Source organism: Serinus canaria, chromosome 7, assembly GCF_022539315.1.
Source record: "Serinus canaria isolate serCan28SL12 chromosome 7, serCan2020, whole genome shotgun sequence".
NCBI lineage: Eukaryota > Metazoa > Chordata > Aves > Passeriformes > Fringillidae > Serinus > Serinus canaria.
In genome coordinates this window covers 21,817,098-21,882,484 of record NC_066321.1, presented here as the reverse complement: position 1 = coordinate 21,882,484, position 65,387 = coordinate 21,817,098, and the positions used below count along the sequence as shown (strand labels likewise).

Sequence of the window (65,387 nt, the reverse complement as noted above, 5' to 3'; positions counted from 1 at the left end):
CACAGCCTTATCCAAGGGCCACAGTCCTTCCAGGGGTGTACCTGCTGTGCTACAGACATATCCATGGCCACAGATGCTGCTGCTCCAACAAGGTCTTATCCACAACCACAGACACTTCAGGTTGTCCTGCTCCTGCAGGGACTTATCCACAGGTCAGGTCCTTTCAATTCAAGCTGACACTGGAGCTGCAGCCTGTCTGGGCCAGCAGTGACACCCAGGCCACGGGCCAGCCCAGGCACACTGCCAGGGCTGTTATCAAAATGCTCCCAGGCACAGCTGAGTAGGATGATAAGCCCCACAGCAAACAGCCAGAGTGAAAAGAAGCCACTAACAAGCTCTAGACTACTGTGCAGCAGGGCAGGCAAGACCTATGGCAAGCACAGCACCTGCCAATTAATAGCTAAATAGCACTAAAAGCTATAAATTCAGTCTTGCAAACTCTGACCAAACCTGTCATTACCTCAAAGCATTTGAGCCCCAAGTTGTTCACCAAAACAGGACTGTCATGGTTTAACCCCAGTGGGCAACTCAGCCCCACACAGCCACGTGCTCACTTACCCCAGTGGGATGGGGGAGATAATTAGAATGGTAAAAGTGGGAAAATTTGGGGGCTGAGATAAAGACAGTTTAATAGGGAAAGCAAAAGCCATGCACAAAATCAAAGCAGAACATGGAATTTATTCACTTCTTATCAACAGACAAGCATTCAGCCATCTCCAGGAAAGCAGGGCTTCACTACAGGTATTGGTGACTTGGGAAGAGAAACACCCCCAGTCCAAACATCGCACTTTCCTTCCTTCCTTCTTCTCCCAGCTTTATATGCTGAGCACAACATCATATGGTCTGGAATATCCCTGTGGTCAGCTGGGGTCAGCTGTCTCAGCTGTGTCCCCTCCCACCTCCTTGGGCACCACCAGTCAGCTCCCTGTTGGGGCAGCCCGAGAAACAGAGAAGGCCCTGACACTGTGCAAGCACTGCTCAGCAACAGCTAAAACATCCCTGTGTTATCTTTTATCTCTTTTAATACATTGTTCTCAAGAATTTTTCAAATTGAAAGGAACTTGATTTCTAAGGTTAATTCTTCAAGCTGTAACAAGACAGCAACTCTGACAATCACGCATTGAAATCATATCAATGCCAGCTTATTCTACAGGATGAGACAAGTACCAGCAGAAGATCAACTGCTCCTGACTCCTCTGAGTCAAATTTAAAGCTGAACTTTCCTCAGGAAGATTAAGGGTGTATATTCTACTTACTCATGTACAAAGTATTACCACTTCCTGTAGTTCCACAGTTCCTGGGAACGAAATCATAACCAACACTTAATGTCTGGGATGTGGGCAAAGGTTGTGGGCATATGGTAACTATTTCACTAGTCCTAGAGACAGGGTCATCTCCATGAAGGCACGAAAGAACCAGTACTGTATTTCAGATTGTAGGTTAACCTCATCTAGCTTTTAGACAGTAGGGGATAGGGAGGATGAATTCCAGCCATGGTGGCTGAAAACATGCCATCTTATGCCAATTAACAAGCAGGGATCTATGGTCCATCTCATGACTCTGTGATGAAAGAAGGGAACAGAACTTGTGTCACATGTGATGCTAATTCCAGGCTGTTTGGTTTATATTTCATGCAGAGACCTTGTAAAACAGAGGATGTCTTCCTCCCACTGAGTGAAAAATAGATGTTGCTTCACTGATTCCTTTAATCAGTGTTTTTTTAGGGATATCACAGGGACTGATTTTAAACTAAAATTCTTTATTTAAAATGTAACATCAAAAAACCTCAAAATCTCAGATCCTCAGAGTCACTTCTCATTACAGTTTCGGTCAAAATACTCACTGGTTGAAAGGTCAGAAATTCAGTGACTGAAGCTGACTTGGCAAGTCAGGACTTGTCTCCAACGTTTTTCAGAAGTTTGAAAGTTGCTATTTCAACAGATATTTTCTTACATTGCCCTTTAATCTGAAGGTACACAAACTAACAAGTTTTTAAAAAGTTTGTTTTCCAGCAGTAGGTGGCACTATCAAGTTTCCCAAATATTGCAATATAAATTAATATAAAATTCTATGCATATAAATTATTTTCAAAAGTACATGAAAATACAGCAGAATAAATTCTGATAATAAAATAAATATTTTTCTAAATATTACAATTGAGAAAAAGTCTAATGCAAGAATAGGAATGAGAATGTCTAATACCAAAACAGGCAACATGCAACATTTAAAATATGTGTCATAGAAAGTTCTCTATCCTCTCTGGAAAGTATCACCTTGAGTTGATCTTGAATATCCTACTTCAGCTACTTTGAATTCCGCAGATATTATACATATCTCATTTGCATATAAAATGTAATACTGCAATAGTGAGTGTCAATACATCTAGAATAAGTTATGTACTTTTAATAAGGTAAATTAATGTATACAAACAGGAATACAGCAAATGGAAAAAGCATTCAGATTTTTTTTTTTTGGTGGTGAAAAGTTTATACTTAGCAAGCAGAGACTAGAGCAGTACATGTAGGGCCAGATTCCTCCATGTAGACTATAAGGGGATATTACTATATCCCAATTAAACTTCAGGATTAAAAAGATCCAATGTTAATTGAAAACATTTTCTTCAAAACCTTACTATATAAAAATCTGTAAAGGGCAACTCACAAACAAATCTGTGTTTCCAGGTATTCCAGATTGTCTGATGACACAAAATAGCAGTATCACAAAAGCACTGCAGGTACTTTGTTTCAGAAGCTCCCAAAGCCATACACCTAATTCCTCAGCAGTGTATAGCAGGAATAATCCAGTGCAATGCAGCATTTTCATTAAGCTGGTTTTTGGATGACTGCCTTCTCATTAGAAATGAAGTGCTGGTCTTCCTGAGCACAAGGTGTGAAGATAAGGAAAGGAGAAAAGAAATTAAGTAAGGAATACAAATGAAATATATAGTCAATGCTCTTTTATCTGCCTGACCAGAAAGTGTCCTTGCTGTTTTTTTTCACCCCAGGCTCCAAGCAAGCTGCTTGGCTCTGCATACTATTTCTGCAGTATGATACAACTGATGCCAATGCCTAAGATTCACACTTTATTTTATTTTGTTTTCTATTAAATAAAGCATGTGGAAAAGACACTTATAGCTTCACAGCATTTTTTTTTCATGAACCGACATTGTGTATTACTCCTTTTGGTCTGCTTACTGTTTATTTTCTAACACTGAAAAAGTCAAAAGCTGGTACTTAATAAAATATAATTCACAAGGATCTGACAGCAGCTGCATTCAAAAAGTTTTTAAACTTGCAACAGCCTGCTTAAGTTTCTCCAGAGTCTTCAAAAAGACCCCTTCTTGTTGGATTCACTTAGGTTCACTTTCAGACCTCAGAATAAAGTGGCACTACAAAAATAATATGCAGGAATATACTTTAAATTTTGCTGTTTTCCATTACAAATGATTCATTGTCACCTTGCATTCTACCTCCATGGAATCAAAACCACAGCATGTTAGAGCTGCTTTGATATACCTAATTCATTTAGCACATCTTCTGCTTAGACCTCCACAATGTGTTCAGTGGCTCCATGGATGAGCTTTAACTAAACTTCCATTTTAAGGGAAGTGCTTCCACTACATCTTGTACAGTTTTCAAATATACATCTAAAAAAAATCTACTTAAATTGCAGGGCTTCCAAGGGATATATAAATTTCATATAATTACAGCAAGCAGTATCTTTGGGTAGACACACAGCTGCAACATGAAGGTGCAAAGCACTTTTAAATTATTACAGATGTATTGAATTTATACACTTGTGCTATTTTTTAAGCTGTAAAGTCACAGTCTTGTACCTTGAAGGGCAAACCTGAAAATGAGATCTTCACCCTAGCTCTGTTTAAATGGCACCAACAACCCAGCAGCTGTGCATACCCAAAGCAGGGTCTGAGAGAAACTCAGCACAGCACTCTGGCTGCAAAGCACAGAAACTAAACACCCACAAGGGAACAGGGAGACTTATAAGGTTTAGTATGAGTGTCCTAATTCCACACTACTTGGTTCAATTAGTCATTGCAAGTAGCCTGGGAAATGGGCTCAAGGAGTGATCAAAGGATTATGTGAAAGATAGGTACTGTCATATACTGTCAGCCAGGCTGCACACACAATGGCAGCAGACGCTTTTCAAAGAGGTATTCAGTGCACTGAACTTGATTAACCTTTTGACTTTCAAGGGGAGTTCAGCTTGCTTTCTGAGTAATGTAATTTACCAGATAACGACAGGTGCACACTGCAATAATTTGATAACTCTGACACGTGTAAGGATGGCAGCCTGTGGCCTCTCTGCTCTAAAGCATCCCCCCTTACCTTTAGGATCGCTCTGGCATGTGCTTTGTGACCCCTGAGAAGCAGATGTTTTGGGGGCAGTGATGTGTTGTTTTAATGTCTGTTGCATATTAAATAGCCGGAATAGGTTCATAAAATGGTATCAGGACTAGTACCATTGCCACTCAGAGGGGAACCTCGCCCGGAGCTACCAATGCCAAACACCTGGTGCGCACAAACCCCGAATCTCCCTATCTCTGTTTCGGCTGGTTCGGTGGCTCGTTCGGGATCCCCTGCCCGGCAGCGGCAGCCGGCGCACAGAGGGCCGTACCCAGGGCTCTGCCGTGCCGCCGAGCTGCCCGCCGGGTTGCCGGCAGTGCTCCTGCTCCAGCGCCGAACTCACCGGCCTCGGCTGGAGCAGGGCCGCTCCTCCACTCACCGACGACACCCGGAGCAGGGGCTGCCCAGGGGCCGCAGGGGTTGGCCACTGGGCCGCGGGAGCGGTGAGCGCGGACGAGATGCCCGGCCCGGCCGTCGCCGCTGCCGGGAAAGCCGCCGCCTCCGCGGCTCCCGCGGCCGCTGAGTGGCTGCGCGGCCGGGCCGGGGCGGAGCGCGGGGGCGGCCGCCGTCCCGGGGCGGCCCCGTCCCCAAACAGCGCTGAGGGAAGCGGCGGGCGGTACCGAGCCAGCAGCCGCCGCACCGTGCCGACTCTCGCTGACCCGGCCCCGCGCCATGGAGATCGAGGCGGCCGCCGCCGCGCAGGTGAGAGCGGTGCCGCGGGCAGGCCCGGCAGGTGAGGGCGAGGGGCGGGGCGCCCGTCACGAGCCCGCGGAGCACGTGGCGCGGGCCCGCCCCCCGGAACGTGCTGAGTCACGGTAGGGGCGGGGCCACGCTGCCCGCGGGGGCCGGGCCGGGCCGGGGTCAGCGAGGGCCGCCCGCAGCCGCCGCCCGCAGCCTCGGGAGCGCGGGCAGGGCCAGGGGCCGGGGCCGCCCCCGAGGGAGCGGCTGGGGAGGCGCCGGTGCCGGAGGGGCTGTCCGAGCCGGGTACAGCCTCGAGTCGCTGCCCCCGGCGGGCCCGAGCGCGCCGGCTTCGCACTCGGGTGAGTTACCGCCGCTTGCCGCCGCCGCTGCTGCGGCCCGGGCCCGCTCCTGGGCTGTTACGTAACTACGGGCGGCTCCGGGTTCGCCTTGGGGTCCGGATCAGCCTGGCACGCGGAGCCCGAGCCGGGCTGCCCCGGCCGGGGGGCGCCCCGGCACCTCCGCCTGCTGGAAAGCCCCGGCGCGGCTTCGGACACTGAGCAGGCGGAGCCGGAGCGGCCTCTGCCAGGGCGAGTGTCCTGGAGGCTCAGAGGTGTTTGTGGTTTGTACTCGTGTGCTGTGGAGCCCCTTCTCTGGAAGCCTGGGGGAATTCAGTACTGTTGTGTTACAAACTAGTTGCACAAGAGCTGTGTGAATAACTGAAAACATAATTGAGCTCCATTATGAACTTATATAATTGTGCTTTTCTTGGGCTTTTGAAATAGAAGCATATCCTTATCAACAAAATGCTAGGTTTAAAGAAGTAATACTTAAAAATTGTTCTGGAAACTGCTTTAATTCTTTTCATACTGTAAAATTAAGTCTCAAGTGTTCTGATGCTCTTCTGCTGTGTGTTGGTATGCATATGCTATGCAATAGAGTTTCTTCTAATGCTGTCCATGCTTTAGGATATGTAAGTGGGTACTTCCTACAGGTGCTGTGACTTCAGCAGTATTGGATGTACCTTCTCCTGTTCGTTGGATAGTTCGAGTCTTGGGCTGCTTGTAACACTGCTTGGCCCATCTGTTTTTCTAGCCCTGGGTAGCACAGCCGTGACCTCCACCTTGCCTCCTCAGTTTGTTGGCAAATACTACAACAGAAATCACTGTCTTGGTTGGTGCTACGTAAGCACCCTGTGAATTTGGTTTTGCCTGTATTATCCAGGCACTTTCTGCCTTATTCCTGAGGTACTCTTGACAGACCAATTCCTGAGTATTTTATTCTGTGCCTTCTTCCCCAATCCACTGTGACTTCTCTTCCAGAAACCTCCCTTTTGTTACTCATTTGCCTGCTTTGTCAAGCCCTCTTTACTAAGCCACCTGTTGCACTTTTCCTATCTGAGCTCGGCAGCTGCTGATTGCTTCTCTTGCAGACCTAGCCTGAAAAGGCAGTGTGTTTTTTAGATAGCAACTTATCATCATCTTTGACATATATAGGCCTAAGTGTATGCATTAAATGGAAAATTCACATTCCCTGTACCATAAAATGTTCACTCAAAATAAACAAGGAGGATGCAATCTGCATTTAGTCCCTTAGATTTTGCAAGCCAGCAGATGGGAAGGGTGTTCTTAGTGTCTATGTGCCTGGCAGCAACAGTCATGGCAGTGAAGGTGAGTGTGTGGGGATTGATCAAACTCCTTAACTAGAGTATAAAACCTCCACTTTCAGCTCTGTACTTCTGGGAGAGTTAGCAAAACTATGGCCTGCAAAATTCCTGTAAAAAGTATTCCCTTGTTATACCTTTCTGCCTGGAAAGAGGATGCACCTTTATGTGCAGAGGTGAAATGGAATGTTGCCTACATGGACCACAAGCCATCCAAGAAAAAAGATTGCAGTGGAACAAGTGGTCTGGATGTTTCAAATCACACTTGAGAAGGCAGGACTTAGTAGCTTTTCTCTTCAGGAAATGTGAAGTTTTTGAAACTGTTTTCTGTAACCTTGTAAAAGCAAGACAGTTATTAAATTGTGAGCCTCACAACGAGAGGGCAAAAAGAATTCCCTTTCCAACACAATGAAACTGTGGGTTGCACTAGATTGGAAGTAAGACTAATTACAACAATTGGCAAAGCCAAGTGGACAAATAATTGAGTGTGCATGCTAGTGTACTAGGGTTTTTCTACCTAGAGAGCTGTCCTGAAGACTCTCCAGCTCAATTAGTGGGATCTCTTCAGCACAGAGGTCTTTAATGAGGAATTACACATTTTCTTTTTCTTGACCTGCTGTATTAAGTTGTCTATTGAGTGGGTTTATTTTTATTCTCTAATAGCCTCTCATTTCCACGTGAGGGTAGATTCTGTGGGAAAGTCAAACAGGTACTCCACTCAGGGCTGGCAGCAAATCTTAGCTTTGTGGGTTGTTGGGTTGGTTTTTTTGGTTTCTTGAAAATGAGATTTAATAACATTATTGAATAGGAATATGTATCTCTGTGGATGAAATTCAGAAATGCCCATATTCCTGAATATATTGTTATCTACTAAAATGTAGGACAAGTTTAGAGGAAGTACATGAGAGAGTATCACAAGTACTTCCTTAAGTAAAAATGCATTTATTTTGACATTTCCAGTAGTTCTGTGCTCACCTTGCTATTGAGCTGTATTGGTAGAGCTTTCTTTCCTTCGAAACTCATGAAAGACTATCTTTCAGTTAAGCCAGTGTTAGATATAATGCAATGTAGCATGTTTGGCTGAAATGAATGTAGCCTAGCAGGAGCTGATCTTGTCAGTCCATTCAGGAGAGCAGCTAATTGGATATTGTCATTAGTGTAGTAAATATCCATCATATGAATCCTATTCTGCAGCATGTCTTTAAAATGTGCCAAGAAATTAGAGTTGTATTGGAAACTGGGGGAAGTGCAAGTTCATTGTATCTCAGAAAACCTGACTGTCTGACTAAGAAATTAATATTTAGCACTCAAAGTTAGAGAAGAGATTGGCTATAAAAGTTTATTGGGGAATGTTTGAAAGAGACCAACCTGGAATAAAAAAGAACATCCATTGTAAGCAGAAGGCAGCTGGCTGTTCTTGTGTGCTTTAAAGAAGTTGAGATGTTTTTATAGGACTGTGTGGGTGGTTAGGAAGGTGAGGTTCACTTCCCGCTAATGTTCATGGGCAAGAATAAGTTTTGCCTGTATCTTACTTTATTCTTTTTTTTTTTTTTAATTGGAAAAATAGGGATGTTACTCATCCTGAATAAGAATGCTGTAGGTTATGTATAACCCTGAAAGACAAGGAAATGGTTGAAAATTACTATTGTATCTATTGTGCACCTGAATACTGGTTTGATTTCTTTTGCTTTCTTTACCTCCTAATTTTGCAAAGCAGAAAAATACCTGTTTGATTGGTACTGCTACTTCCGTGATCCTGACTTAAATGAATGTAGCCATAGCATCTTGAACATACTTATTTTGTTAGAAAAATGTCAGATACCTTTGTGGAGTATGCTGGGCTTTGTGAGGTGATGTTGAGGAACAGTAGAAGTGGAAGTACCCAAGCGAAGTATTTGTTCTGAGTAAAATCAATTCATGCTATTTCTTTCTAGAGTTTTTCAAACATGGTTGTAAAATTTTGTTGTATTTGCTCCTTCATAGCATTCAGAAAGTTCAAAACAGTGAAAGCTGTTGGGAGTGTGTCGCTGAAAGTTTTTGGAATGCAGCAGACTTTATAACGAGAATGACAAGAGTCAATTGCAGCCTCAGAAAAGGGTGAACAGGAGGGAGAAAGAAAATATGGGAAGTCCAGATGAAGATGCCAGCAAATGATGCCACATGTACCCATACCTGTAACACTGGGTGTGTGACTCATTGTGAAGAAATTAGTTTGATTTTTGTATCTTGAGCACTCCTTCTTTCTTTTTTTTTTCCTATTTACAATTATAAAGATAAGCTTTAAAATTACTAAACTATTCACTAAATTCAGGCCAGTTTGTGCAAGTGTGATGTATTTCCAATGATTGTCTTGGCTGAAGCCAGTGCAGTACAAGTTCAGGCAGTAACCCATTGGCATGAATTAAATATTAATCCCCTGCTGATTGAGTTGCAGCCAGCAAGAAGTCCTGCGAAGTCTCTGGGTTAATCGCCTGGTTAAAGTTTGCTTTGGCCTCCATCTCATTCTGACTCTAAGTAACCTATTATTTTAATGTAGCACATTCCTAGAAAACTTCAAAGGGTTTGAAGTCTGTTCAGTTTTCTGATCCAATATATTATACCAAAGTTGGACTTTGTGCCACAGAATGCTGCTTTAGGTGAAGGGGAAAGATATGACACCTTGGTCAGCTTAGTCCTTTCTCAGCAATAAACTGATTTAATTGGTTTGAAGACACTTCATTTGCTACCTCTGCAAGTCTTTCAGTATGACCAATGAGAAGTCATGGAGGAGGAGCTGGAAGTCATGACTTTGGATTTGTGTTATCCAAGGATGACTGATATACAGTGAACCACAGTGCCGCTCAGGGTTGCTCAACTGCCATTCTTTTATGGCATATTTGTATCATGAAGGTAAACAATTAAACCAGCGGTAAGAACTGAAGGCTGCAATGCTGTCTGTGGTGTATAAAACTGCTGAAAACAGTGGAAGGCTTATCTGGAACAGATACTGGAAAATGCCTTCAATTCAAGATAGGCACTGTGTACTTTTAGCTTTCCTACCCAGTAACTGCTTTCTGCATGGGAAAAGCAAAGCTACTGACAGTCATGTATTAACTGACAGCAGCGAGAATTTAATTATCTTATAGCACTTAAGCTTTTCTAAAGTAAAAGAGCCATGATACTGCTCTGTGCAGCACAGTAGTGAAGCAATCAGAGCAACACCTATTTTTCTGTATCTGTGATTTATGGATACATATTTTTTAATTTCTCTTTACTATTTAAAATAAGGAAATTAAAAAGTATATTCCCCATTATATTATCTTGTTTTAATATTCCTTTAGTTTTACTTTGACATGGGTGTCCCAACAGTGGCCATTTTAAATGGAAGCAAAGTCTCTCAGAACCATACGTTTAAATTAAGTATTAATTTGGCACCATACATTTAAATTAAATATTAATTTGGGTAACCAAGCAATCTGTAACAAATCTAGTACAGATAAGAGTTTAATTATTTGACTGCTTTGGAGAGGAGTGTTTGTCTTTATCTTATGAAGGATCTTCTGTTTTCTGTCTTTTGCCGTTTTGAATTCTTGGTGAAATATTTTCTCTGCTTTCTTTCAGTGACACATTGATTTTTTTTAATGTTACGTGTCAATACATTGTCTTTGTATTTGCCTCTTAATTTATATGTTAATATTCACTTTAATATTCACTTTGAAATACTTAGATTTTTGACATGTTGTTCTGGAGATCTTGGAAAGCTATTCGGAAATAATAAGACTGTTAATAGCTCAGAGTTAAGTTAGCATTGTCCTACCAGCAGAGTAAAATTGCTGTTCAGTAGTATATTACTAAACCCTAGCACAAGTACTAAGTGGCAAAGCTCTAGTAGAATGGGTATAGCTTAGAAATAATACTTATGTGGCTGCAATTTATGCACTACAGATACAGTTGAAGTTTTTTATTATGTCAGTTCAGATTTGTGATTTTGGCCTGATTAGCTGCAGTTTTTATACTGGGAAGAAGGAATATAAAACAGTGTTTATTTAGCAAAATTATTTGGAAGGTACTGTAGATGATTATTAATGTTTTCTATCTTTAAATGTAAACTAAACCTAAACCATTTCATAAGGTATGTCTTAGTTGTGGATGCCATTGCAGTACTGAGGGAGTTGAAACCACTCAATGTTGTACATGTCTTCCAGTTAGACTTTTAGCCTAACTTCTGCAGTATTATTATTAGCAATCTAGTTAAAAAAGAGAAGAGAAAGGGAAAGAAAGTTCCTTTAAGATTGAAGTTGCAGCAACAGAGTTGTGTAAGATCAGTTTGAAACCATCTCTTTAAAACCTTTTAAGGAAGTATCTTCTGTATTGCTATGAAATGTAAAGATATCACCTTTTCCCTCCATGCCCCCACTTCTGTCTTGCAGTTTCAAAGTTTAATTGCTGTTTGCTGTATTGATTTTACATGCTGTCTCTTGTAAGTATAACGAAAATTCCTCTCCTGGAGACAGCTTGCGAAACAAAGTTTGCATACTTGGGAAATTGACTCAGAAGGAGCTTGGTTGATAGTGTGCCTGTAAGAGGAGGTTTGTTTTATGATTAAGGGTGTGTCTATTTGCTGTGTTTGAAAATTAATACCTACAAAATGTTAAAGCAGTGACTTTTCAACAGCTGAGTTATGTGAAAAGTTGCTGTGACTTTGATTTGCTTCCTGCTCAGATCATCACCACTGTTTTGCTGTAAAGAACTGTGATAAAGAGATTATGGGGGTTTTTGTTTGTTTGAAAACTTGTGATAATATGAGTATCTTCCTACTTATTTCTGTAATTAGAGTGGAAAGCTTCCTGTGCTGCTTGGGCTCCCCATTGGGAGATCCCCATTCAGAATTCCCAGGCAGCATGTGGTTGGTGCAGGTCTGCCACTGGGAATGCTGCCTGCTCCCCCCATGTGAGAGGGCCAGTTTTAATGTCTGCTCTGCAGCCAGCCGCCTGGGTGGGGGCACTTCATCATTTCTTCTTTCTGCCTTCAGGAGCTGCTTGCCTGAGTTACATGCTGTTGGGTAAGAAGTCTGAATTTTGTTCTAAATCAGGGTATTTCCAGTTGGATTGCGTGCAGTTATGTGACCAGATGACGTGTTCCACAATCAGCTGGGTAGCAGAACAATGGACAAGAGAGGGTGGCAGGGATGAGTGGGTGGCTCTGAAGGCTGGTGCAGCTCAGCTCAGAAGGGTAAGAATTTCACATGCTTCATGGCTGGAAGAAGAACACAGAGACTGTAGCAGCAGAGGTCATCCAAGACCTGTCAGTAGGGCGATTCCACCCCATTTTGTGACACTAATGCTTGACATCACCACTATCACAGGAGGAGTCACTGATATGTCTGCACCAGTGCAGATAATTTAGTCATGTTCTACGTACAAGTGTACTGTAGATCCTGATGCAATCTGCTGTGAATTACTTGACATGAGATGCATGGACCTCTTTTCTGGTTTATGACACAGAATTATAGTTACACTTGGCTGTGTTTCTACTGTAAATAGGTCTTGAGATCTGTGTCATCTGAGGAATTTCTGGAAGATTGTCCCACTGATATTTGTAAAAGAAATCAAACAAACCTGAGTAAACTTTTGAAACAAGTAGGATTTAAGATGCCAAAGGATGAAAATAAAAGTAAGTCCCTAACAAAAATGGTGCTAGTAAAATAGCATAATATGAAAACCAGAACTTATGTTTGAATCTAAATTATGATTTCTGACAGCTGGTCTTCCAAATTATTCAAATTTAACTATTTGGTTATGGAAATGCACATCGTATTAATGTGTCTTATAGCTGTGTCACAGCTATAACATGGTTGTAACAGAGAAATACAGCACAGTGACTTCTGATACTGTGCTTTCTATTTTGGTTTTAGTATTTGAACTAGAATGTTATCAGGTTAATTCTTCAACTAGTATGAGTTGTTGTGGCCCAGTGAAATATTGTAGTGCCATGGAATCTTTTCTGGCTTGATTTGTAATCCTTTATCATCAATCACTTCAGGAGTCTAGTCTGTGCTGACCACTCTTGGGAGTCTTTGCTCAGCTGACACCTAGTGTGTACATCTCTAGACATCTTTCAAAGTGTATTTTTGTCTGCAAAGTGAAGAATGGAAAACCACTTAAATAATAAAACTGTTAATGGAGTGCTTCAGATTATTCTGAAACTGTCACTAAGGTCAGACCCACAGAGTTATCTAAATTTAGAATGAAGCTTGGGATGAGAGTTTTTGATAAAATGAGCTATGAGTTCTCCCGTATACTCCAAGGGGACAGACATGGAAAAAGCCCCAAGGAAGTGGTGGGCAGTGGAGGCTCTTGATTTGGACAGGAGGACAGTTAGTTATGGTTGAGTTTTGCAGTTTTGTTGCTCTTTTGAAGATACTGAGCATTACTTTGGCAAGAGGTATAAAACTATTTACCTGTTCTGGTTTATGCCTTGGAAGATGAATTAGATCCTTTTGCTTTCAGGATTTATAAATTGAAAAGTGAGTGTTGGGATACAGCACACAGACAAAGCTTTTGTTTTCTGCCCAGTTATTGTTCACTTGTTCAGTGGGTTTGCCTTTTTTAAGCAAAAGCTGTGATTTTGGACAGAAATGATAAATTGACATGTAGATGCCTGGCTTGTTGGCCCTTCCTGAGCTTTCTGTTTAGTTGTTTAACTTTGCAGGACCTTCATGTGAAAGAGATTGCTGAAGCCTTTGTGAGGGTTGATGATTTCTAGAGGCTTGTTTTTTGCAGATAAATGTGTGGATTACAAGTGCTTAAGAAAATTAGTAAAATCTACCCTTGCTTCATTCCATGGATAGAGGATAACTCAGGTATCTTGGTGTGGCTAGAGAAAAGGGAAAAGCTTTTCATGCAAATTAAATAATGATTTCTGTGATGCTTTGTGCAAATTTAGGCAGAGAGTTTTTGGTCAATAGTGCACGTTTGAATGGTGTTATTCTTGACTGAAGTATGTCACTAATGAAGGCTGTTTGCAGTGTCAAATAAAGCTCACAGTGCCATTTAACCATGAATTACTCTTTTGGAAAAATATTCCAGCACAGCTAAAATGTGCCCTTCTGGGTATCCTTTCTCAAATCTGTTATGATTCTGTACTGCCCAGTAGTGAGCAGTTGAATAGCAATGTATTTTTGGCCTCTTTTCTGGTTTGGTTTCTTTTCCCCTTGCAGAAACTAAATAAGAAGTGTGTTGGAGATTGAACACTGAAAAAAACTCCCACCCTGCTTGTTTAGTGAGAACTGTGCACTGACTGAGTTCCCAGCGCTGTCTGTATGGATTATGTATGTGAAAAGGGCATGGTAATTGCAGGACTGACTCACCATTTAACACCTGTGCCCCACGGACTCCAGTGGGAACTGTGTACCTATGTACTCTGGCAGATGTAGGCACATCTGGAGCAAACACTGTTCCCTGAAATAAAACCCTCTTCTTAAGCTTTTAGTCTTAAGATAGTGCTCCTGGCTGCTGAGGTGTTTGTGTGGAATTTCCTTGATGCAGCCACAGTGGCTGCCTGTGTTTCTGAAGGAGGCTGCTGGGTATGTGCTGGCAGGACACTGGGTGAAGCTCATTGCTTTCTAAATCACCCAGGCACTCCAGTTGCTTGCCACTGTAGTTTGGTCCCCAAACAACAATAACAAAGTAAGTTGCTTGTGAGATGAGTGGGGTGGAAGCTGACGAGACGTGTTAGAGTGGGCAGTGTCTGCATCCAGGCTGTGCTGCAGCTGTAATGACCCAGCTGGTGCTGTCTCTGTGACTTGCCCAGCCATCAGCAAAATGACAGCTGCAAATGGGGATTTTAAACTAAGATGCCAATGCAGTGAAAGTGTGTAGTACAAGAAAGATATAATCCTGGAGAATATGTGGGCCCTCAAACACACAGTTTTTGTGTTTGTTTGAAACATGCTTTTCTGAAAGGTGTGAAATCGAAACAGTGGCTAAGAGGTTATAACCCAAGATTTATACAAGCTCATGTTATTTTCAGTTTTTTAGGTTCTTTTCTCTGTTCCTATGTTCATTTTGCTTCCTGATTTGTTTGATTGGAGAAAAGAATTTGCAATAAGTTGACTGGATCATGTTTCTCAGATGACTGAGCCATTGTTATAAACAAATCCTCTTGTGTATAAACTAGTGAGTATCCTGTGGCAATGTCTGCAGAGTACATGTTTGGCTGGGTATAGCAGAATAGCTTAAAGATAATATTTTCTATATTGAACCTACAGTATTTGAAAAACAGTTACCTGTTAAACTAAAGTGGGATGCAAAAGCTTTTGTATTCCTGTGGTTAAAAGATCAGCAGTAGTTTTCTCATATTATTTGTTTACAAATAGTTTTTGTTGGTTTATAAATGACAAAATTCAATAACTGCCTGTTTCATTATGATGCTGTTTTAACTTGGGAAGGAAAAAAAACCCTCCAAACAAAAATAAAGGCATTAAAGTTGTATTTTGTTTAAAGAAGAGCTGTTCTATCTGAGATGGCTGCTGTTTGAATACCTTTCAAAATGGAGTTATGTGGTGCAGTACATGGTGATTAGACTGCAGCTATAAAGTCAGCCACAGCAAAATCACTCTCTTCACTTGTTGGGGCAGCACAGCAGAATTTAGTTGATGTATCAAGCAAAATCAAATAGACTAACGCACTCTGGGTAAACAATCCCGTATTTTTGCCAGCTTCCCAAGTTCATTATGCAGCTTGTGTAATAGATTGTAACTTGAATACATATTAACTATTTTGTGCTTATTGACTTAATTTTGTAATGCTGCTGATGCAAGATAAAGAATTAGCAAGTCAATAACTCTGTTAAGCTGAAAGAAGGATTCAGAATTGGAGTGTAAGGGACTGCAACACTACTAGCCAAATATACTGTGGAAAAGTGAAAATTGGATTTACATGATATAATTAAAACTGAAAAGGAAAAAGCAGAACCCATTTAACTAAAACAGCAAAGCTCTGAAAACATGTATGGCTCTCTGCTTTAGATGCAAATGCTTCAGAAAGCACTCTGGGATGTCAAGAGTTTTAGGCCTAAGTTTGAAGAAGTGGGATGACAACCATGGCCAATTTTAGCTTGTTCTGAGCAGCCATGGTAGCACTTGTAAATATGGGCATAATTCAGTTTATTTAAGAAAAGTTTATTGTAATCAGTTCACCATGTTAGACCTTACTCTGTCTTGTCTTTATGACTAAAGTAGAAATTAGGGAATTTGGAGCAGATAACAATGCATGATAGATCTGGTCCTCAGTACTAGAGGATAACATTGGAGAAATCAGGTACTGGACAAAGAAAATACGTACCAATGTCAAACTAAAGATTTTGCTTTCTGTAAGCCATGCAAATGAGACTGGATTTGGGATTTCAATTTTTTTTTAAAGTACGTTGAGGTGGGATCAGTCCAGACCCCATTCAGCCTCTGGAAACCAACACTCTATATTAAACTCTTACTAAACTATTTGAAACCCACCGTCTCAAATATGTATTGGTTAAACAATTTAGAAAAGCACAGCTGCTTCTGGAGTGTCTGAGATAGATCATGAAACAGTCTTCTGCTGAAAGATCTTCAGCACTGAGCAAGAGTCCCCTGATCTGTACTGTAAATGGTCACCTCAGAGCAGACCAGATGTGGTGGGAAAAGGACATAGATATTTGTTTCTGACTGTTGATGATGAGACTGAGCCAGAGAGGAGAGTGGTGCTCCTGCTGCTGTGCCCCAGGCTGGGAGGCATTTGCACATGCCCAGTATTTTAAGGAGTGTCAGGGAGGTGGGGATTGGTTGATTTTGCAGAATAAGAGAAGACTTGCCAGAGTGAAGAAGTAAGCTGTTGTGTGTCCTTCTTTTTCCTCTTCTTTGCTTTGTTTCTGATGCAGCTGTTTTCCTTTACCTACTTTGGTCTTGCTTTATTGCCAGAATTAGGATTTTGCAGGTTTTGGAATTTAAATAAAGTTAGTACATTAATGACTATAAACAGCCTTCATCAGCTATTTTTTATTGCAGTTACATTCTTGCTCATTTTATGTTCTTCAGGCATAAAGAAACTTGCCTTTTCACTGCACAGGGTCAAAAGACATATATACCTAATTTTTACAAGGTATATTTTCTCCCTGGCAGTTTGGAAAGCTTGCTTGCCATGGAATGCCTTCAAGAAAACCATCATGTTGAGAGCTGTACATAACTTACAAAATTAGCCTTTGTTGATACCATTCCTGGAAGATGACATTTCAGGTAAAATACATAAATAATCCACCTCTCAGAGGAGTTGTTTCTGGAGTGAGGGTTGGGAGAATGGGTGAGTAGTATCCAGAATTGTACTTTCAGCCAGGCAGACTCTACTTTCACCAAGCACCTTGTTTCCTTCCAGATTTCAAAAGGTCTTGGTGAAAAATATGAGATAGCAGACAGCTCTGCAGGGCAGTCAGGGCTTTGACCTGGTGTATTCACAAATCTCAGGCTGGTGTCAAGTGGCTTTGTTTGACAGCTGTCCATTCTGTCACCCTTCCAAACCCTGAATTCAGACATCTGAAATTGCTGTTGTACCCCTCTGCCCACCAGTGTAAGTAACTTCTGTCATTCCCTTTCCCCCATTCTTCTTGATTATTTTTAAAAAGTTTGGGTTTGGGCTAACTTTATCTGCTTTCTGTGCTTTCTTATGTGTCCAGAATTTTCTTCTGTAATTGTAAGAAACTTACCTTGAAAAATATTTAGAAAACAAAACAGTAGTTGTGGAGATGCCAGAGATTATCTGAAAACATTAAATTATTTATAAATACTTCTTAAAAATGACTTGAACAAAATCAGTTTCTTCAGAGAACAATGAGGTGAAAATCTTCAGCTGTTGCTTCCACTGAGCTTTTCTTAAGTGATAAGATGCTGCCAGTACAGCCTCACAAGCTCCTCTTGTACTTGCCTTATTACTTGATGGCCTCCTTTTTGTTCTTCTCTTGAAGTGTCTCAGGTCCTTGAGCCTGTCTGACATCCAACACATTTATTTTTTTATTAAAGCAGAAATGTAAGGTGTTTTTTTCTTCGTTCCTTTCACTTTCTGGAAAACATAAGTGGTAGGATAAGAAGTGAGGGATACTTTGCCCTGTCTCTTTCTGTGAGTAAGCTGTAGGAATGCTTCCCTGCTCCTCGTGCAGTGCTGGCCTGAGCTCCCTGCTGGATGCAGTAGCCATTGATTCTGTTGCTCTTCTGTTGACTCCTGCTGGCATGGGAAATCATCTGTTTTTGTGGGGTCAGGTGCTAACTTAGATCATGGCAAAGGAAAACAAATCCTTGTCTGGTGGGAGATTCTGCTCGTGTTATCTCAATTTATGGCGCAAATGGCATGACTGGAGAAGTAAATGCACAAACCTCACAGTGTGCTCTGTATCCAGGGAATAGCTTACAATGGGTTGAAGGTGCTGAGATTGTTTCTCTGCTTACACTTGGGCTGCTGGATGTTTCCATTCTAGCAGGGCTACCTGTAAATGGCTCATATTCCAAACAACACTAAAACAAGTCAGATAACCAGACAGGGATGAAACAAAAAATTAGCATTTTGTTTAAAACATGGAAGCCAGTCCATGAAAGTAACATGAAACAGGGTCTCTTTCCTTTGTTTACCCTTCTGCAAACATTTGCTTAGGAGCAATAAGAGTTAATTGTCAAACTTTACAATGTAGTCAGAGATTTTCTCATAAAATGTATAACAGACTCTGCCCAGATGGCAAATGCTGATATGTAAATCTAAAACATGAAAATTTCCATTGAGGGCCAGATGGTGGCTTAATGTGAATTGTTTAACATTTATGTTTATCTTATTAAAAGTGCCTTTATATGTCCAAACTAAGCTATCAATGTGGTTGGAAGAGCATATCACTAAATGAATGGAAAAATCAAACCATCAGTACAAGGCACCTCTTGCTTACATGGAACATGGGAAAGCAATAGTATCTTCTGTTGAGAGAAGTTGTTTCTCTGTCTTCAACAGTGTGAAGAAAATCAAACCAAAATCAAGCAAAATCAAATCACTGTCTGCTTGGGAAAAGCCTTAAACCCATACCATTTTCTCCCAAGTTAGAAGCGTTGGATGACAGTAACCCACAAGGTGAATCCCACAATGTGTTTGCCCTCGGCCGAGGCGCTGGTGTTCAGAGGGGAAGAGCTGAGCTGCAGGCGAGGGGGAAGTGCCGCGGCTGCAATCCCTCCTGGGCACGGGCCGGGCTCTTCCTGCAGCCCCTTGGCTCTGCCAAGCCCATCATTTCCTCTGATGCAATCCAAGAAGTTGCACAACGGAGGAAAGAACAAGTGGGTGCTTGTGGAGGCTGTCACATGAGGCTGTGCCTTTGCAGTAAATGTGTCTGATATTCAGGGAAGTGGTCAGCCTGGCTCTGGGTCAGATGAATCTTTCACAGGACTCTTGGTGCACGTGTTCCAGTTTAGAGGCCAGTCTGTGCTCACTTGTCCTTCCAAATGAGTCTTTCTGAGACCAGCACTTCATGTTGAGGCATCTAAAAACCAGCGGGTTGCTCTTGTACAGGAGAGGAGGGCACGTTTTAGTAGCTTTATTTTTAACACTCCAGGCATGGAGTACACAGTTACTTCTGGGATACTTCCACAGTAGAAGGGGAAAGTTGCTTCAGTGGTGAACCTAAGGTAGAATGCCTGCCTGTGTGGGTACCTCTGTGTATGTGTGTGCTGGTGTTCGACAGGGCAGTGAAATAAAGAGGAAGACTGTGGGGAGGCTAAAGCACCAAAATTGCAAAATATTTGTTTTAGAGTGCAAGGGTTTTTTTAGGAGTTCTGTGCCATTACCGCGTGCTTGTGGTTGTGATTCATCCCTCAGTGAATCACTTGTCAGCGTTGACTCCCTTAACTTTAACCTGAGGCTTTGGACTAATGACCAGAATACTTTTTTTCTTGAAAAGGGAAGTGTTACTAAAAGCATTGGTTGAAATTATAGATAAGTGTTAAGTGGCAGGTTAATATTTAAATTAGTGTGCTGTTACTATATATCAGCATATTGACCAGAAGAACACTTCCTCCATGTAGGCCATTTATGTTAAGAGTAATTAGTTGAACTGTTATTCAAAGTTAAGACTAATATTGCTGTATTTATGTACAACTTTTCAGACTGAAAATAGGAGGGCTCTTTTTCGGTTACATGGTGGTAACAAAAACAAAACAACTCATCCTTTTGGTTTTAAGCATCAGTAGCACAATTAAATAAAATTTAAAAGTGCGCCTGACAAGCAGTGCCCTCCAGGGTAGAGCATGGCCCTGTTTGGCAAAGCCCAGCTCTCTACTAGAGATAAGACCCTGACCTAAATATGGTCACTTGAAGAATAGTGACAGGAGCCAATCAGTACTGTTGTATTTGTCAAACAACATCTCAAGATCCTGACAATCTTGATAAGTATGCAAGCATGTTCATTCAAAAAAGAATCCTGAACTGACTGCTGCACACAGAAAGTGCAACAGCATTTTCTTTGGTCAGCTGGTGTCTTAGGAGACATCTCATCCCACGAAGGAGGCAGCACCCAAAGCTACTTACTTTGATAATGAATGTTGCCATTAGAATGGCTGAAAAAGGTAATAGCTAGGTCTTATGTTTTTGTGCTAAGGCTACATGGATTTTCTTCTTAAGGAAAATGTGTTTTGCTTTCTGTAGCTACAGAAAGAAAAAATTTTGCTTTTCATGGTTTAACCTGAAACTGAGCACCAGTTCTGATATTTTTGTGCATTATATATACACATGCACAAAAAAAATCCTTTGAGTCACATTTTTAATGGTGCTTTGCAAATGAATAATTCAGAAGTGAGCCCTAAAATCCAGATCCTGCAGTTTTATCCAGAACATATTGCAAATGCTCAGAGACTAGGAAACACTTTTGGATCTGCTGCAGAAGGAGACACTGAGCAGCTGGTAAACTACTGGCCCTTAATGAAGCTCTACCATATTGCAGTATCTGCAATTACTGCAGAACTTAATTAGTTCATTTTACCCTGCCAATCTGGAAAGACCAAACATTGTCTTGGGCAGCCACTGTAATAATTTCAGCTTCTTCATTGCTGGCCATTAAAGCCGAGTTTGGTCTCTCCCAGCAAGGTGTATTAAATATGTTTTAGATTTGGAAGTGCCTGCGTTGTGTTACTCAAAGATATTTTATGTAATTACCCAATTTTAGTAAAAATACCTTTTTTTAGTTATGAGTAGAAGTCATTCATGCCATGTGGAATGAGGACACTGAATTGGTTTGTTCAGATGTGGACTTGGCCTAAAGCTTTTTGCCATAGCTGTTGTACAGATGTGATCATGTTGAATGGCAGTATGAGCTGTCATTCAGGTTACTTTGCTTCTCTATTTGAAAATAACCTTCGGAAGGAAGGGAATATTTTAATTAGATATGATGGCAAAAAATTTTATCTTGGGTGTAGAGCTGCTGAGTGGATTAGGAAGGTTCTGTTTAAATGAAATGCAGTGTTTGGTGTATGACTTGTACAGGGTTAATCTGATGAGGATGCCCAGCACTGAACATTAGTTTCACATGCTGCCCTAAAGGGTAATTTTAAGCATAATAAAATGTGATGTAAAATCAAAAACTTCCAGGCACCAGCTAAATGGTTGGCATTTACCCATCTGAGAGATGTGGCTAGCAAGTCTTAAACTTCTGCATCAGCAGGCATAGACAAATTGATACATTTTGAGTGTTAGTTTGTTTTCTTCATAGAAGAAAATATCCTAGACTTCAGCCCTAAGAACATTGACTATTTGAACAGTAAAAAACTAAAACAAAAGAATCTATTAACCCCCTAGCCGTCCCCCCCCCCCCCATAAAAAGCCTTGATGCAATAAATTAAAAGTAACTGTAGCCAGAGCAAATATTATTAAGCAATTGCTCTTTCCTAAATAGCAGAATTCCATTTGGACTCTGATGAGCCAGGGGCCAACTCATTAACAGTACTTGAGACCCTGCAACCACTGTTTATACTCAGCTGCTCCAAACCAGCCACATTTAGAACACAAACACAGACTATGCTTTAAATTACAATTTCTTACTAATAGTCTTAATAATTGTCTTTAGTGCTAGTTTATGCCACTCAGTGTCTCTGAAACCAGATTCTCTTGCAGCTCCGAAGCTCTGTTCTGCTGATCTTTAAGAGTAATACCAGAATGGAGCATTAATATTCCAAAATACATTTTGCAGTATATATTACTATTATAGTTACTTCAGGAAGCTTCTGTCATGTTTTTAGTCAGTTTTTGCAGTTTTACAAGAGCATGTGAAAAAAAAATTACATGGTCAAACTTCTCAATTTCTTTGTTTTCTCCTAAAAATTACTTTCTTTGTGCCAAATTCATTCTGCATCTTCATGTTTCCTATGGGACAAATCAAAACCAAATATATTTATGCTCTGGCTAGTTCCTTACCACTTGTAATAAATTCTTGGTTTCTGTGAGCCTCTGTGTGGGCCACAGGAAGCAAACCACCAGATCACACACTCCAGAAAGGTCATATATAGAGCCATGTTTTATTTTGGCAATTTTGTAGGATTAAGTGAATAAGCTTCATTTACATGAGTCTACCCATTTGAAACAGAGATTTAAAGCTTTGCTGTTGTTCTAGACCAGTTCTGCCTGGGAGGAACTTGCTCAAAAAAAGCATTTCTGTTGCAGGACATGAACTTGATTGACATCCTTTGGAGGCAAGATATAGACCTTGGGGCAAGACGTGAAGTTTTTGATTCTAGGCAGCGGCAGAAGGAGTATGAACTTGAGAAGCAGAAGAAACTTGAAAAGGAAAGACAAGAGCAGCTCCAAAAAGAGCAGGAGGAAGCCTTGCTGGCTCAGCTGGAGTTAGACGAAGAGACAGGTGAATTTGTTCCTGTGCAGCCAGCTCAGTGCATTCAGTCAGAAAATACTGAGCCACCAGTTGCCTTCTCTCAGGTAAACTCCAGTGGTTTGAGTGTGTTTAACCCTGCTTCCATTCACAGGAAGGCATAAAGCTAGGGGCTGCCTGAAATGAATTTGCATGTGTTGCTGTAATGGAAGATCTTCTGTTACTCAAAGATGCAGTAACCTTTTTTCATAACTTTCCTATTTAGACCACAGAGCCTTCAAAACCAGAAGCAGAGGCCTTGTCCTTTGATGACTGTATGCAGCTCTTGGCAGAAGCATTCCCGTTTATAGATGAGCATGAGGTAAAAATGCACAGTTCAGTGGTTTCGTGGGTGGTTTTCCACAGGGTCAGTCTCATGTCTTCTCTGACTAAGATTTGTCTTCACCATAAGACTAATTTGTGATCTGAGTTTTCTCCTCAAGCTGGTTCCAGCTGGTGTAAAGCAGTGAGTAGGCTTGAGCCTATTTTTAGAATATTCCATTATATTAAAAATAAATGCTTTCCTTAAGAAACACCTGTTCTGCAGAAATGGTGCAGAACTCCAAAAACTAGGTTTTTGCTTTGGCAAATGCACATCTTGGTTTTTTGAGTGGGTTTTGTAGTTATCATTTTTTTGTTCGGCTTTTTAATTATTTGTTTAAACCCTTCAGGCTTCTACAGCTGCATTTCAGTCACTGGTTCCTGCTCAGGTCAATAGCAATCCAGCCTTTGTTTCCTCTGATCAAACTCAGCCACCTGAATCCCCTGATCTAGTACAACCCACTGATGCAGAGAATATGCAGAACATAGAGCAAGTTTGGGAAGAATTACTGTCCCTTTCAGAGTTACAGGTTAGTATATAACAAGCACCTGAAAAACAAAGCATCTTATTTTTGGAGGACTATAGTACTATGGAGAAGGCAGTACAATAGCATCTGAACAGATGCTGACTATAACTTGGTTTCTACACCTGTAGGGTGTTTATAAGTCAATATAAGCTTTATTTTTTTTCAAAAAGAATATATTTAAAAACATGTAGAAAGTATGAAATGAGTTGTTTATGGATAAGCCTTAATGAAACACTTGTCAGTCAGGAGTTCCTCATGTTCAGCAAGTCACTGTTTGCCTCTGTGTGATACCGCATAACCATCAATAAAATGCAGCTGCTCAAAAATGGACAGTTCTGAGTCATGGATCTACAACAGGAATTGTTTTCACTAGTGTTTCTGTAAATGTTGGGGGGCTTTTTGGCAGTGTCCAGTTGTGTGAATATGGTTACTTTTGCATTCAACTTTTATCTAAGGAAAAAGTTTTTTAAAGGTGACAATATTTAGGTACACAAAAGAGTCAGGTATATTTATATGAATGCTGTTCATACATAGTCAGTAAGAACAACTTGTGTAATGTACATGAACTGGATATTTCAAAGGAACAAAAGGGTCACTTTGCTAACACAGAGAATATGTAGGCATTTTAATTCTATGTTTATATTTCTGTTCTCCTTGTATTTGATTATAAAATTGAATACATTTATTTTCACATATATTACTGTAGGATGTCATCATGCTTTCCAGCATGCTCCTGCCCTCCTTTATGCTATTAATACAAGAGATGATTGCTTGGTGGAGTGCCCATAAATCTGAATCCTATTTCAAAAAACTAAAGCAAAAATTGGCAGGAGCTGATGTTCTCCCTCTTCCCTTTGTCTTTTTATATATTTTAAATTCTTCTAGTTTTCTAACCTGATTACTGTGTTAGGCTTAAAGGCCCCACATAAGTAACAAAGGCAATTGGCTGTGAAAAGGCAGGAGTGATGGTGAAAATACATTAATAAACCAAACCAAAATAATGTATTGCAGTAATTCTGAATAGTAATGGAGTAATTTTCTTGGAAAAAAAAAAAGATAATTAAAATGAGGGCACTGCCTTTTACAAATTATGTTCAGAGAAATGGAAAAATAGAGCTCTCACATTGAAAATTTTATCTTAAGTCCTGAACAACCTCTAGTTAAGTTATTCCTGGGGGACAGCAGTCTTGCTTATTTCAGCTTCAGTTAGGCAACTGCCAGCTCATTATAAAGTTGTTCTTGTAGCCAGTGAAAGCCCATCAGTGGAGCAGTGTGACACTCACACTGGTGTTAGCCAGCTGAACTAATGTGTTTGCCTGGCTCCATGTTAGCACTCTTCATACTTCAGCAAGAATTACATTGCTCTGTGCTGAAAGCTCCTTCATTCAGTAAATCCTAGAAGAATCTTAGTTTTGAGGAACCGTGACATGAGAGTAATAGTGCTAGAAGTCATTGTTTGCTGTACATGCTCATTAAGTCTCATTCAGGAATTTTACATTTCTGTACTCGTGCCATTTCTAGCAGTGGTGCTTTGTGAGAAGTTCAGACCTGGCAGCTCCAGGATCCCCAGTAGCTATTACCAGAACAGGAGGGCTCCATGCAATTTCCAGAACACTTTGGAATGGGTGTCTTCAGCATCTTGCTCTGAGCCTGAGAGGCTCTGCTCTTACTCTAAAATGCTTTGTCCAGAACAAGTTGTGCTGTGCCCTTGCTTTGGTATCTGTCCGCTTCGATTGCCTCTTCATAGCACAAGGGTGCTGTAGTCATCTAGACTGCTGCAACAGTGTTATAAAACCCCTTTATGTCCATGTTGATTGCTATTTAATGCTTTTGGGTTGTAGAAAAGGATTGTATCAATTGCAGATGTGTTGCTCAACTTCTCCCTTGCATTCCCCATCTAGTGCCTGAACATTGAAAATGATAACCTGGCTGAGGTGAGCACAGTCCCGAGCCCTGAAACCAAGCCAGCAGAGATGCACAGCAGCTGCAGTTACTGCAGCTCGTTACCCATGCTGAAAAAAGATGTTAACTGCAGTCCAGATTTCCTGGATGGTATAGAGGGCCCCTTCTCGGGCATTTTGCCACCAGAAGACACCAGCCAGCTGAGTGTGAACTCTTTAAATGACACATCCCCTTCAAACCCTGATTTCTGTGAGGATTTCTACACCACGTTTATTGATACAAAGGTGAACGGTGATGCAGCAGCAACGAACACTATCAGTCAATCCCTGGCAGAGATTCTAAGTGAACCTATTGATCTTTCTGACTTTGCACTGTGTAAAGCTTTTAATGGTGACTACTCAGGGACCAGAGCAGAATGTAACGATTCGGACTCTGGTATTTCACTGAATGCAAGTTCCAGCGTAGCATCGCCGGAACACTCTGTGGAATCATCTGCCTGTGCAGATAAGACTTTGGGTTGCAGCGATTCTGAAATGGAAGACACGGATAGCACTCCTGGAAGTATGCTGCAGAGCAGTGCTGCTGTGTACTCTTTGCACCTCCAGGATCAAGTGTTTTCTGCCTTAGGGCCGAGCACTCAAACAAGTTTGCCACGTACAGCCACGCCAAAGAAAGAACCCCCTCCTGCTCCTGGCCAACCCAAAGTTCCCTTCACAAAAGATAAACCTCCAGGCCGCCCTGATGCTCATCTCACGAGAGATGAGCAAAGAGCAAGAGCTCTGCAGATCCCTTTTCCTGTTGAAAAAATCATCAATCTCCCTGTTGCGGACTTCAGCGAAATGATGTCTAAGGAGCAGTTCAATGAAGCCCAGCTTACACTCATTCGAGATATTCGCAGGAGAGGCAAGAACAAAGTGGCTGCTCAAAATTGCCGTAAAAGAAAACTGGAAAATATAGTAGAACTGGAGCATGATTTGAGTAACCTAAAAGATGAGAAAGAAAAACTGCTTAAGGAAAAAGGAGAGCATGACAGAAGCCTTCATCAAATGAAAAAGCAACTCACCACCTTGTACCTCGAGGTCTTCAGCATGCTACGTGATGAAGATGGAAAGCCTTACTCTCCTAGTGAATATTCACTGCAGCAAACTAGAGATGGCAATGTCTTTCTTGTTCCTAAGAGCAGGCAGTCAGGGACTAAACTTTGAAGGGCAGTTCAGCTCACTCCTGTTCTCTGAGTTTCTAGTTTTGTATCATGATAGTTTTTACTGTGAGGTGGAATGCAGAATTAAGTAATATTTGCCAAGTCTATGCAATGATAATTTTAAAGTTGTTAATTAGTTTATGGAAAATGCAGGTTGAAGATTAATCACATAATGCAGATGGGCATATACAAAATTTTTAATCTGACTTTAACAGACATTTCCTTCTTATAGCACCACTTTGACTAGTTTCCATATATATGTAAATATTTAAATATGCCGTATTTATATACTGTTCCTATCTATTGTTACATTCATAGATTTTATATATATATATATATATATATAAAATGATTTTAGCCTTCTGAATATAATTTCTTGCAAGACAACCAGGATGGCTTCATATATTTTTTATAAATATGCAATAGTGTTCCCCATTTTTCTTGCACATTTATACTTGCTTTATATTTAATATATTAATTTAGTAAAAAGTTGACACTCAGTGTTTGATTTTGCCTTATCAGCTCATTAAACTTAACTACTTCATACACATTTATTTCCTTAAAGGAGAGAAATCCTTGCTAGTTTTCCAAGGCTAAGTCTTCCTGTAGCGTAATTATCAATCACATTGCAGTGCCAGCGTTACTAATGCTTCATTCAGCTTCATTTCAATAACCTTTGGAAAGACGATGTAACACAAACTTTCAAGTCTATGCTAAACTCACATTTTTTGTTTTCCTCCTTGAACACTATGTAAATTCATGAGATCTTTTTTCCAAAGGCATTTAAAATCTGTTAAAGCATGGCCAGCATTATGCCTTTTTCCAGCTAAAATTTCTGTAGGCTTTTGAGCAATTCTCCTAGAAATACACTACTGTGCCTCTGACTTCAGTCAATGAGCATCACCTCTCCCTGCTGTTACTTTGGTGCTTATGGAAAACTGCATACTAGCAGCCATCCACCTGCCCTGTTTGGAATCTCTGCTCAGTGAATTGAAAAGCTTTGTGGAGTTTAAATTATGATTTATAAAAGAGTAAAAAATGGGCAAATAAATAGCATGATTTTGTTTACTACTCAAAAGAATTTATTGCACTTGATTGTTTTGGATTTTTTCAATGCTGAAAATGTATAATTTGTAAGACATGTTGATCTGAACATTAAAAACTACTTCATCCCTGTGCAAGTTCTCAAAGGCATGCTTGATCTGAAATGATTTTTTTCTTGCCACTGATGGTCCATATTATGGGTGGGCACTGGGGGAATGCAAGACACTGCTGCCACTTAAAGCAAGAGGACTAATCCATATTTGAAGATGGCTATTTTAGAGCATAGGCATCAAGAAGCACACCCAGCCATGGCCCCAGACAGTCAACACTGATACACAGGAACTCTTAAATACATGCAGGGGCTGATGGCAAAGCACAGAGGACCTAAAACACTGCTGGGTTCCCCTTGCCATTAACTATGCTATCAAATGTCTGTCAGAGAAAATTCTCTCTACAGCTGCACTATAAATACTTTTAATTAGAAATTGGCTATAAAACAGACATCTCAGTAAACTCCTGCCCTGCACTTTGATTTGTTCCTTAATTTCTCTAACGTGAAAGCCAAACAGCACTCTTACAGCCTTTGCAGGCACTGCTGTATTTGTACCATCCATTCGTGTTAAACATTATACAAAGACACTTCTTCCATTACCAAAACAAACATGCAACAACAAAAAACCTGCAGTTAATGCAGCAGCCTTGTTTGAATTTCATCAGGTGAAGAATCAGTCTAAAGTAACTTGGTTTGTGACAACTTGTGCATTCAGTTTAAACCAGTGTTCTTCACATCATCACCACAGTGCATGCTGCTCTCACATCAAACCCCCCAGTATCATCGAGGAAAAAAATCCACATTACTCATATATATAAAACTATCAGATTGCAAACTATAACCTTCATTTTGTTACTATTATTACTGAGGTACAGTGTGCTCCCAAATCTGAGTGACTAGTGACATTGCCAAGTCAAAAGCCTCACACTGCTGACCTCATACACTGACAAGCTGCCACGTAGAGACCATTTGTTTCTTGATCAAAACATTCAATTTTAAAACTATTAAGAATAAAGCTGAAAAGCTGGCCTGAACCAAGGGTTTTTGGCTTGCAGTCTCAAACTGGAAAGATAATCCTGTAAGAAAATGTGTTGCAATAAATGTAGACCACTTAGTGTTCTTCACAGCACTAAAAAAAGGTGATGCCAACGCATTTTAGATTGTAAGTCATTGACAATATACACTTTATTCTGATACAGAATTGAATTATTTTAACAAATTTTAATCCATTATGGACTATACTGAAATTTTAAATTTCCATGCTATTTTAAGTTGATTAACCACAAGTTTCAAGATGTCAGCACACTAGCAGCATTGCTCTTGAAGTCTTTGCCAGTTATACCATTTTATTCTGTTTCCAATCTTGCAGTATTATCTTCTACATGAAGGCCATTTTTTCTTCAGTGGAGATACTTGGATTACTTTAGTTCAGGAAAAGCTAACAGAGAGAGATGTCAACCTGTAGCACCCACAGCAGAAAAAGAATCATCCATCAGATATGCGAATTTCAATGATATTCAAGATCTTACATGCTCCACACAATTTTAAGATACACACACTTGTCAGAGACCACAGAGTGATTTATGAATATTCCACCTCAGTGTAGACAGTACATGAAAACCACGGTAATGTCTTAAACTAGGACCCAAAGACAGCACGTCAACATCACACAATCCACAATGCTTGAAAAGATGAGGAACTGGAAGTATTGAAAAGATATCAAAGTTAAGATGCTGTGTTTAATTTCAATGCTCTGTAATAGCATAGTTACCTCCATCGATCTGGGCTGCTTTTGGGGAAACTCCCTTCTCTAACTGGAAGTACTATTTTTGTTTCAAGTAAGTACAACTGTAGCTTAGAGACCAATGCTCTGTTAGTTTTGCATCTTCACATCCTTATCTCCATTTAAAGCTGCTATTTTCAACAGAAGCCAGATGGCCATAAAGTTCCTAACTCTTAAAAGTGCCTCTTGGACAGAGATACAATTGACCTAGTACTCCCTTAAGAAAGTGTTTATTTTGGTCAAAGTTATTTCTGAACAGATTTGACTATAAATAACTGAAGTATATTAATCTTTACAAGAGTGTTATAAATCAAACTGTGAAAATAATTCTAACTGTGATTATCAATTTCTGTTTGTGGTGCAAAAAGACCCACCCAGAGCACATAACAAGTCTGCAGCAACATGGAATCCTCTGATATTAAAAGTAGAGCTTTACTCTATACACATGCCTACTACCAAGGCAAACTACAAAGTTTTTGTTAAGAATTAATTTTGTTACATTTTCAAAATTCTACTATTAAAAAAAAAATTCAAAGACCACCACAGGTGCAAGAGTATTTGTACCTAAGGGGCAATGCTGTTCCCCACTACCTGTGGCTGTACAGATGCCTGCAGGAGCTCTGCAAGGCAGAGCACAGTTTCCCACTTTTAGGCTTAAGAAAGCAAGCTCATCATCTCAGCAACAAGCTGGCACATTACACTAAGGTAACGTGACTGTACTGCAGTTTCAGATTTAGGCTCAACCTTGACTAAGCACAAACTTGTCTCAATGTTTTTTAACAAGTACATGCAATTATCATGAGATTTTGAATTAAGTAACTTCTGATTTTATGAAAGTCTCTGTATGTTACTTCCAAATTACTCAACTCATTATTACTAAGTCAGGAATTACTTTCTGGGAGTCTACAGGCAGCAGGTAGAAAGTCTAAGTACTTGAAACAATCTGTGAACATGCCTCTGCCTCTCATAAGGCAGGCTGCATTTGACTTTCAGAGCAACTGAAGTATAACCAACACTAAAATAGAAATTGACTTCCTAAGAATGCACAAGCTCAGAAATGTATTGGAAGTTTAAACAGATGCTGAAATACTTTACAAAAGGACCTGTAACAATCTAAGATGCAGAAAAGGAAATAATACATGTTCCAAGACTTAATACATGTCCTTGTCTGTGTAAAACCAAGATTGCATGAGAATTTTTTATTGCCATTTCATTTGCCTATACAAATGCCATTGTGATTTCAGCTGGGTATCATGACAGCATTAGCCTCAGTTACCCTGCCTGAAAGCACGCAGAATCTGAAAGGGAGCTCTTTGATTTGTACAGGTAAATACATCACCTGGTAAGTCAAGTCCACTACCTAGGAGGGAAATCCCAGCTTGTACCAATACCAAACTCCCTCCCAGACCGGGTGCAAGCAGCAGCAGCAGCAGGTCATAGCTGCTGAGAACCGAAGAACCACTTCAGTGTCACTGCCTTCCTGGGCTTCTCTGCAGCACCTCTTTCCATGACAAGGCACAGAACAATTTCCCCCCACCCCAGCACACTCCCCAGTAACCAAAACACATTATTTCAAAACATCAACTTGTCTTGTTGACCTCAGACACCAAGCAATTTTGTATCTGCCAGGAACAGAAGATTCTTGAATAGGAAATGTGCCAGCAAGCAGCTCTCATCCAGAACAGGAAACACCGATGACATATGCTGGAATATTTGCTGCTTAGTACTTATGGCTTCCCTTGCTATCAAGAGACTGTCAAAGGAAAGCCTAGAAGGAAATAGGGGTTAAATACATTTTACTATACACTACAAATCTTACCCAGTCAGAAACCTTCATTTGAAGAGGATGTGCAAGACACTCCCCATTTTGTCAAGCAGCAGCTTCTCATTCAACCTGAAAATTAAAGAAATTACTCTTACCTTGTTTAAAAACCTCCCACCACTCTTTATAATTCATGAAAAATTTTAAAGGCAAACCTTACCTATGCTCATTGCCCTTCCTTTCAGGTCTAAATGCTAGACCTATTGATTTTGAGTCAACTCAAGTAGCTATCACTCAAGGAGGTTCCAAAAGGTGAAGAACTCTTGCTAGACTTTCTTCGATATTTCAGCTGTGATAAGTAGATTTAACTAGCCTTGGGAAAGCTGCTCACTATCAGCACAGTATCTTATTCCTTCACTTTTCTGGAAGTTGAAGCTGTTGCTCCTGCTGCCTTGTCATTCTTTAATTAGGCTGACTTCTCCATACTCAATAGGCTGCTGAAGTCCTGTCTTACGAGTCTCCTTAGCAATGTATGGATCAAAGAAGTACATCCTAGGTTCTGTAAAGCTGGCGGATCACTGTCCTCATGGCTTACACTTTTCCACGTCACAAACAACAGCTAAGCTACCCCACCCACCTACAAAGCGGTCACTTACATCCATCTCTTAAAAGGTTGCATACAGATCTTGTTCATAAAGTTTATTATGACACTATTTTTCAAAGTTAACATTGTAGTCACAGTACAGCTACAAGAGGCCCTGTTAAAAAGAACACTGTCAATACATTCTAAAAGAATTTAGAAATACCAGATCAATTGTCAGAAGGGACATCAACCCCATCCTTCAGTTGTCCCTGCAATCAGATGCAGGCCCCAGGTTCAAGTCTACACATCTTCTAGCATAGTAATGTACAAAGCAAGTCAGAAGTCAGGTGTCTCACTCCCTAGTGAGTTGTGGTTTAGTTTCCCATGTTTTCAAACTCCAAATGGGTTGTTTAAAAAATGCCTTTATTGAAGTACAGCCTCCCCCCCACCCCAAGCCCAAATGAACATGTACAACAACAGAAGCATTCACTAAACCACCAATTCTTGCTTTAACTTTTGAGATCTTTCAGAACTCCACAGACAAGAATAAGCAGACTTTGAAATCCATTTTGGAGGCTACCATCTTGACACTGGTTCCTTGTTATAGCGTACTGCAGTCTAAATACACTCCAATAACAGCGTTTAAATAACATGTTTAATTTTTTTCAAACAACACACTTTTTTTTCTACCACTTCTTAAAAATTATAATTCATTAATATGACTGATTATGCCTTAAGCCATTTCATACATCTTTGCAGATTCATTCCTACACTGGAATTGCATTTACCTTATACTGCATATTGACCCAGAAGTGAAACACGTGTGAGTAATTCCAATACATATTGCCAAGTGTCTGAGTATTTTTTATTGACTGGATCCCTACTCTTCTGAGTCTGAATTGACAGCAAGCACTGGCCTGGCAATTGTCAAGAGAATTCACACCAGACGAGGACAGCACAGACTGCAGTGCCTTAATTTGGAGGTCAGAAGTGAGAATGAAATACAATTTCTAGCCACATGTACTGGTCAGATTTTCTACTCCACTGCACCAAATCCAGTTGTAACACACTATCATTCTACCTGTGGGAACTCGGGACTGTAGCCCTCTACTTTGTGGGAGTGCTTCTAGTCGGTAAAATACAACTACATCGTGTTTGATCTTTGAGGTCTCAGCTGAGCCCAGACATCTGCCAGGGAAAAAAGCTCAAGGACTCTTAGTACTAAGAGCCCATGGGGAATGGGCTTTTGGAGCACATTACCTGGGACTGTCAGTGATTACACCTGTGCTACCCTTGGCTCCCAGTCAGAAGCATGTGTCCAGAAAATTGCCTAGGGTGCATGCAAGAAAGTATACAGCCATTAAATTATTGAGGAACATACCTATTACTCTCACTATGATGCCTCATTTAATTGAAACAGTGCAGTCTGGTGCAAGGGAGAAGGAAATGGGGACAAAGGGGATGAAAATTCCAAGCCACCCTCCCCAAAGTATAGTTTTATTGAAACAGAATCATTGTATATCCCAAGGAAACAGGCACTTGATTTCCCCCCACCTTAACTTCTCGGGAATTACAATAAATATAAAGGTAAAAAGCAAATTTTTTTTTCTCTCCACCCAAGACTTAAACAACTTCAGTTATCCCTTATGCATCTCAAATGAGACGGGAGACAGCTTTCATGTGTCTAAAGTTGGTCTTGTTAAAATATTTATCATGCCTTATTTTCTTGAAGCGCTAGTACTAATACAGAACTACAAATTAAAAAAATATGCACAAACCAAAAATTTGAAGTTTTCATTAAGATAAAGCTTAGTTCTATGATTCACAAACACTAATTTGAGTAACTCAAATCCTAGTTATACATCTAAACAAACTATAATGCAACATACAGATGTTTTCCCTCTGTATGCCTATGTAACTCATGTCAATGACAGTTACGTATATACACTGAGACTAGACCCCTTAAGACTGCAAATCAATAGGTGTTTCTATTGTTAACTTTAAATTAATACAAAATAGTAATTGAGAAATGCATTTATCTTCTCTATTAACTAACAAGGAAACACCCTAAACTACATTTCAGATCTGTTATAGAGTTCTCTGTACTAAATGTGGAAAAACTGAACTACACAAATATTGAAAAGTTAAAAATTCATTGATTTGTTTATTCCTGGTACCACTACCACAATTTACAGGGCAATATACCTGATGTAATGGGAAAATAAAAAGAAAAAAGAAAGACAAAGCTACAACAGAGAAAGACCTCAGGAATGTACATCTAATCGACACTACATTGCATGAATCAATAGCTGCACTTTTTGCAAACTGTGGCTATGACAGTCCTGATCAAGAAGGGTTTCCTGTTTAAGCTGCAGTAACTTTTCTGACTATGGATCATCGTTCCTTCTGTGGCAGATTTTACAGTTCCTCTAATTCATTTGGGACGACTGTCTCAAAGTAACCTGCAGCTTTCCTGACAACTCCTCGCTCTCTCTCCTGCTAAGAACTGTAGCCTGTTGAATACAGGATAAGAAAATTATTACTCTCAGTGAACAGTTGTACATTATTAATCATCATTATAAATATGCATTACACCTACCCTTTTTCTGGTAGCATTTTTAGAATCTTCTACCACCATAGCCCCCACTTCCACTTCCAGATCCATAACCACCTAAAAAACCAACATGTATACTGAAGTACATGAACAATGACAGATTTGAACTCAAAAATATCTTCTGTACAAAAACATACTTACCACCATAGGGACTGCCTGAACTTCTGCCACCAAAGCTGCCACCACCTTTCATGGGACCATAGTTAGACTGCTGTTGTCCACTGTAATTGCCAAAATCATTGTAGTTTCCACTTCCACCATAATTACCTAAAACAAGTAATTTATAAAGTCATGTTTGTTTAACATCTAGGACTAAAAACTCACCAAATTCTAATACCCAATGTAAAACTAAATTTAAAATTAAATTAATGTATTTTGATGCTAACAGAAGACCCTTGGTATTTTTACAATTAGGAACTGGTATTTTATTTAAGATGAAACACATCACTTTCTAAGCACACTTGAGTAGCCAATTTGATGTTAACCCAATAGGCCAAATTAAGAGCCCCAAAAATGGAAAACCCTGAATTTCCCTGTTATTCTTCTACTGCACACCTCTGCAGAGATGACAATAATGTAAATTACAATCTATTGGCACCAAAAAAATGACAGAACTGTAATGGATATACTGCATATATAGATCAGAAAGTATAGTAAGATATACAGCAGTTTTTGTAGCTTAACTCCCCTAATTTGGGGCAAACAACAAAAAAAGCTTAGAAAAATTTGCATTTGTAGTCCTCACAAAGGAGGATGTGACCTACATGTTGTGACTGGTATCCAAGGACAACATACTTGAAACGCTCAAAACCACTGAAACTCTTGTACTCTGCCTCCACACAGAGATTTATAGCCAAAGCTTTTTAAAAATATAACCCTGGCAAAACAAAGTTGTAGTTTATCAAAGCTGATCCCTATGAAGAACTTTCCTTATGCAACATGGCCTTCTACATTAAAACCTGGACGTACAATCATTTTATGAATTGCCATATTTCAGGCATTGTGAAATGAAACCTAGGAACCACAGATGTCAAATTAAAGATGGACTCTTACCACCACCAAAATTTCCTCCTTCATTGTAGCCATCATATCCTCCTCCTCCTCCTCCATATCCACCACCGGGGTTTCCATATCCTGGTCCTCCACCACCACCATAACCTCCTCTGCTGCCATAGCCAGGACCACCTCCGTAGTTGCCACCTGTGAATAAAAGAAAAGTCAAACTTAACACACCAAAGCTAAATACAGGTAAGGAAAGATCCATTAAAAAAAAACAACCCAAACCAACACACTTGCACAATAAAGATGTCACATAGCACTTTTCCTCTATTATATTTATTGTGGTTGCATGATTTATCTGAACTATTTGAGAAAAAACCCCATGCTTATAAAATCAGGACCTAAGTAATTAGTTACATGCTACTTCCCCTCATCCCTTTTAGCATTCTGGTAACTGCATTTTTTAGCCTTTTGGTAACTGCTGTATTTCTCTTCAGATGCATTTTGGATACTCAACCTAACTGCATCATGAAAAAGATACCACTGAACCACAAGAAGTCTTAAGAGCTTATTGAAAACAGCTGTTTATTCCTTTATTCAGTTTTAGTCATCTCAACTGACATAAGAATCTTCACTTAGCTCTCAATAATAAGCAGCTCCCCCATGAGCTTATGATAAGAGATTTTTTAAAAAGGGTAAATACAGACAAGTATTTTTTCCACCCATCATTTTGTCGGGAGAACAAAAATAAAGTTAACTCTTCACAGCTCTACAATGTAGACAATTTCATTTCCATTACTGATATTATCACCAAAACAGACTTCACTTCCAAGGTGAAGGCAAGACTTACAGCTGGTTCTAACATTGGGGGAAAAGGAAGTGAACAATACACTTACCATCACCAAATCCATTGTATCCGTCACCACCCCCAAAGCTTCCTCTGCTCCCACCACCGCCACCACCACCCCCATAGCCTCCTAGAACACAAAACAGATGAGAATGTTTTCCTGAACAAACATGTTAAGTGTTTAAGCCAACTGACACAGGAAATTAAAAAAAAAAAAAAACCAAACTAAACTGTAAAATCACATTCTATAATAATAGTCCAGCCATTTACCTCTCCCACCAAAGTTTCCTCCTCGGCCAAAATTCCCTCCACCGCCTCCGAAGTTTCCACGGCCCATGAAGTTGCCTGAGCCACCCCCACGACCTACAAAATATTTCACTTGAATTACATTAATTGAAAACCTGTTACACAAAATAGCTATGCACAACTACAACTCACCTCTCTGAGAGCTAGCAGTCTGCATCTCCTGTTTTGAGAGTGCTTTTTTAACTTCACAGTTGTGTCCATTTATAGTATGGTATTTCTGAACTACAGAAAATAGTGAAAAAGTAAAGTCAGAAATCACATCACTGCAATATACTGTAAAACTCTCACAAAAAGTTACTATAATGCCTGTGCACACTTTGAAAAGTAACACGAAATCAACCCCATCCTTTACAATGGTAAAGCAGCTGATTATGCAATCACCTCATTCCACACACGGCTCTTCTGAAATTTTAACACTTTATCCCCCAAGTCATGTCACTGAAAAGCTTACATACCAACAATTTTATCAACTGTATCATGATCATCAAAAGTAACAAAAGCGAAGCCTCTCTTCTTTCCACTCTGCCTGTCTTCCATGACCTCTATGGTTTCAATCTTTCCATATTTTTCAAAGTACTCCCTTAAATTATATTCTTCTGTATCTTCTTTAATTCCACCAACAAATATTTTCTTTACTGTGAGGTGTGCCCCAGGCTTTACAGAATCCTGCAATGCCAAAAATTACATTCAGTGCTTCAAATAGTAGGTAAAGATTAGAGTATATACTTAATTGGAACACTAACTCACCTCCCTGGAAACTGCTCTCTTTGGTTCAACCACACGTCCATCAACCTTATGTGGCCGAGCGCTCATGGCAGCATCCACCTCCTCCACACAGGAGTAAGTCACAAAGCCAAAGCCTCTGGAACGTTTGGTTTGTGGGTCTCTCATCACCTGCAAACACACAAGGAGGCACTCTGTATTTCTGTGCTACTTTAAGTACCTAACCCCTTCAAAAGCACAAACTAATAACAGAGACTTTACCACACAGTCTGTGAGTGTGCCCCATTTCTCAAAGTGCTCTCTCAAGCTATCATCTGTTGTTTCAAAGCTCAGACCTCCAATGAACAGCTTTCTCAACTGCTCTGGCTCCTTTGGCTCATGGCCCTACAAAATGAAAACAAACAAAAACATATTTTGAATATAAATTAAAATTTTAGTGAATTACTAGAAATTATCTGTGCACATTATAACTACAAATAGGTGAAATATGTTTACATAAAAACAATGACTTCTAATGGGTTTAGACAGCAGAATAGGAAACACTTAATGAGGTGTGATTTTAATTAAAACACTAACAACTTAAAGAGCGCTAAAATGCAAAGAGTAAAGGCATTTCAATATACTAGATAACTTAGTTGCTCCCCGTCCCCCAAAAGTGCATTCATTTTGTGCCTATCTTTGAGTTGCAGTTTGCACTGTAGGGACTGGGGATGAAGCAGTGCTAGATAAAGGGAAGTTCTAACACTTTATGAAGCATAAATATGCAGAAGTATAAAAAAATTTAAGGATATGGTACACAAGGAAAAAAGGTTCCTGCTCAAGCTCAGCATCTACTCTTTGGGGATGTCCATTTTGAAAGGTTACCTTTGTACAATTTAATGAAACATATCAACAGCGAATTCCTTCAAATAGAAATTCTGTGCTTTGATAATTATATTACTAGAGTATGTACAAGCAAGATAGTATAAATATATAGGTGGATTTTAGTCTTATGGGAAGTATCTCTCAAATGTGAGACAACATGGACCTGTATCTTACAAAGAAAAAAATGCCGTAACAACTCATCAATGACCAGTAGTGGGTACAACTACTGGAGTAGGATTGGTAACTTAGCAAGCATCACAGTACAAGCAAATTTAATAGCTCTTGGTAAGACTGCCTATATATGTTAAGGCACATTTTAAAAGGTGCAAATTTGCAGATCCCAATTTTCTGTCAAATGACTGAAATGGCTTAAGAGTACAATTGTGTTTCTGCTCCATTTCAGAGCTGCATTTTTTTACTAGACAAGGACTTTCCCTGTTTTTGAAACAAAGAACTGTTGCAGTAAAACTGCCACTGTCAGAGAGGTCTTACCAGACTTCTCTCTTTGTTTAAAAGCAACCAGATAAAAATCTCATTTAGCAAGTGGGTACTTCTGTCATGTAAAACACTGCACAAGGTGCTGGCCAGCTATGCTGTGTATGACTTCAGTTCTGCAGCATCAATGTTCAACAGGCTTCACTGTTTCTGCTGCAGTCCATTAAACTAAACTAAATGCAGCATTATCCTGATGTGAACTTCATAAAAACAGCCACAGACTTCTATCTGTAGACATTCTGTTTCAAATCTGAAGTCTTTAACCTTTGTCACACTGTTAGGGCTGGCCAGGAAGGCTTAAGCTTCTTTGAGTGAGTTTTTGTATTATATAGTGCTTCAGCAAACCACTGGCTTCTAATACACTTAGGTTGTACTACAGCAAACAGTAACTAAGATGATGAAAAGCTGTCTGGGAATTAAATCTCTGCCCTTACACCTGCTGAATTTTGTTGGAAAGAACCCCAGCATTTTTGGTAACAGATTTAAGGCTTTGTTACCGCAGGATCATAAAAATCAGTAACAGTCAATGGTCCCATGACTACAAAGTAAAGCTTCTAGTGTCTTCCAAGTAGTCCAGACTACAAATGCATTAAAATAACCATCTCTCTTCTCACTACACTGAAACTTTAAATTTTATACGATTACACCTACTGCATATAGAAACTGCTTTAGACCAAGTGTTGTTATTTGTTGCTAATTCAAATTTTAAAAATCTACTGAGCATTTTTAGTTGGGTTATGTTAAAGCTGGGAACACTAAGCATTTCAAACTCTTCTACACGTATTGAAAGACATTATGTGAAGCTGTGAAGATTATACACTCCTTCAAAATCAGAAACATAGGTAAGGAAAAACTGGACAGACTATTAACAGTTCTCTGATGTTATTCAACTATGAGAGTTTCCAGCTAATAACTCAAGAGTGCTTTTACCTTAAAAGAATAACCACAGAATTTTTCAGGTAAGGAAAAGTGAAATTCTTCCCTACTTATTGTTATTATGTGCATGAGAACTGCTGTTCTCATACAGCAGGAAGAACATGCGCTGTTACAGCTTCTCTGTTCTACTGGATAACAATTATCCTTAGGACACATACATGTTATAGGAATTATGTGCAAAAAAACAGAAGGCAATATTTTCTCAAGTGAATTAGGGAATTGGTTTTTTAGGCAGTTTCTCATTGGGGTTTTCAGAGCGCTGCCCTCTATCACATAAGACTGTTTCAGAGTTGTTCTGCTTTAAGTTACTTCTAACAGCAGTCGTTCCGGCACAAAAAATCCTGCAGAGCACATCTCTCCCTCAGTGTTAACTTTTACCCTGCTCTCTCCGAATCAGGCTGCCTCCTGCTCAGCTGACAAGCCAGGAGAGCACGCCATTTTGCAGCACTCCTGGGGCAGGAGTGGGGAGAGCAGCTGCAAGACCGTCCAGCCTGCCTTTAGTGGGCAAGACGCTGTTTCTCCCCCTAAGCTGTCAGAGGGGCTTCCACACATATTACACGGCTCTGCGGAGGCGGAAAACTTTCCTTCTGCCCCGACTTTGGCATTCCCCCCCTAAAGCCCAAGCGGCGGGCGGGGCCGGTTGCCTCCATTTTGTGCTGAGCCGCGGCCGCCGCGCCGCCAATATGGAGCCGAGGGCGGGGCGGGCGGCCGGCGCCGCAGTGGCGCCATGGGCGGGGCCCGGGCCGCAAGGGCCCAGGGGGAGGCCGGGGCGGCGGGAGCCGCTGGTCTCTGCTCGCCTCGGGCCGTCAGCAGAACCACACCGCGGCCTCCCAGGCCCTACCGAAACCCCAAAACCTCGGCGCGCACTGTAACTGTTCCTCTCGCCTAAGGCGGGGGGAAAGATGGCAGCTAGAACCCCCTGGGATTCCTGCGAACATCCTCCTCTTTGCAGAAATCCTGACACCTTTTGAGACAAAGCTACTGCAGATACATACTGCTGCTATGCTGAGGTAGCCATCAAGTGAAATGGCAAGGGGTTTTGAATGATCAGCCTTTTGGAGTCCCGATGTTTCTCTCTAAAGGCAGTTTTCGGGTGGAGCTCTCCCACCTCTGAGCCGCAGCAAGTGCCCACAAAACGTCTGTCAAAGCTACACTCAACTGTGGCTGAACCTGAGACCACTCTGTCCCCAGGCCGTACAATCCTAGACTGTCTTCTGAAACATGAAAGCTTACAGGCCACTGGGGCCTCAGCAACGTTCCCTGACAAACATTCTCTACAAACTCAACAGTTTTTAAGATCGTTGCAGGGCAAGCTACTTTTGTGAACTGCAAGAGCTTGTTTAGTAGGCAGCTGATCGACCCCTTAGACTCAATTCAAAGTCCAAGAGTGAGAGAATTCCAACATTCCTTCCAAAAGGACTTTACACTGTACTTCAATACAAAATAACCATACACTACCAGACACATGCAACTGGGACAAGGTTTGTTTGTAATTCAAATGCACAGGCCCTCCACATTGCAGTAGTTTATCATTCCAGAAAAAGTTGGATTGTACTAGCTAAAATATTCAGGCAACCTGAAAAAGTAATGTTAGAAAACAAACAAATCCGAATAAAAGAAGATTAAATGCCTCCGTTATAAGCTATATAAGCACATTTAATACCCTTTTTGCTGACCTTAAAAAGTATTTTCTGAAGGGTATTAAGAACTTCCCCCCCTCCCACTTCCACACCCTGCCCCAAAAGTAACTAGCTCCCATCCTCCCAAAAACAGCCCCAACGTCTTCTCTATACTACGCACCTTATTCAGTCTACGGTATTTCTGCTAGAAGCAAAAGAAAACAGTTATTTTTACTTAGTACAGCTCGCTTTCATTTGCAGTGACTATCAGGCAACCATTTTTACTTAAAAAAAGAAAAGAAAAAAAAAAGGAACCTGTCTTCATTCCCACTAAAAACAGGACTTTTGAAGGTAGAAGTAATCAAGTTCCTGCTGATACTCTGAGGATACATGAAGTTAATAATTCCACCTTGCTTTAATCAGAAACATATATTTAATCAATTGTTATAACAGAAAGCTAGACAAGCAAAATTTCCCCATTATGCTTAACACCCCACCCCTTACAACTGTATGAAATAAACTGCAGTTTAAAGTTACTCCACTAATACGGGGATGAAGAAGGTAGAAAAAAAAAAAGGTATTACTATATCAGATAGAAATGGTTAACTTGGGGTTTTTTTTCATCTTTTCCCCTTAAAACTACTTTATTCAAAAAAAAACAACTCATCCTCTCACCTGTGAGGATCGTCTTCCTTTCCTCTTGTAGTCTTCCACTTCTCTCTCTTCCTTAATAGCAGCCATTTTGGAAGGGTACTCTAACTCGGCCTTTTCTTTTAGATCTAGGAAACCTAGAAAACAGGTTGGATAAGTCAGTACTTACCCCAGTTCCTGTGACACAGGGCCTTCTCTGCTGCAATGCACAGGTGTAGCTTTGCAGGAAGAAACAGGTTAAAGTAGGAAAAAAATCTCAGAAGTATTTAAAAGGGTAGGATAAAAAGCCTCAGGCTACTCAGCTAATAATTGAAGAGATATGTAAAAGAAACATCTGCTATCTCAGTCAAGCTCACTATACAAACTAATGCTAAAATCTGTAGCCAACCTTTATCTATTACTGTCTGACAACACTATTGTGAGTACAACTAATACACAGCAAGCAAATTCCACTTCAATACACAAATCCACTACATAAATTCTGCTTCTCTGGATTTTTAACCCGCAAAAGCAAACACTGCTTATTAGAACTTTCTGATGACTACCTCTTGTAGTCGGCTATCCAGCAGTGTGCAACACTTATAGATCCTGTAGTAGAAAATACTTTCCACTAGGAGTAGTGCAAGAAGCCCTTACTGATGCTAACTAGCAACATCAAGAAATGCTGATCCTCAGGAGTCTCTAGCACTAGGCATCTGCGTTACTTTTGCTTCCCTATTACATATTTGATTACTGGCCTATACTATGTAATGTATATCCCATTATAAACAGGACATCTTTTACAATATAAGCTCAGTGAATGAACCCATAACCACACATTCAAACAAAACAATCATGCTCCCTTTGGCCTTTTTTCTAGAAAACTTTCTAGGATCATTCAGTTAGTCCTAGTATTAACCTATTCATTTGTCTCTGGCCAACATTCATTACTACTTTGGATGATTCTTGAAGCTCTACTACAGGGGCCAAAATGCAATACTGTTAACTACTTCACATTCTTCAGTAAAACTGTACTTGTGCTGCACTTAAAAGCATAGATATTTACAAGATTAAGTGTACTTCTGTGATGGGTTTTTTTGTTTGGGTTGTGGGGTTTTTTTTAAAGTTTTCTTTCTGCAAATTTTGTTCCTGCATATGGAAAGGCAGGCAGGTCTCTACTAATTAGCAATATATGCTGTTATTCTAAGTGGAAATTCTTAAACATAACTTTGTTAAAATTCAGCTTCAAATTAAACTCAACTGTGAAATCTTGAGTATCACGATTTAATGCATTAACAATTTTAAAGGTTTTATTAAGTAACATCCAATGTTTGTATTATGTTCAGTTCCTCGCTACACAATGTTAAAACTGCTCTTGAAATCCTTTAAATCAAACATCAGTTTGACTTAAGAGGTATTGGGATATTAAGTACTTCAACGGAGCTGGTAATTTTTTTACATGACGTAGGAGAGGTATGAAACAGAACATTAACACTTCAAGGGCTTTCTACAAACTAGCTGTATGGCAAAATAAAGCTTTAGGAATTGTTAGGGAGTAAAGGAGTAAGCTTATTTAACTACCTTTTCAAAGTAATGGAAAGTATAAATTCCTTTCCCCACCGAGGCTCCACACTGGCCAACATAAAGCTCCTGGGCATGGTCTCTGCCCAAATGGCCTCTGAAGGCCTTAAGGGTTAAAAAGGAGTTGTCTTCTTGCTAATACACACCATCAGCTCATGTGGAACACAGCCCAGCTCAGTCCCATTCCCATTCTGCCTTACAGAATTTTTTTAAGGCTGACAGCATTAAATTTTTTAACTCTTATCACCAACAAAATACTCTATTCAACTCTGAATAAAAATACTCAGAACACCTTCGTTATTGAACGCTAGTTAAACTAGCATTGAGCAATCATATACTGCAATTAATCTAAGAATTTAAAGCAGCCTCCAAGGAAAGCTTTGAATTTTAATGATAAAGAAGCCACTGGGACATGTCTCATTACTCACAACGCTGCTCTATTTCTCTCTTACAGGAGAAAAGAAGCTAAGAGAGACAAACCAGACATTATGAAGATAGAAGTTCAACCAGGGAATACTATGGAAATGCACTGGTGCTTTCTGTAAGCAACTGAAGTTAGACTTAAAGTGCATACAGAAGGGTGTTTTACCAAACCTAAAAGTTAGGGCAGGAAAAATTTGATTCCCAGTTGTGTGATGGTAGTGTATTCCCAAAACCAACAGGAACATGTAATAGCTTAATATCTGATGTGGTAGGTTCCCAAGCTTTACTGAACAACTTTCTAGTGCACTGAACCAGTGCATCACCCCTCTCAGTCATTAAATCTGAAAGCAGCTAAAATAATTGCTTACATGAAAGAGTTGTTTTTCACTGCTTTAGTTAAGGGATCTAGTTTCTTCTATTTTTAATGTAGGAACAAAAACTAGTGTGAGTTGTTGGTTTCTAAGATCTTAATTTTTAAGGTTTCAGCGTACAGTGAAAGGAGCCAAGATAAAAAAAATACCACGTACACACACAAAAAAACCCCAACCCACTCTTTTTGCTTGCCGTACTCTGGAAACACTTGAGAAAAAAACCTTAGGTTTTGAGGAAGGGAAAGCAAGGGCAGAATATCATTATAATTTCCCTCCAGGCAGAGCGAGAATGATTTCACTAGGTTTGTGCAGACTGCTTCATGCTGATCCCACCACGACCATGGCAGAATGCCACCGAATGTCCTAGGTCTTCTGCATGTGTAATTGTGGGAGTGCAGAAAAGGAACAGAACTCTAGTTTTCGTTCCCCCACCTCTTCGGGCAGCTAAGGCTCTCGGCACGTTTTAACTCCCTCTGGGCAGGTCTAAGAGGTACTAGAGAGGTGCTAAAACGTCTTGCAGCATTCCTCTGCGAAATGCAGCGTAAACTATTTTAACGCTTCTAGAATATTTTTTAAGCAAATTGAGTCCGTAGAAAGTGTGTTAAAGAACATCCCTGCCGCACTACTCCGGGTAGCTTACGCTGGAGAGGATTGGGCCGGGGAAGGAAGGGGGGACAAGGAAGACGGGGAGGGCAGAACAATGACGCACGCACGTGTAGGGCTCGCCTTGCCCTACTGCTGCCCGAACGCGCGCCCGTGTGTTTCGGTGCCCCCGGGATTTGTTGCAAAGGGCTCTGCCGCCCACAGCCCTGCCCCGGGCCGAGGGCCGGGCCCCTCTCACCACGCGCCGGAGCGCTGCGAAATGGCGGCCGCGGCCCGCGGGGCCGCGCGGCGGAAGCGCCGCCTCTCCCGCTCGCTCTCTCTTCCTGCCCGCGCCGCCATTGCGGAGAAACGCGGCGTGTCGCAGGCGAAAGCGGGTCTGGAGCGCGGCAGGACCTCCGCAACGAGGCGGCGACCGCGGGAACTGCAAGGAGCTCCACAACGTATTGCCGCCAACCACCCCATTCCCGCCGCGCTTTCCCGCCCGCAGGCTCGGGCGGAATTCAAGCCGCTCCAGCTCGGCGCGGCAGGAGCCACCTCGCAGCCGCCTCGGCCGATGGCGGCGAGCCCCGCGCCTCGCGCGCAGTTACCTCCATTTTGTGCCCGGGCTCGGCCAGCGCAGCGCCAATATGGAGCCGGGCGGGAGAGGAGGAGGCGGGCGCGGAGGGGGGGGTCACGTGGCGCCAAGGCGGGCTCGGGGCGGCGCGCGAGCTGCGGCCGTTACCGCTTTTCTTCTCAGGGCCCGCCGCCCATCCCCCCCTCCTCCTTTCCCCCCGTCGGCGCAGCGCCTTCCCCGCCAAAAGGACAGAAAATGGTTGGGAGCGAGAGAAGCTGGGGAAAGGGAAGGTGCGGAGAAGAGTAGGGAGGCGAGGAAAGAGAAGATATCACCGTGCCGGCGTTCAGCGACAGCGCCTTCCCGCCCTCGTCGGTCCCACGCCGGCCGCCGGCCCCGCGCACAAACCGCCGCCCGCTGTGGGGGTGGCGGCGCCGGCGCAGCCGCGAAGGGCGCGCGGGGCGGCCCCGCCTCCCCTCGCTGGGGCCGCCCCCGCCTCGCCCCGCCCCCGCCGCGCGGGCCGGGCCCGAGCGCGAGGGGACCGCTGAGGGAGCGCTGTGTGCCGAGCTGCGCAGGGAGTGTGCGGGCAGGCGGCGTCAAGTGTTTGGTAGGAGAGAGAAGGAAAGGAGGAAATGCCCTGCCTACAGGGCACAGCTGCAGGAGTATCAGGGTGTGCCTGAGGTGCGCAGGATTTTCTAAGAGAAGTTATTTGACTCTACGTATTGTTTCACCCTGGAGTTGCTGCAAGGAGGCAGCTGAAGATTGGCTCTCCGGAGCTCGTTCAGCGCTCACCCTCAGAACGGAACGTAGCTTAGTCAGTTTCAGGAAAAATGCCAAAACAAGTCCAAGTAGTAAGTTTCACAGACTTCCCCATTCAGAGGCATTGCCTGTAGCTTTGAATGGCGCTTGTCATCTTAAACTAGCATAGAGAGTTCAGGAGAAAGGGTATTCTGCGAGAATTTCGTATAGGAAGCAGCATAGTTAAGCACATGCATACATTAAAATTGCCTGCTTACCGGAATAATGGCGTCAGGAAAAGCAGTGTTATAAAAATTTACTGCTAAAGTAACCCACCACATCAACGTTTCTTCAGTCTTGGTTATCCTCTCATTAGCACCAGTACCTATTTTAGTACGATGACTGAACCTTAACAGGACTTGGCACTTACTCCTTTAAAGATATCTTCGTCCTTTGTAAAGGAGAAGACAGTTGATGAGGTGTCATGAATCACTGGAAATTTAGTAGTAGCTGTTACTTTAGTTTCTTTATTCTGATATTTCTAAAAAAATACATACATACATACATACATATATAAATATATAATCATCCATGCAAAGGTTTCCAAACCTGTTTGATTACTAAACCTAATTTTCCTACTGCATAGAGAAACTCCCAACAGATCTAGAAATGCTCACTGCTATCATGTACAAGGATTGAAACAAGTTTTTAGATCGTTTCTATATCTTTGAGAAGGTAGATGTCTACACAGAAAGTAAAACTCACTGAAAATCCCACAAACCAGCTATTCTTTGCATTGAGGCCAAAGCTAAGAATTTCTCATCTTCCTTTTCTCAACAAAGTAAACCACATGATTTAACTTTAAAATAAAATTCTTCCTGTAATTTGTTCTCTTGCCTCTGTTACTCTCAGGTGACAGTACTGAGAGACCGTCAATGGAACTAGCTAAATATGTCTCAGTTTCAAAGGTTTTGTAGTTCACACAGGAGCTGCCTCACCACATTTGAAGAATTCCTTTATTAGTTTGATTGTCATTCATTTCACATCTAACTGTTACTCATGGGGGCTGATTGTCTTGCAGTTCATTTGGTTGCACAGCCACAGGCAGATCACATTTGAATTCAACAGTTTCAGTTCATGATCACCCTCCCCTATGTGTAATCAACTGTACAGAATGTAATAATCTTATAATACTGTGCTTACTGCACTGAAATAAAAGACAAACCAGTAAATGAGGGAGATGCACATTTTACAAAGATTCACTGTTGCAGATGAAAATGATACACAAGTTTGAGGGCTTAGATGAAATTGTAATTTTGATTTCAGGCAGTTTTCTGGTAGTGAAGTGTTTTCAGGTTGTCTAGTAAAATAGTGCTCCCTGGTTTAGGTCACGCATTTCCTTAAGTGAAAACATAACATTTGAAACACTCATATCTGTCCTGGCTCTTGTAGTTTCATAGTCAGATGAACTTTCACATTATGTAGCAGATGCAGTATTAGTCATCTATGCAGATGGCTAACATGCTTTTCTTTTTGCTAGCAGTGTTTGCAAACATGTACTCTCCTCTTTCTAAGTCAAGTGAACAACAATGTGTCCCTATTTAAAAAAACAAACAAAAACGGTGGGGAAAGGCTTTTAGCTTTTATATATTTATGTGGTTAGAATGTCAGTTTCACTTCATTATCCTTTTTTTGTTGATGTGGTGGGTTTGTTGGAGGTTTTATTGTTTGACTCTTGTACAGCATTTGCTTGTGAAGTGAATCTTAAAGTAGGTAAATATTGTTGGTAAAACTGTCCAAAGTATTTTTTAGTATTACACAAAATTTAAGATGTGAATATGAAATTGATCTTGAACTCTAGTCTCCAGAATAGTAATGTTAATGGAGCCAATTCACTAAACTAAATATATTTGCTATAAAACTCTGAGATTGCACAAAAAAATGGACTCATTATTAATTACATGTTAGTACTGTCACAGTTTTGAACATGGAATTGTCTTGGCCATATTTGCATTTCATACTTTAAAAAGGACGCAGACTGCAGTTTTCATAAGGAGTCCAGAGTGCTACACAGAAAATCATTCATGTGAGCTTCAGGCCAAAATGCTGTTTAACATTCAATTCTATTGTCTGGCTTTTAGAAATGTGGTATATTTAAACATGGGCAAGTGTTACTGGAGACACTTGCCAATTGTGCAAGCAACTGCAGCTTCTGCTATCTTCTTCATTTGGAAACAATTGTTTTCATCTCTGAATTTGATTTAAATTGCTGAGCTTTGCTGAACAGAGACAGGATAATATACTAACATTTGGCAACATTTTGGCAATTCTTGCATGCAGTGCTGGATGCATGAAAACACTTAATTAATTGAAAAATACATAGAGCCAATACACTGATTACTTTTAGTATGATTATGATACTGCATTTGCTTTATTTCAGTAATTGTTAAAACTCTTAATAGATATACACAGACCCATACATCTGTGTATTTGTATACACACACACACTCCAGAAACAACAAATCCTTTTCCACTACAGACTGTGCTAGTCAAGTGTCTCGTGCCCCAGAATTCTGGCAGTCTCTGCAGGACTCAGTGCAGGGGCTTGAGAAAGCTTTCTGTCTGCCTTTTCTCATGGAGGTTACAGAATGCATGCAGACACATCAGCTGGTTCAATCTGCGCTCTCCTGTATTTTAATAATTGATAAAGGATAATAATTGATAATATACCAGTCTGTCCATAAGCTAGTTTGAAATGAAAATACATACCTTATGTATATACGTATCTTATGTATACACACGTATGTACCAGCCTGGTACAGGTTTAGTAATCTCCAGCAAATATTTTGGAAATAGCACCAAACTCTTGTGACTGTGTCCATTTCACTCCATCTGTCAGGAACCTTAGATCAATTTTCCGTGACCGCTGTTCCTCAGGAGCGATGTCTGAGAGCTGCAATGCAGGAAATGAGAGAGATCAAACAATTTTTAGCAGCTTGCTCAATTAAAAATACTTGAAAACTTTGTATATTTCCCTTTGTATATTTCGGTTTCATTCAGGATGACACAATTGCTTCTTTCTACAAATTGTATCTCTATTTAAAATGTTTATTTTTTACAATATTTTATATTTGTACCAGATATGTAATATGGAAAACAATCCTGCATTTTGGATTGCTATAAATATGAATAGTTTCCTCCACACATCCTTTCTCTTTTTGTTCTCTTCTTTGTATGTTAATTAAATCTCAACCTATTAGATTCTATTTTATTCCATAACCTGCTATGTCTGTCTTTTATTTGAATTTTCAAAATTTTATTTTCCTGAAGCCTTCTGACAAAAATGAAAGAAAGAAGTGTGCATTAGCGATGATACTCGGACTAACCAAACAATAAAACCACTAGGAGTGAGGGGAAAATAGCTTGCTGAGATGCCATTTTAACAGAGCTGGGTCTGTAACCTGTTCCCAAGAATTACACGTTTATTGTTTAGGTCTTAGGATAGGGGGAATTCTGTTACTGGCAATATTATGCCATGGACAAAGTTTACAGGTAACATGTTGAAATGCCATCGTATTAAAGGAGCTTACTTGAAATAAAGAATAATATGCCGAACAGCCTGGGCTGTTTGATTTACAAGAGGCTCTAGGGTAAATTTAGGGTTTTCTTAAAAGCAATATTCTTTGTTTAGGCTAGAAATTTTTTTGTTAGCAAACATACATTTTCTTTAAATGTAGATCAAATACAAAGGAGTTTATGTATTGCTAGCGGAAAAAAGAATGTGATTTACAGTTGAAAACTCCAGGTAAATGGAGTTTAATATGCTGTATTTGAAATGCCAGTGCATGAAGAGTCAGCTGTTCTAAAATTTGTGCAATAAAATCATCACAGCAGGGGAAAAGGTGGGGAAAAATGGCAAGATTTGTAGAATCATTTTTAATTGGTATTCACTTGTCTACACAGGAATGAAAAAACCCCTTGAGATGCAGACAAAAGAAGAAAAATGGAGGATGCATCAGGTTAGACCTTCTATTCCTGAATCAAAATTGTAAAAAATAATATAGAATTATGCTTGATCTTAACTGTTCATTCTTTGTTACTACGGTTTGCAAAACAGTAATCAGAAGTAATTGTACAACTAACTAAACATTTAGTATTATTTGGAACATTTTATTAAGGCGAGAAAACTGCAGGTGGATTTCCAGCTCGTGTGCGTATCTGAGCAAGAGAGCAGAGCCTGGGAAATAAATCTTGTTCTTCCCCTGACTGCAATGCAGATCTGGCTCTGGGCGGGGTTCCCATTTCCGCACGGCTCAAACACATGGCCAGTGCTCAGCCAATCGGGAGCGTCACATCTGGCCCTGGGTTTCTGTGGCTCGGAATGCCTCTTTGACTGCTAAGCAGAAAAACCTCTCACTTTTTTTTTTTTTCCTTTTTCCTCCCCTAAATCGAATTTGCACACATTCTACAGACGGTAATTTATGTCAAACATAGTTATAACTGTTTATCTGGTACACACTGTAGCTACCCTAACAGCTAGTTTGCCAACATCTGTCACAGAGAGAATTTAAAATAAAAAAACCCGGCTACATAGATGAGCTTTTTCCTGTAGTTACTCTCCATGCTATGCTCTAAGCTGCTGGGATCATGCTTTTTGATAACATGGTATGTTTTAGTCTGTTTGTAAATTTTTCTTCACTTCTAAGTATCACACTCCCTTACAAGTCAGATCTTTCAAAATGCATTGAATTGATTTCTTTATATAATTATTTTCTGGTCTGTTGCTGCTGAAAAACAGATTATACTTTTTATAAAAATTATTGAGATTTTTAGATTACTGTGATATAAACACATATGAACAGTTCTTTATATATAGAGTGAAACATATGTGAATAAGGTTATGCCTTTCAAAAGCTGTCAAAATAAATTTAAAATTCCAGAGGGTACTACCACATGTGCTAATGTTTGCATTTGCAGCAGGAATTAGGAATTTGGAATTAGGGCATATCTATTTAAAAAAAAAAAAAATCAAGTCTTTATAATAAATTCTTTACAAGTTTTCTTTTTTCCCCTCGACATAGAAATTTTGTATTTAGTTAGAAATAGGTATTGCTAAATACAAAATACTGAGCCCTAAAATATGAGAGGTTGTCATTTGAACCCATATCATAAGGATTATATTTGTTTCTGTCAAGTATCTTACAATTCTTTCTCCTTAGCTTTAAAATGGTTGTACTGACCAATACCAATGGAGATGCTGGGTAAGTAGAATAAAGCTACAGAAAATGTCAAGAACCAATCTACTCATTATGGCTGATTAAATCTCTTAATTAAGAGAAATATATTGAAACTGCTGAGAGAATATAGCCAAAGGTGAGGAAACTGCAGCTGGTGCTAAGTCATTTATAGATTCAGGACCTCAAGTGTACGAGCTGATGTATTCCATGGAAAATTGTATTGTTAGTTTAAAAAAGGCCCTGTAATGCCTGTAATGCTGTAATATTTACCAGGGAAGTGGCTATACATGCTTGTTTACCAAATATTGTAGCTCACGAGCAATAAGCACAATTTGAAAGTGCTGAATAGTGGAATAATTTATGGCAATACATAACCTGATTGCATTTCTGCCTTCAGGACAAACATGGTTGGAATTCATTGGCCATATTATTAATAATTTTCTATGTGTTAATAAGAGGATGATAATGTAAGCAGATGGATTATGCAAGAGAATCCCAACATAAGGACAAGTATGTAATTCAGAAGAATGTATTAACATTTAACTTTCAAACAAGTTACTTTGTATAGATGGAAACACAATTCAGATTTTAGGTGTTCATAATTTGCTTTTGGAAAAATTACAGAAAAATATTTTTTGTGCAGTTTCTCCAGAAACGTGTCACTCACTGAAATGTAATCTAAAAAATAGTACATTTTTAATGTTTGCAGCCATAGCATTGTTGTAGTTTTATCATATGCATTTAACATGTATTTCATCAGCCTACATTATCCAGGTGTCAGATGACTTGGTTGTAATATCTGCTACCAGGTATAGTTAAAATGTAGTTTGATTCTGTGGTTCTCAAGGAATTTAATAAACTGTCTAGAAATGTCTGCAATGTATGCAAAAAACTCTGGAAAAATGTTTTAGAATTGTGAAATCAGATTCTTGTCTGATGTCTGATTCTGCTTCTGCTCTATGCTGGCTGAAGATGAGGCCTGCAATCTGAGGAGACACAAGCAATTTGCAGATATTGTCCATTTCTGTTTTCTTTCTGGATGCCGTTTCCAAGGCTCGTTAGTAAAAACATGCAGGTAAATGGGTCTGTTTGCTTCAGTGCAGCCACCTTGAAGAAGAATCATCTGGGACTCTGGGGCATCAGAGTTTCTTTTTGAGTCCAGTGAACCAAAAGAGCTGTACTATTTGGAACACCAGCTGTAGTTGTGCCATAGAACTTCTTCAACTTTTACATCTACCAGTATACAGGATTTTATTTAAAACTAAAGGTGCTTATAACATGTAAATATAGTAAACACATGGCTTGCTACTTCTGTAAGTTAAAATTGTCATAATATCTGAACAAGAATTAGCTGCTTTTTTATTCCCTCATATGGACATGTACTCACCCTCCAGCACCTGTTGCTTCTGCTTCCATCTTGGGAAGTTAGCTATGGGATTAAATTAATTAGTTATTTTAATTTCTGTTCTGCATTCTGGTGCCCAAACAAAGCCTTTGTCTTGCCTATTTTTTTCACTTCACACCCTTGCAAGAGTTTCAGAAAGTAGACTGATGAAATTATATAGCACATCCCAGTGGAAAATTAGGACTACTATGTTAGGCCTCGAGCAGGAACACAGTATTCCAGGCTGACTGCTGGAAACCACAAATCTTGACCATTCTTGCAAAAATTTTGATAGGAACACAAGGAAGAGTATTATTAGCCAGTCATAGAGTATTAAATTATACATGACTGCAGCACTATTGAAACATCAGCTAAACACCAGCCTAAAGTTCTTCCTTTTTCTGTTTAGCTCTCTTTAATGGCAAGAGGCAGCCTTTCCCTGTTTGACCTTTGGATTAAATCTGTCAATATTGATTTTAAAATCTGCCTACAGTCCAGTTTTTTAACCCAACTTCTTTTTTTTGTTTGTTTGTTCTTTTCCCCTGTGAACTCAGTGTCTGAGGTCCCAAGTTTGTATGTTTCCAAGTGGTTTAGGTGCATTGTAGTCTTAGGATGCTGAGAGAATTGGAAATATGTAAGCTGAAAAATGTCTTTGCAAGTTTCATCCCATTATTAGGGTTTTATTTTAGTGGTATTCCAGTAAAAGTAAATTATAAACTTTAGTCTGTTCTAGAAAGACTTCTACACATACATGTAGTACCAAGCTTCTTTTCTCTAATGAAAGATGATTACTGGAGCAAAACAGTTGTTGAATTGCTTCTCTGTGGAAGGTATTGAGGAGAAAGAAATATTTTGGTATAAAATAGAGTCTCTTCTGGAACACACTTGTCTCCACTATTTGCTGCTAAATGTTATCTCAGCTTGATAACCTCCGACAAACCTTCAGTTCCTCATAGCAGGGGCCATGCTGCTTTGTTGCCTGCCTAACAGAAATTATATTAGTGTGCCAGAACCCAGTTACTTACTACTGAATGACACCCACCAGAGCTGAAGGTCTCCTCAGACTTGCCAAAACTGTCTCAAACCTTCCTGAGTCTCCTGGTCACAGCTTCTCTTCCGACAGCTCTGTGAATGTTCCTGCTCCCATTGAGGACTGCATAGGAAATTTGCTGCATGATACTGTAGGACTGCAGCCTTGTAAGTTCATAGTTTAGGTGGGATGACTTAGGAAGAGAACTACCTGTGTTTTAACCATTCTGGGAGGAATTGGGTTGTAAATGCACACAGTATACACACAGAATTATGAGTATTTTGAAAAATTCAACTAATATATAATGGCTTATTGCTACTTCTGGTTGCTGGAATCTATGTGTTTCTAATGAAATCTGGCAAAATGCTGCTTTCATAGTGCTGAGTTTGAATATCTTTTGGGTGCGGGTGGTGTTTTTTGTTTGGTTTGGTTTTTAGAGGTTTCGTTGTTTGTTTGTTTTTTACTACTGGCAGATTGGTTATGACTTCTATAGTAATTGAATCCTACACTCCATGATTTAACATGTTCAATTGTGAATGGGAGCAGCTGAAGTGTGGGCCCACACTCCCCTCTCCTCACTGTTTTCTGAAGATGGTAACTTCCAGCAGGGGAGGTACCAGACAACAGGTATTGTGCAAATGACTTAAATCTCTGCAGCTGTTGGCTCATTTCTATTCTGAGGCCACATGTTGTTATGAGTAATTTCTGACATTCATCAAAAGTGGAAAGTGTGTACTTTTTCCTTTTTTTGTAATATATTTGGTACAATTGTAGATAAGCTGAATATTATTAATGCAGTTTGTTTTATTTGTTTGGCAATTCTGCCCTGGCAATTACTGCTCAACAGTATTTGTTCAGGGAAAGTCAAGGTAAGGCATGGCAAGGAAGAAAGTCATTGGCTCCTACTTAATCACAAATAATATGTTGTTTCTTTATTTTTCTATTGTTCTTAAAAATAATATATAGCAGAGAAAAATTATACCAGAAAGAAGGGTCTTGATGAACTTAATTGAGGCAAGTTATGGAAATGCATAAACCCCTTTGTCTTTCTCTATAAGTGCTTGGTGAATTTCGGACTATGGACTTCTTTGTGATTGTACTTACAGATGAGGTATTTGGTATTAATTCAGTTAAAATTACTAAAAAATTAGATCAAAGAATAGCAGAATAAACAGCAGAGTCCATCTAGAATTTGCTCAAATCTATTTATATTTATAGGATAAAAGATGTCCACCAGGGGTTTCATTGACTTTCCTAGTGATATGTCCAGGTTCACAAAATTTGAATTCCAAGCTGCATTTTTTCACCATCTGGAGGTGTTTTGTTTCCAGGTTTGTTTTCTGATCTCTTGACAGACATTGTCTTTTACTTTGCTTTTACTCATGGGTGAACTGCAGCCTAGCTCTTTTTTTATCTTCCGTTTGGTTTTCTATTTTTGATTCTCTTCCATTTTTATCGCAATCATGTTTTGAAAAAATATGTTGTAAAAAATTTAAATTAATGATAACTTTATTTTTATGTTTATAATTTGTATTTTTTCTATAGTCTCTACTTTTTGTTTTAAAATAAGATGGCTGATATAATACAAAGTAAATTTAAGTAAATATTAATAAGTAATTATTATAATTGCACAACATTCCCCTGTAGTTGGTCCTTGGGAGAGAAGGAATCATTCTTCAAAAAAAATTATTAGATTACCAGTATCCAGATTACTCCTGAATTATGGATCTAAAATTTTCAATCTCATAATAGTGATGCTACTGATTAATATATATTTTCTATAGCAAATTAAAACATTTTGAAGCATAAATTCAATTATATTTGTTGAAGTAATTTTTTTATTCAAGACAAACAAAATATTAATTTACCCTATGTGGTAGTTTGATATCACATTGCTAAGTCATATAATATTTCTCTTAATTTTGACAGTGTCTAAGAGGAGTGGCAAATTTAATGTTACTTGAAAGAGTGCAATTTGCCTTTTACTAATAACAGTGGTGGGTTTTCTATGGCATAATATTTGAAACCATTTCCTAATACATAGATTAAGTAATTGAATAGATTTAGCAGTATCAGATTTAAAGTCTTGTGTTTTGGCAAACACCCCAAGGAAGGTAGATGTATGTAATACTACACAATTTCTTTATTTCTGTGGGGAGAATCAGGATTTGGGATATCAAACCTGAACCCCTTTTGCAAGGGAAGGCATTAAATACATTTGAATCACAAAAATAGTGTTATTTGAAAAAATTCTGAATTCTTGAGTAAGAACTCTTTGGGTTTGTAGTACTAAGGATGTCATGAAATGACCTTTGGGGTTTGTTAGATACAAAGTTGTAAGATCTCTTACCAGAATAATATAAACTACCATTTAAGGCAGGTTGCTAAATTCTTAAAAGGAGGATGAACCAGTCTTGAAAGTATTCCATTAAAAACAATGCATTTGTCAAAGCAACCTCAGGTGATGACATATACATTTTGTTTTCTTCCCCAAACTGCTTTGTAGAGAATTTAAAGCAGTGAAAATTACTGCTAATATGAAGCCTGGTCTAGCTTTGTGAGTGAGTCATTCCTCCTGCCCCCCACCATTCCACATATAAATACTCAGAAGCTTGGCATAAAGAATGCAGCCTGGGGCATACCCCATAAAACTTACAATGCAATTAAATGAACAATTTCTACTGGAAATAAAATGGGCATGTTGAGAAGAATATGAATTAAACTGAGCAAGAACAGAGTCAGACAACCTTTCGTAGTACTCCAGGCTCTTGGAGAGAACCCCCAGGGTCAGCAGTACCAAATGCAGCTGACAGGTCAAGGCCAATCAGTAAAGAAAGATAACTGCAGTTTGCAATGAAAAGCAGGTCATTCCAAATTTTGATTAATGTAGTCTCAATGCTATGGTGTCCACTCGAATGGGTTAGCAAAATAAAGACAGATAGCAGTGGATTAACTCTAACACTTCTTTATTATACTGCAGCAGTTACAGGCTTCTCTGCTGCTGCATTCACTACGACGAGGTTTTCTCCAATTTATGATCCTCCATCCCCATTGCCTCCTGGCCTGAATTCTGTGGAATTGACTCGGTTACAAGGGGCTGCCCTGCGGACTATTTGCAAGGCTACCAAAATGAACTCAAAATAACTTTGGAAAATGGCAAACCCCTCACATTCTTAACATTATGATTAGCTGATGTTGGCAATGTCTGTCCTGTGGAGCATATATGGCAAGAAGGTGTCAACTTCAATGACTCTGTAAAAAAATAGGGGGAACTAATTTGTTGTTTATTGACAGTTTTTGTTACACAATACAAAGACTCAAAACGTTTGGCTACAGAAGGAACTTTGCAAGTGTTACTTGCCAAGGCAGGAATATGAGAATATATTCTTTTATTTTCCAAATTAAAATTAGTTTTGAAGTAAGTCTTTGCAAAACAAAAAATATCTCTCTCAGTGGAGAATAAAATTCACTAGCAAATATGAAACCACTTGAAGAGATTTAAAGCGCGATTTAGAAATAATTTGTTTTAGGTGGTTTCCTTCTATTTCTTTCCAGTCTTTTGTTTGATTTTTTTTGTTTGTTTGTTTTTCATTTGGTAGATAAGTATTTGTGCCATACCAGTTTGAATGTAAGTTATATTTGTGTTTATTAACCCAAATGCATCCATGCATAGCCTTCCAAGTGAATGTGCTAGAACTGATTGTGTCACTTCGGACAGCAGCACTGCCATGACGTCAGTGATTGCCCTGGAAACACGGGTGCAGTCTGTATGCGCACTCTGCTCGGCGCTGCGGTGCGAGCTGCCTCTTGCCTCTCTTTAGCTGCGTGGAGATGCAGTGCTTGCAGCAGGCTGCAGACTGGCCTGGCAGTGCTGCTGGAGTATGCTCAGGGCACAATCTGACCACTGTGGATCATAATGAAGATGTAGACAAAGTTCTGCATTTCTCTGTTAGACAGGACAAAAATGTCATTATAGAATTACACAGGAGGAGACTTTTTTAGAGTAAGCATTAGAATGCTTCTTTTGCTACATAGCTAACAGTATAAATTAAATGTTTGATAGTTTTTTTGTGGTTGTTGTTGGGAAAGAGCTATCAGCTAGCTATTTTACTGAACTGACTGCAGGATTTGTAACAGGTATTGCACTCTTCTTCAAAATGTACGTTCTTCTCTCTCTGGTCCTATGGAGGATTGTAAAATGAATATATGTAACTTTATGACCTATCCTTTTTAATGGTGCCAGGGCCAGAACAGCAGGGTTCTCGTCAGGTGACTGCCATTACTGATACTGATGCACTTGCCACTATATCCTAACTTTCACAGTGACTTTTGATTTGATTTAACAGCTCCATAGTAGAGAAAGCTTTATTGTCTTTTTAGGAAAGGTTTTCTCACATTATGGAAGTATTTCTTCTATTCAGATGACAGCTGAGAGATTTACCATAAAAATGATATATTTGTAATTTACCAATGCTCTGTTATTGGTATTAGGTGACCATTTATCGGTTTCTTTGTCCAACCTGTAAATAAATGTAAATTTCATAGACAGTTTGGAACAGTTGCCTGAAATTATTTTGGCTCTTTCTGAGGCTGAGTGGTAAATGACTGGCTTGTAGTCCCTGCTTCGACCTTTGTGTGGGCCTGGATGTGTGAGTTCATGTCACAGTGCATGTGTCAGGTCAGCCCACAGCAGCTGGTCTGAAAGAATTGGAGCAGAACATGGCAGTGAAGTCGATTGCAATGTCAGAACCGCTGCAGTCAGAGAATGGAAACCAGGGCCCTGCCTCTTAGGGCATCTGTATCCAGCCAGCAGACAATGAAAGCAGCAGGCTCTAATGAGAAAAGGGAAGGCAGTGAAGGAGACAGACTCTGTGAAATTTATTAGCTGGTGCAATAAAGCTGCTTCTTTGGGAGTGAACCTGAAGTGGCCTCTGAGTTAATTTGGGATGAAAAGCCCAGTAAGGGAGGCAGTTTATTGGGGTTCATCCTCTTCATAACCCAAGATATTGACCCCTACGGTCTCCCAGCCAGCAGCAAAAATATCAGACTCTCCCATTTGTGCACAGTACCGTTTATTTTCATGTAATAAAAACACCCCCTGAGTCTGTTAACTATTATCCATTTCCCTTTGCAGGATGTATTGTACCAGTCATCATTGAGAATATTGCTTTCAGACTCATTTTAGTTTATAGCCCCAAATATTTCTTGTTTGCTTTGAGTAATTGTTTTCTGTTAAAAATTGGGTAGCTGGCTTGTTAATTAGTAAGATATAAACCAGATACATCACTACATTTTTAAAGCTATGGTGCCAGCTAGTGGTGAGGGATGATAGAGAGTGTCTCAAGTGTGACATTTATCTAAGTGTACGGTATATTTTTATTTGCATAATGATAACGTGACATTAAGTTTTATTTGTCAGTTATCAATACCTTGTGACCAAAAAATCTAAAATAAAATGAGCCACTGCTATAATTGTACAGTTGGATTTAGTTGGGTACTGTTTATTTGAAACCTTCCTGCCATTATTGATGGAGTAATTATATAATTCATCAGAGCATTTGCCAGTGAAACCTTTTAATCCATAGTTTTCACATGTGAGCATCACTTCTTATGTGTTATGAACCTGTACGTGCTCTTTTACTTTGCTGGAAATCTGAATTTCTTAAAAAATGCAGTAGACTTCAGTTGTGAGCAGCAGAAAGATGCTTAGAAGGTTTCTGCAATTGATTCACTTGTGCAAATTAAGGAGAGCTTTAGTGTGGCCAATGCAGGGCAAAACTCTTAATTGATTCTATTTATTTAGCTGATACACCCTACTAAGATGGAAAAAAGTCCTGTATTTTATTAACTTGAGAGGAAATTTCAAGCAATTCATTATTCATTATGCGCTGTTTGTCCATATAAGCTCACAACAGAAAAGAAAAATAAGCAACCCTTAAGAACATTTGTAAAGAAATGTAAAAAATAACTTATTTTTCTTTCTAACAAGGAGTCATTGACAGGTCATCTTTTCCAGTTTAATTAAGCAATAACCAATCTCGGTGAGGTTGTGGAAGGCTCTTGAATACTAATAAATAAAACCATAAGATGAAGCATTTCTTTCATTAAATAGTAGGAGCTGTTTATAACTCTATTACTTACTGTTAAAATCAATTATTATTACTAATACTCTTCAAGTAATTTATACCTGCAGGCACACTGAAGGTTGTAAAGCAGAACTTTTCTTTTTAAATGTCAGACATAGCCATGAAGGTCAGCTCTTGTGAATAAGGACACCTCAGATGAACACACTTGTAATAATATTTGTGAAGATAGATCTCATGTTAGTGACAGCTGCCAGCAGCAAGCAGAGCTGCCACAGTCTTCCTTCCCCTCTAATACATGTGACTACCCTGGTGGGAAAATGCAGGGATGTTTCTAATCCAAGGGAATGAAGAAAACAGAATGATTTTTGTATGAGATGGAATCAATTGAATTAACACAGAAGCAATTTAAAAGAGGTTCCTAAAATATTAACTTGAAATATACTGGCATAGTTTCATCATACATTTCCTTCTGGTCCCCTTTCCTTTCCAGTGTGTTTGTGACATGTGTGTACTTCCTGCTTTTCCTCCTGTGCTGTTGCAACACAGTTGCTTTAATTTAATACTACAGGGATTATTTCAGTGGAAAAAAACCTATTTCCCTTAAAATGGTAAAATTGAATTACGAAACTTCATTGATTTCTGAACTGTGGGCTTTAGAATATGTGTTTAATGCTGTTGTCTAATTAATTACTTTAATTGTTCATTTTATTCTGCAAATTGATAGTCTTTTAACATTTACATAACTTTGGATTCAATAAATAAGATTTTAGTTTTTTAAAGAACATATTATGTGTTACCCAGTTGCAACAGTCATAGATTAGGTACACACTTTGAATTGGAGATCAACAAATGGCATTCTACAGGCTAATTTTTCTCTTTTGTGCTTTAAATTAAATGAGTGCCTAAACACATAGTATCAGTGTGTAACTAAACCACCATTTTTATTTTATTTTATTTCATTGTAACTCCTCAGTAATTTTAAAAACACCCTGCTTATTCAAAATAATGTCTAAAGTGATGTCAGCACAGAGATTAAATTGCCAAGGCATTTGACTTCCAAACAAAATAATGTGGAGTTCTGTGACATAAACATAAGGACCAATATTTATTATGTTGATACATTCATTTGGATTGATAGTCTAGCTATCGTGGTATTAGACACCAAATGTATTTCTTGTCCTAATAATTTATATGGAAGACAAAAATTATACAAAAAGATTATTTTAAACACTATTTTAAGATTATTTTAAAGTTTACTTTTCACACTTTTACCGAATAGGATATAAATTTAGCAGTTTTCATTCTTTATTGGTCTAGAACATGTTAATACAGCACTGAAATAATACACATTTAGTGGATTCTACACTAGATACCCTTGTGCATCTCATAAAACTCTCTGAAATTAGTGTATTTAAAAATCTGTATGATACATTAAGTTCAGTGGACCTAGAAAAATCCAGAGTTTAAGCATGAAGCTTAATTTAAAAAAAAATCCCAAGCTTTAAAAAAAAACCTGTCTAAATTGAGCTGTCAAATAATTCCTTTAAATCCACTGCTGTTGTGTTGGAGTTGTTGGAGTAGAATGTGATACCATGGCTGATGAAGCAGGGAAGAAGTGTCACAATAATTTTGAAATCAAGAGGAATGTGTTTCAAAAGCCCTTTGGCAACAAAAAGCACAAACAGACAAAACCACACAAACCCCAAAGAAACAAACAAAAGCCCCACAAAGCACCAACCAACCAGGTGCTTTGTTATTTCCAAAGAGCTCCCCCGTTTGAGTACCTGGGCCGCCATTTCTGCCTTCCCTTGGAATCCTGGCAGTGGAGCCCTCCACAGAGCTCTGTGTGGGAAGATGGAGTGCCCGGTATGGGAGTTGGCCACATCTGTCAGGAAACTGCTACAGATGGTTCAACTCATTAACTGCCAGAACTCCTAGCAAACATCATCCGAGAGGATGGGGACCTCACTTGGACTAAATGTTAAGCTTGCCTCCTGTTCAGTGTCATTACATTTTCTGCAAAATGTGATCCTTAACCATTTCTGTTAGAGACTGGATACTCTGGATGTAACCAGTCTGCAACTCTGTTTTGTTCAATTTGAAGATGTAAAATAATTAAATTAAGACTGGTTCCACCATCGAAATAGTGTCTCACGTGTAGCTCACTGTATCTGTTAAATATTGGCTATATTTGATATCAGTACCTCTTTATAATGATATCACAGTTGAGATGTGATGAACTCCAATGTAATATACACTTGTATTTGTAACAACCTTTCTTTAGTATCATGTCTATATTGTGATGTGTGCAGTCACTCAGGCAGAATTTCTCAGCTTACCTGTCTTTGTGCTGCTGGGTATTTCCAGCGGAGTTGTTTCACCTTTGTGTGTGCTGTTGTAGCAGAGCCATCACAGCAGGTGTTCCACAGTTAGCTTTGCGGCAGAGCCAGCAGAGGGAGCAGACACACTGGTGTTTTATGGTACTGACAGATTTTGGCCATTTTTCCCTATTGTTTCTGCAAATGCCCATATTTTCATATATGTGGTCATTATAGATGAGAATGTGGGGAAATGTCTGTGTGCTGGAAGTTCAGTAACTGTGGGGAAAAGCTAAGCTGTCAACTGTTTTATGATTCCAAAATCATCTTTGATTTTGCAGAGATTTGCATAATCATTTTGTGTACTGAGAGTAATTATTTGTGCTGAATTTTTTTGTACCCTGTAAAGAAGGTACTTTCCCTTAAAAACCTGCTTCAGTTATACTTCAGAGCACGCTGCCTTTAGAAAAACCACAGCATAAATTTAAGTACAGGTTAAAATGACTTCACACACTTGCAAGGTCAAGCCCTTAATAAATCACTGTATACATTGTGTGCAGTTCACCTGTGTGAAATAGGCTTGAAAAGACTGTTCTGGTCACAGCTGATATTTGGAGATACATTTTGGGTGTATGCAAACAATCTTCTTTTTCAGTTACATCTAAATGCAAAAATGCGCAGAAATCATTCACCCATTCGTGGCCATTGTACCTTAGGCCCGCTCCCAAAGTTGGCAGGAATTTTACATGAAGAGATGTCAGGGTACAAAGGTGGGGATCTTTATATAACCTTATGTGTGTTTAAACAATACAGTGAAGTAAGTATTACTTTGTAAATGATGTTGTTTACATCATGATTTAAAGTTTGTTTAAATACTTTTTTTTTGGTGATAGCATTATTGCACTCTGTGCTTGGTTAAGCCAGGCGGGGTTGATTATCATTAAGTGTTATTTATTTCTATTTTATTAAGCCTCCTTTTACATTCATGTTACAGGTTAATTTATACTTTTATTTCATGCACTACTTGGCTTTACTGATTAATATGCCCCATGGCATTCAATAAAGCCAGGCAGTGGAGGAAATAAGAGTGGTATTAATTTCTAACATTGCTATAAATTTGCCTTAATAAAACTAGCTCAATAACACTGCGGTAGTAGTACAATGGATGCTTCCAAATTGTTAGCAAAGACACAACTGAAAGAACAACACATTTTTTTCCCAGAATTTAAGAATGCTGTGCTGTCTTTTACTAGTGTTCAAATTAGGCTACCTGTTATAATACTGAGTGCTCTTACATTGTGTTCTAAAACACGGTATATATTTTTAGAGAAAATTAGTATTGTACTGAATCAATCAGTTCAATCATAAACAGATAAATCCTCTGGATCCTTTTGGATTTTCATGACCATTGCTGTTTAATAGACAGGTTTCAAAATATTAAGGAAAAAAGAGAAAATTCTGGACTATAAGGGCAAAAAATACAGGAGAAATTAGAACAATGGGTTTTCTTTTTATTAGTAAAATAACTACTATTTATTTAAATTTTCCAGTATTTTTCTGTGGATATATTTAAAAGTTGCTTTGTAGTCAAGGAAAATTTTCAAGAAACAAATGCAGATAGGACTGGTGAAATATTAGTTTTAGGTGCACAAACTAGTAATTATAGAGGAAATATTTTGGCTATATTTTCTTTATTAACTATTAACTATGATAGCTGTATTTTTTCAGGTCTAGACTGTGAAATCTGTGTAGCATAAAATCCTTAAGTAAACTTTGCCAAATATCATTTAGTTGTGACAAATTTTTTACTCATGCCTGCATTCCTTTACATTCCAAACTCACATTGACTTAACTGAAAATTTTGCTCAGAAAGGAGGGTTTGGATAGAGCTGTTATTTGACCTCAGTACAAAATGAAAGCATGATAAAGCAAGTTAGCACAGAAGAATCTGAACAAAACCACTGCCCAAAAGAATTGCCAAATCCTCAGAGCTTGATCCTAGAATGTTCATGAAGAAGCTCTTTCCTGAAGTCATTGGGATGTGAGCCTTCCCTGCACTTTGCTGGGTCAGACTTCAATAAATCACTCATCACACTTTGCAGAGATCACCTATGGGGTGAAAGGCAGCAAATGTTTAAAAGGATTAATATAAACATTATAATATATCAAACATAACTTATTTTTACATTCAGGCAGCTATGAAAATAATACTGTCATTTTGATAATTGTATTGGTTAGTTAAAATCAGATGGGCAGCACACTGACTGCTACCATTTGATTTTACTAAGTAATATGAATTTAATTTTACTAAGTAATATGAATTTGCATAATGCATAGTCCAAGAATCTACCAATGTAGATTCAAATTAAAATTGTTGGGTTTATGTAATGTTCTTTGCTTAGTATGTTCTTGTAAATAAATGGTAACAAAACATGTAAAATTGTCTTACTTACTATAAAACTCATATATATCCAAACATAGCATTTAATTAGGGCATCATATGATGCTGCTGTAGTTTAACTATGTCAAATAATTTTTTTTAAGTGTTCTATAACCTTGTAATATAGAGACACTGAAGTTAGAAATGGAAGTGTTGTCTTTGGATGTGCTGGCCACAGCCAGGTCTGTTCTGTGCCCTGCATACACGATGTGAGATATTTTGTCTGGGTGAACTTCTTGTGGAGTTCCATTTTATCAACTGTTTTCTCAGAAAAAAATATTTATTTTTTAATGGAAAACTTAATGTCTTCCTTTAACTTCTAAACCAGGCATTAGCCAACAGTAGGAGTAATGATATTCACAGAAATATTTGATTCAGTGTTTTAAGTGGCATATAATCTGTAATACTTAGGGGGAGATTGGCCAACTGCTGTGCCAAACTGGTTAGCTTACTCTAGAACTGTACTTCATGGAAGCTCCTGTATATGCCCCCAGAGTGGTGGAAAATTAGATTAGATAAATAGACCATTGATTGGATTGTTTGGCAGTTTACTTTGCCAGAAATGATGAAAATCTGTACCATGTTTGATCTGTGCAGCCCATGAATGATTTCTGTCTTTCATTGACAAGAGCAGAAGTTTGGGCTGCTCATTTTCTCTGTGGTAAGGCCTTTGGGGTCTATGTGAAAGAGAGTGAAAACATTTTCTTCCTGCTGCACACATAAGCAGCAGATAAGATTATGAAAGGAAAATTCGCAAGAGTAATTTTTCATGTTTAACCCCCTAACACAAAACGGTAGGTCTGTTTTATTTTTGGATCACCACAGCCA

The 65,387-nt window shown here is 39.5% G+C and overlaps 2 protein-coding genes across 8 annotated transcripts; one reads left to right on the top strand and one right to left on the bottom strand.

Moving 5' to 3' along the window:
* The first annotated feature begins 4,931 nt into the window (after positions 1-4,931).
* NFE2L2 (NFE2 like bZIP transcription factor 2) lies at positions 4,932-27,717 on the top strand. 3 transcript variants are annotated; one of them, XM_030241636.2, is made up of 5 exons: positions 4,932-5,066; positions 22,389-22,658; positions 22,817-22,912; positions 23,262-23,441; positions 25,340-27,717. In XM_030241636.2, the coding sequence occupies exons 1-5, from the start codon at positions 5,037-5,039 to the stop codon at positions 26,543-26,545; spliced, it is 1,782 nt and encodes a 593-aa protein (XP_030097496.2). In that variant the 5' UTR covers positions 4,932-5,036; the 3' UTR covers positions 26,546-27,717. The 3 variants fall into 3 exon arrangements, with proteins under 3 accessions (XP_030097496.2, XP_030097497.2, XP_050832883.1); XM_030241637.2 differs by lacking the exon at positions 4,932-5,066 and adding an exon at positions 5,185-5,404; XM_050976926.1 differs by lacking the exon at positions 4,932-5,066 and adding an exon at positions 5,447-5,655.
* Positions 27,718-33,901: 6,184 nt separating this feature from the next.
* HNRNPA3 (heterogeneous nuclear ribonucleoprotein A3) lies at positions 33,902-45,811 on the bottom strand. 5 transcript variants are annotated; one of them, XM_030241644.2, is made up of 13 exons: positions 45,662-45,811; positions 41,844-41,956; positions 41,350-41,373; positions 37,516-37,638; positions 37,279-37,425; positions 36,987-37,197; positions 36,664-36,753; positions 36,496-36,603; positions 36,275-36,355; positions 35,433-35,579; positions 34,521-34,646; positions 34,365-34,436; positions 33,902-34,278 (listed from the first exon to the last, which is right to left on the bottom strand). In XM_030241644.2, exons 2-12 carry the CDS (start codon positions 41,907-41,909, stop codon positions 34,384-34,386), a joined length of 1,176 nt encoding a protein of 391 aa, XP_030097504.1. In that variant the 5' UTR covers positions 41,910-41,956; positions 45,662-45,811; the 3' UTR covers positions 33,902-34,278; positions 34,365-34,383. The 5 variants fall into 5 exon arrangements, with proteins under 5 accessions (XP_030097504.1, XP_018767111.1, XP_050832884.1 ...); XM_018911566.3 differs by lacking the exon at positions 45,662-45,811 and adding an exon at positions 45,364-45,467; XM_050976927.1 differs by lacking the exon at positions 45,662-45,811 and adding an exon at positions 45,364-45,467 and having other exon boundaries at positions 36,496-36,588.
* Positions 45,812-65,387: the final 19,576 nt, after the last annotated feature.

Coding starts and splice junctions, on each gene's coding strand:
- HNRNPA3 (XM_030241644.2), bottom strand. CDS start 41,909: ATGGCTGCTATTAAGGAAGAGAGAGAAGTGGAAGACTACAAGAGGAAA. Junction 37,639..41,349: donor AATACCGTAGACTGAATAAG/GTGCGTAGTATA, acceptor TTCATTTTGTAG/GGCCATGAGCCAAAGGAGCC. Junction 36,356..36,495: donor AGGAAACTTTGGTGGGAGAG/GTAAATGGCTGG, acceptor TTTGTGTTCTAG/GAGGCTATGGGGGTGGTGGT.
- NFE2L2 (XM_030241636.2), top strand. CDS start 5,037: ATGGAGATCGAGGCGGCCGCCGCCGCGCAG. Junction 22,659..22,816: donor CACCAGTTGCCTTCTCTCAG/GTAAACTCCAGT, acceptor TTTCCTATTTAG/ACCACAGAGCCTTCAAAACC. Junction 22,913..23,261: donor CGTTTATAGATGAGCATGAG/GTAAAAATGCAC, acceptor TAAACCCTTCAG/GCTTCTACAGCTGCATTTCA.